This window comes from Pristiophorus japonicus, chromosome 22 (assembly GCF_044704955.1).
Source record: "Pristiophorus japonicus isolate sPriJap1 chromosome 22, sPriJap1.hap1, whole genome shotgun sequence".
NCBI lineage: Eukaryota > Metazoa > Chordata > Chondrichthyes > Pristiophoridae > Pristiophorus > Pristiophorus japonicus.
This window is the reverse complement of record NC_091998.1, coordinates 60468456-60540544: the sequence shown is the minus strand read 5'-3', so window position 1 is coordinate 60540544 and position 72089 is coordinate 60468456. Positions and strand designations below refer to the sequence as shown.

The 72089-nt window shown below is 44.3% G+C and overlaps 1 protein-coding gene across 1 annotated transcript; it reads left to right on the top strand.

Moving 5' to 3' along the window:
• Positions 1 to 26600: 26600 nt before the first annotated feature.
• On the top strand, positions 26601 to 55222 carry LOC139235075 (myelin-associated glycoprotein-like). Its single transcript, XM_070866210.1, has 10 exons — positions 26601 to 26640; positions 29357 to 29722; positions 30269 to 30562; positions 35768 to 36049; positions 40944 to 41225; positions 41776 to 42051; positions 49118 to 49411; positions 52697 to 52793; positions 54022 to 54103; positions 55097 to 55222. Exons 1-10 carry the CDS (start codon positions 26601 to 26603, stop codon positions 55220 to 55222), a joined length of 2139 nt encoding a protein of 712 aa, XP_070722311.1.
• Positions 55223 to 72089: the final 16867 nt, after the last annotated feature.

The window sequence follows — 72089 nt, the reverse complement described above, 5'->3', positions numbered from 1 at the left end:
GTCTTAAAGTCAATGAATCGCTCACCTAACCTGCACGCACATTTCACACAGAGATGTTTGGGGAAACAGATTGAACTGAATGTTTCATTCATCATACTACTGGTTCCAATCCACATGATTTGGTTTCAAATCCAAAGTATTACCAGAATATTTCGAACTACAATCACTCTCCACTATTACTGCTCCTTGGCAGTGTCGCTTTTCGAAGAGTAACCTCCGATATATTTAGGTGTTGGTTTTTAATTATAGTTAGTGTGATGCCCATAAAAGAGATTGTAGGAAGTAAAATTGTACCCACCCTGAATACTGGAGGAGTTCCTTTTGAGGATTTTCTGATCCCGGATCAGCGTCACCCCAAACGTCACTGGTGCAATAATCAATATGATTGAGGGAGACATTAGAACCAGACACTGTCAAACATAAAAATAGATGGTTATTGGACAGATTGATTGGTACAGCGGAACAGACAATATAATAACTTCTTCATCCCTGCGACAACATCCTGGAATTTGGTAACTGACACCATTGTCGGAGATCGTTCACAAGGCCTGAAGTGGTTCAGGGGTAAGACTCACCACCGCATCATCAGGGCAACTCGGGATGGTCCATAAATGTCGGCCCTCCTAGCGATAGAACACAATAATGCGTAGTACAGCCCATTCGTACAGATAATATCGCAGGTATCAGAGCAGATAAAATAGCGTATAAAATAGTCGGTTTATACAGAAGAGTGAGCAGAGTTTCCTGGTCCAGATCCTCACCGCCCCCCCCCCTCCACCCCCCCTCCCACCCCCTCACCGCCAACTCTTTCATTTTCGGAGACTCTAAAACCACTTCAGAATCCGGCTCTCATCCCCCCACCCACCCCACGCGCCACCCGAAAAAGCGGCTGTCGCTAACTAAAGAATCAATATACGCACAGCAAGCTCCCACAAGTACAAGTTGTGATAATGACCAGATACCTGTTTATTTTTGATCTGTAAATTGAGGGATAAATATTGGACAGGACACCGGGGAAATAGTGCCACGGGATCTTTTACGTCCACCTGAGAGGGCAGACGGGGCCTCGGTTTGAGATCTCAACCGAAAGACAGCACCTCCGATAGTGCAGCACTCTCTCAGTACTGCACTGGAGTGTTAGCCTAGATTGACTACGTTTGAGATTGGTTAATTGGAGTGAAATGAAATATGAGGAACAGAAAGTCCAAGGTCAGTAAACACAATAAATATTATAAAGGATAAGCGACAGTGAAGGGATGAAGATCGATCCAATCGGTTTGTCACTTCAGCGACTCTGCTCGCGATTTAAAACCGGCCGGTAAACCCGTTCTTTGAGCAATACCGACCAGTGGGAATTGTCCCAATCTCATTGCGGGGCACACTGTACACACTGTGATAGGACTCCTTCACCTGGGGCCAGTGAGCGGGCTGCTGATCCTGTCCCCTCAGTACATTGACCATTAAAAGGGATAATTAAGGAGAGGACATTTGTCCCGTGAAGATTCGGTATCAGACAGGAAATACAGACCTGAAACCTGGGACTGAGCGGAATCCTCGCCGGGTGGAATATTCTCAATCTGTTCATAAATTGCTTGGTACAATCCCTGCCGGCAGTGACTGCACCTGTTGGAGGGAGGGCGGGGATTAACATTCTGTTGCACTACACGCGCGTATCATTTGAATTCATCTGGGAATAAATCCAAACCACAGAGATGGTGATAGTCAAGGGACCAGTTAACGTGAATGTGAAGGAGCTGTGTTCTGTGTGTGTGTCTCTGTATGGACACATGTTCAGCACCAGCAGACTGTGGCCAATTGTATTGACCTCGGGAAAGACGAAGTGAGCGAGTATGAGGAGAAATGAATTCTAGCTGATCGTTCGGCTAAGAGGCCATACGGGGAATTCCGCTGAAGAGGTTGGGTGAAGTTGGCTGATCTCTGCGGACAGCATCAGTTTGGATCCGAGAATGAGGAGCTCATGGTTCTTTGCCATGTTCCGTCAGTGTGAAAAGTGACGTGCTGTGTACACAGGGCAGGATTGTGTTGGGTGGGTGAGATATGAGTGGGATCGTTGTGTTGGGATGTACAATAATCACTGGCGAATGCATAAAGTCCAATAAATCTGGCACCTCTCAAAATCACGGAGAGAACCCGGTGAGAGAGTTCGGGATTCGGCATCCGAAGCCAGAAATTGAAGGAGTGGGACGGATATGCAATGCATAATAGAAGAGTTACAGACAAATAATAGCTGAACGCACAGCTCAAACAGTTCAATTACATTTTCTGTTCCATTGTGCAGCAAGTAAATTCTTCTGGAATCTCATGTACCGGCTAATGAACCAGGACAGTGATTGAGGCCACCTTAAATAAATCTCCATGTAAAATGCCTCATTCTAATTCCGGCAGCACATGCAATGGGACAATTCGCCAAAAGCGGATTAAGATTTATTTCTAACAAGACCACGTGGCACTCATGGAAAACTGTAATGAACTGGAGACTCGCCCGGAAATGAAGCGACCTGAGATCAAGTATTCGTTCAGCGGTAAGATTTGAGCCTCACCTCTTCTTGCTGACTTTCTCTGTATTAACGTCATCAGTGAGTTCAGCTCCGAGGACTCCGAGGGTTATGCAAACGGCAACAGGGATGGAGGTGGTTTTACCTCCGTGTTCTTAATCACAAGATTACAGAAAGTTTTAACACATAAACAGTCCGCCTTGTAATTTAAAAAAAGTTCCAATCAATTTGAAACTGCTTACATCATAAGAAATTAGCAAAACCAAGAAAATGTCAATAACACCAATACCACTAATACGAACGGCAACACTAATACTAATAATAGTACTAATAATGGTTAGTGCCTGCAGATATGGGCGGAGAAGCAGGAGGAGGCAAATCGAGCCCCGTATAACATATTGTACAAACATTTCATGAACTTCAAACATTAGGATTTTACATTACAATATAAACGTTATTCTTAATTTCTGAAATCAATGAGTCACGTTTACAGAAAGGGGTGACCCCTGCGACCCTTACCGGAACAAATCACACCGGCATCTTCCTTGTGATCACAGGCATGTTGACCTGGCGGTAACGAACGACAGTCGGACAGAAAGGATTCGCTTCCGGTGCACTTCACCTCATCCAGCCAGATAATTCTGTCACCCTGGGCAAATGCGGCTCCTCCTACAGCCAATAGAGCGGGGCCGCAACCCAGCTGTCTGCAGACAACATTTGCATCGGCCATATCCCAGGAGTCATCACACACCGTGCCCCAGCTGTTATTGGACAATATCTCCACTCTCCCGGAGCAGTTGGTATTGCCTTCAACCAGGCGCAAGGGTTGTCCCGAGTCTATCAAAGGAACCATTTATTTATTTTATTTAATATAAGCCAGGAACACAAGTCAGATAGTTGGTTTAATGAAGAGGAGGAAGCACCTGGTGAATGTCCATGTTTGGAACCAGATTCTGGAACGCAGACCCTTGAACTGTGGGATCCCTCCGGCAATCGGGCTTCTGTTGAGAAGAGAAACATGCTGACTGTATTACACCTCAATGTTTGGAATGACATCGGCACATTGACAGGTTCGTTGAGTTACCTGAACACACAACATCTGCATCCTCTCGGGGATGACAGGTGTGTTCGCCCCACGGGTCTGACTGACACTGCCAAAGGGTCGACCCGTGGAAATTACACTCCATCTCATCGAGCCAAATGGGTCAGGATCCCGCTCTGAATAGAGGGATGGAGTACAAAAGCAGCGAGGTCCTGCTGCAACTGTACAGGGTATTGGTGAGGCCGCACCTGGAGTACTGCGTGCAGTTTTGGTCACCTTACTTAAGGAAGGATATACTAGCTTTGGAGGGGGTACAGAGACGATTCACTAGGCTGATTCCGGAGATAAGGGGCTTACCTTATGATGATAGATTGAGTAGACTGGGTCTTTACTCGTTGGAGTTCAGAAAGATAAGGGTGATCTTATAAAAACATTTAAAATAATGAAAGGGATAGACAAGATAGAGGCAGAGAGGTTGTTTCCACTGGTCGGGGAGACTAGAACTAGGGGGCCAAAATACGGGGGAGCCAATTTAAAACCGAGTTGAGAAGGAATTTATTCTCCCAGAGGGTTGTGAATCTGTGGAATTCTCTGCCCAGGGAAGCAGTTGAGGCTGGCCCATTGAATGTATTCAAATCACAGATAGATTTTTAACCAATAAGGGAATTAAGGGTTATGGGGAGCGGGCGGGTAAGTGGAGCTGAGACCACGGCCAGGTCAGCCATGATCTTGTTGAGTGGTGGAGTAGGCTCGAGGGGCTAGATGGCCTACTCCTGTTCCTAATTCTTATGATAGGAAGGGGCCGCACTGTAACTGTTTACAGATCACCTCTGCATCATGTCGATCCAGTTTTTCGGAGCACAAAGTTCCCTAGGTCCCAATTTAGAACACTTCCACTCTCCCCTCATAGCGATGCTTTCCTTTCACCAGCCGCATCTCTTTGTGCTCTGTCAATGAAACATGGAACATCCAAGATATTCGATTGATAACACCTTCTGTGTTCATATTTCACGTCACACGTCTTACAACAGCAACAACTTGTATTTATATAACGCCTTTAACACAGTAAATCGTCCACAGGCGGTTAAAAACCGGTTGTGTTTACTGGTTGTCGAAAATTATGTCGGGAATCTTCCGATTGAATCTTCGCATATTACAGTGCATAAGAAGAGCAGGGCCTTACCTGAACACACCATTCTCATATCTTCTTTATGAGAACAGTGGTCACCCCACCCTGCTGACGGACATTCTCACAGAAACGATTCGTTACCCGAACAGTTCAGTTCATCCAACCAAACTGGGCCTGAGCCTGGTTCACAAGAAGCAGCAAGTGTTACGTTCAATAAAATTCCGCAACCCAGCTGTCTGCAAACCACGCCAACGTCGGTCCGGTCCCAAGAATCGTCACAAACTGAAACCTGGTCCCATTGTAATAAACCTTCACTTGCCCAGCTCATGGGCTTCCATTGTCCGACAGCCTTAACTGCACGTGTTCTATTGGGTAACAATACAGGAGGGTTATACTTCCATTACACATTAACCTCTTCACTCAATACAACCCACTGTATCTTCTCCAGCTAAAGAAATCTGTGATTTAAATGCGCCCGTGACAAGTAAATGAAACTATATAACAGAATATCTGCCTACACTTACACATTCTTTAGTTTATCTGGCATTTACACCCATCTCCTATGGCCTTCAACTTCAGTCTCATGTTAATTTCACCAGATACCTCCGTGTCTTACTACTTATCCAAAACCCTACTTAATACTTCACCTGCCTACTGCAGAATACAACGTACACATGTCCAACCCCTGAACATCAGTCTTCCAGTATACAGTATCTAAGTGTAGACAGATGTTCTGGGGCTGTACTGATGTACGTGCCAGCGGCAGTATGTAAGTGCACTTAAACATTTCAACCTCAGAACATCACATGCTGTATAATGAAACTTACACCAGTAATTGCTAAAACATCTGTCGACATTTATACACGGCTGAATCTAACTTATACCAGTACAACTCCAGCACATCTGCCTAGACTTATATGCTACATAATGCAACTGATTTGATCATTGCTCCTTTTACCGCCGAACTGAGCTTCCAATCCCGTATGACCTCCGTCACAAAGCCCGCCTATTTTCACCTCCGTCGCTGCCTCAGCCCATCTGCTGATGAAAAGCTCATGCATTACTTTGTTACCTCTAGAACCGAATATTCCAATGTTTCCTGGTTGTCCTCCCGTCCTGCAACTCCATAAACTTCAGCTCGCCCAAATCTCTGTTGTCTGACCCGCAAATCGCACTCACCAGCAGCTCCCGTGCTCGCTGACCTACATTGTTCTCCCGTCCACCAATACCTCCAGTTTTAAATTATCATCCTCATGTTCAAATATCTTCAAGGTCTCGCCTCGCCCTCTCAATATTACCGCCTCAAAAACTAATCATTTCTAGACCGCTGCTTTTTCTCCCTATCTGGCCCCTTGTGCATCACACACTTCCTCCGCTCGCAATATCGGAAATTTCTCCATAAACATCTCCGCCTCTCATCTATTAAGACACCCTCTTGCAATCTACCCATCTGACCAAGCTTTTAATCATCCGTTCTAATATATGCTTGCTTGGCTATGTGTTAGTATTCTGCATGAATACGCTCCTGTCATACACCATGTGAGGTTTGTATTTGTTAAAGGCGCGGTTTCAATGCAAGTTCTCGCTGTTGTTCAGTTCTGTCTGTTGACTCGCTCTGCATTCGACCTCTGAGGTACATAACTGGTTGGAGAGACACGAGGAACAAGCAATCTTTTTTTACCGCTGCACTCAGCAGACTAGGAATTCCCCTTTATGGTTCTGTAGCGTTGAAAATGTGTTCACCTGAACACAGCACCCCAACGCCGACGCTGTCATTGAGAAACGGATTCAATGTGAATGAGCTGCAGATCCGGAGCTGCCACTCGTTTCCTTCACACTGGACATCATTCACCCACACGGGCCCTTCACTCTCTCCGTACTTTGATGAACTATAAGCGGCTATCGCAGAGCCGCAGCCCAGCTGTCTAAAGACCACGTTGCCATCATTTATGTCCCACAGGTTGACCCGCACTCTCCGCCAGCGGCCTTTGTGATAAATCTCCAGTCTCCCGTCACAGCGGCTTCTCCCATTGGTCAGTCTTGGCGGCCAAGCTGTATCGACAAAAAGACACACATTGAAAACAACAGGTAAACTGAAGCAAATATCCCATAATTTACGAACTCTCACCCTGACAGTTATTATGAATGATATTGATTGCATTGCTGTAATCATTACCCGCAAGACTTGCAGGCAGATCCTCTAAGCATTAACTTTTCTCAGTGAATAGATTTGGGAGAGATGCCCTGCAGTCTCCGGTGGCTAAGGCGGGTAAAATTAACCTGGGCGGTGGCGGGCGGGGGAGGCATCGAGCGACCCAGGCCGGCTATTGATGTGCTGTGATCTAAGGCAGGAGATTATCCTTTAAATGGCTGCGGTTCATCTTATCCAATATGGAGAGAAACAAACAGAAGTTTCAATTGACAAAGTGTTTCACTGCGCTTCCCACGACGTCGCAAAGCGCTTAGCAGCCACTGAAGCACTTCTAATTTGTAGTCACTGCTATAACGACGTAACAGACCGAAGGGTTGTTGGGCCTCCTCCTGTTCTCAATATTCCTATGGCCAATGTATGAAACCCGGGAGCGAATTTGCGATGAAGACAATACTGAGATAACGGACCAGTTGCCGTTACTGGTTGGGTAATACGTTTTATGCAGGGCGCCGGGAGAACTGTACCATCCGTGAAATAATCCGTGATGTACATCATGATATATTTCCATCTCTAGTCAATATATTGCGCTCAATGTAATGGATATTAACACTCGTTTCGCAGGCAACGGATTAACATTGAGAGCTTGCAATGAAAATACAACTGATCTCTGCGCAGAATTGTATGTTGATTGATATGTTAACCCGGTCGGATTTATAAAGGACTCAAAATGAAAATATTGCGGATACTGGAATCTGAAATAAAAACAGGCAGCATCTGTGGAGAGAAAAGCAGGGTTATCTTTTCAGGTCAATGACCATTGGTCAGAATTGCTAATGTTCTAAAATAACACATTGTTAAGAAGCACTGAAAGGGGAGGGGGAAAAGAACAAAAGGGAAGGTCTGTGATAGGGTGGAAGGCAGGAGAGGTCAGAGAGACAAAGGGGATGATGGACGGAATTGAAATGGTAATGGCAGGAGCTAGAAAAAGGTTAATCTAGATCATCATCATGATAGGCAGTGCCTCGAAATCGAGGAAGACTTGCTTCCACTCTAAAAGTGAGTTCTTCGGTGACTGTACAGTCCAATACTGGAATTACAGTCTCTGTCAAGGTCGGACACACAGTCGTTGAAGGAACAGATGGGTGGGGAGTCTGGTTTGCCACACGCTCCTTCCCCTGCCTGCGCTTGATTTCTGCATGGACTGGACGATGAGACTCGAAGTGCTCAGCGCCCTCCCGGATGCACTTCCTCCACTTAGGGCGGTCTTTGGCCAGGGACTCCCAGATGTCGGTGGGGATGTTGCATTTTATCAAGTAGTGTCCTTGAAACGTTTCCTCAGCCCACCTTGGGCTCGCTGCTATGCAGGAGTTCCAAGTCACCATCATCATAGGAAGTCCCTTGGAATGAGTCCTTGGGTGGCTGAACTGTCCAATACGAGAGCCACAATCCCTGCCACAGGTGGGACAGACAGTCGTTGAGAGTAAGGGACACTAATATTGATGCACCTGTCCTCCCAGGGGATTTGTAGGATCTTGCGGCATTGATGGTATTTCTCCAGCGACTTGAAATGTCTATTGTACATGGTCCATGTCTCTGAGCCATACAGAGGGTGGACATAACTACAGCCCTGCAGACGATGAGCTTGATGATAGATTTGAGGGCCTGTTCTTCAAACACTGTTTTCCTTTGGCGGCCGATGGTTGCAGTGGTGCAATGGAGACGGTGTTGAATCTTGTCATCAATGTCTGCTTTTGTTGATAAGAGGCTCACGAGGTATGGGAAATGGTCCACGTTCTCCAGGGCTGTGCCTTGGGCTTTGACGACTGGGGGGGCAATGCTGTGCGGCGAGGACAGGCTGGTGGAGGACCTTTGTCTTACGGATGTTTAGCGTGAGGCCCATGCTTTCTTATGCCTCAGTAAATATGTCAACCATGCCCTGAAGTTCAGCCTCTGAATGTGCGCAGATGCAGGCATCATCCAGGTATTGTAGCTCGACGACAGACGTTGGGGTGGTCTTGGACCTGACCTGGAGACAGCGAAGTTTGAACAGGTTCCCACTGGTTCTGAGGTTTAGTTCCACTCCAGCAGGGAGTTTGTTGACTGTGAGGTGGAACATGGGAGTGAAGAAGATTGAGAAGAAGGTTGGGGCAATGATGCAGCCCGGTTTGCGGATGACACTAAACTGGGTGGCGGTGTGAGCTGTGAGAAGGACGCTAATAGGCTGCAGGGTGACTTGATAGGTTAGGTGAGTAGGCAGCATGGTAGATGCAGTATAATGTGGATAAATGTGAGGGTATCCATTTTGGGGCCAAAACACGAAGGCAGAATATTCTCTGAATGGCAGCAGATTAGGAAAAGGGGAGGTGCAATGAGACCTGGGTGTTATGGTTCATCAGTCACTTAAAGTGGGCATGCAGGTACAACAGGCAGTGAAGAAGGCAAATGGTATGTTGGCCTTCATAACTAGGGGATTTGAGTATAGGAGCAGGGAGGTCTTACTGCTGTTGCACAGGGCCTTAGTGAGGCCTCACCTGGAATATTATGTTCAGTTTTGGTCTCCTAATCTGAGGAAGGACGTTGTTGCTATTGAGGGAGTGCAGCAAATGTTCACCAGATTGATTCCAGGGATGGCTGGACTGTCATATGAGGAGAGACTGGTCAACTGGGCCTTTATTCACTGGAGTTTAGAACAATGAGAGGGGAGCTAATAGAAACGTATAAGATTCTGACGGGGCTGGACAGGTTAGATGCGGGAAGAATGTTCCCGATGTTGGGGAAGTCCAGAACCAGGGGACATAGTCTTAGGATAAGGGGTAGATCATTTAGGACTGAAATGAGGAGAAACTTCTTCACTCAGAGAGTTGTTAACCTATGTAATTCCCTGCCGCAGAGAGCTGTTGATGTCAGTTCATTGGATATATTCAAGAGGGAGTTAGATATGGCCCTTATGGCTAAGGGGATCAAGGAGTATGGAGAGAAAGCGGGAAAGGGGTACTGAGGGAAGGATCAGCCATGATCTTATTAAATGGCGGTGCAGGCTCGAAGGGCCGAATGGCCTACTCCTGCGCCTATTTTTCTATATTTTCTATGTTTCTACAGTTGGTGCATGAGACCCAGAACCAAATAATCAAATCTACAGGTTTGTCACCCAGTCAATAGCTGGCGCAATGAAATCTGCGTCCATAGAAGAAACCGTGAAAACCCACTCAACAAGAGAAACCGTGAGAGCCCAGACAAGAGGACGTACAATGGAAGGCCAGTCAATGGGAGATACTATTAGAGCCCATTGAACAAGAGTTACTATAATAGTCCAGCCAACAGTAGCTTTACTGAAAGGCACTGAGATACAAGGTGAAAAAATAGCAGGCGCAGTGAGAGACCGCTCAGCAGTAGGGGCAGCAAATGCTCTGAAGCTGCTCTATTCTTTGCACCGGTCAAGCCATTTTACTTTGCAGTTGGGAGTGAATTGAACATTTCGTCTCTCAATCGTGTTTCACTGACCTATCAGCACACAGTGTCCAGTCAAAGTAACGGGATTGAAACTTGGAACGAACTTCTGATTGGACAAACCACCCAATTTCACCCGAAAGTGAAGAAATGTAATACAAAACCCTGTTTAACACCCTCCCCTTCAGCGCGCAGAACATGTGAATGTTTCTAATCTGTCGCTATCTATCTAGATGTGGCCGCACTGTAATCTGTATGTTCACGTAAAGATCAATTTGTACCTGAACAGATAACTCCTACATCCCACTGGTGTCCGCAACCAGCTGGACCAATAACAGGCCCTGACCCTTCTCCAAAGTGAGCATCAAGCGGCGCTGCTGCACCTGAGCCACAGCCCAGCTCGTTACAAACAGCTTCCGCATTCGCTAAGTCCCAGGATCGAACTCCGCAAACTGTCCTCCAGATTCCATTCCCGCAAATCTCCAGTCTCCCCGCACAGGCACTACTTCCATTCACCAGTCTGGCCTTAGCGCTTCCTGAGAATTATATTTAAATAAACAGAGAGCATTGTAAGGCGCTTTGCATTAAAATGTGGTTAGAGTTTCTGCTATTTCATCAATAATCCGATTGCCTTGTTTATTTACAGTCAGGTGAAACACACCTTAAACACTGGGATCATATTATATAAACATGTTAGAGGAAGTAGTGATGTTATCAATTTCTATTTTATCGCCGTGTATCTTATGAACGTTCTTTTAGATAGCCCCTTCTATTTTGTGGTTTTCATTTGAAAGTTGAAAATCTAATCCAGGAACCGAAACATAATGCGCATGGATGCGGTCAAATGTGAATGAATTTAAATCAAAATATTTCTGTCACAAAGGAGCGGACATGTCTAATTATTGTAGGCAGGTTAGGCATTTAACTCACTCACGTAAACGGATCATTAAGAATATTAAGCAGTGAAAGGGCTTCAACTGAATCGTGAGACATGAAGTAATCAGATTCGGCAAATACAAGGGGGAGCAGCAAATACACCAGATAACCAGGTTTCTTCGGCCCTGTACATCTCTTTGTACGTGTCTTTCTTTCCATATTTTTGTTTACTTACTTGTATGGAGAATTGTTCTAAAATAGTCGATCGTTGAATTGAAACTCCATTAATAAGTCTCTATACGGGCTTTTTTTCAAAAACATCCATGTTGTGCACAGCAAGATGCCACAACCAGAACATGAAGTAAATAGCTCATTGATAAATAGCTGTTTAATCTGTTTTGATAGTAATAGGCGAGAACTATGGGTCAGGATTAAAAGGGAATTATCCGCTATTTCTAGCAGTTCCATGGGAAGGCGTTCATTTATTTGAACAGCTAACTATTCTTGTCTAAGATTCTGTCCTCATTGCTGTTTCAATAGCAAAATAATTGGAAACTTAGGCAGTTGTGGAATCTTACTGTGTAGTTTCCTCCAGTGCTGCCCACAATAACCGCGGACCCATTGCCCAGGCTCCCCGAGGCTGAGAAACCTCCCTCCCCAGTCTCAGATTCACAGTCTGTGCAAAATATCACAACGCACATCAAGCGATGAGCGCAGGCGCACAGCCGGGCTCACGGCGCATGCCCGGTAGCGGCTGTCGGGTTGAGAAAGGTGAGTTGGATCGAGATTGTCTTTCCAGCGGTTCCGCTCATTCACTGTGGCTTTGGGTCAAATCTCAATGGGAATTTGTTCTGCCTGCATTGTAAATGTGCCGCGTGTCAGGCATTTACTGCTCTCGGTGGAGGTGTTTATTAATAGTGATATTATTATAACACCAACAGTGATCCTAATATTAATAATGTAACACCAATAATAACCGGAGGATTCTGGAATTATAATCTCTCACTTCCCGGGGACGGACAGCCGCGGGCAATTTTAAATCCGCTTCTTCCGAAAACCATCAAACGCGACGGTAGATGAGAGATAAGAGAGATTTACCTGAACAGATGACGTCGACATCCCAAGAATGTGGCCCGAAGCCTAACGTGCGAAGGTGACCCCATTGAGCCGTCCCCATTCAGCAGAGCGGCCTGGGTCACGCCGCACTGAACAACATACGTCACAATGGGTCCGGACCCTTTCCCAAAGTGAGCCCCGCGCGGTGCTGACAGCGCGGCCCCGCAGCCCAGCTCCCGACACACAACAGCGGCGTCCGGCAGCTCCCAAGAGTTGGCATGTAGTTTAATATGAGTGATGATGTCAGGTTTTAAAAAGTAAAACAAAAAACTTTCCGTTGTAAATGCACCCTAATTACCTTGTTTTCCTTATTCCTCCTGTAGCTGTATGCCTGCTTTCGTCTGATGCAGAACTTTTGAGCCTAGATTCTGGGCAGAACCTCGCTAAAATGCTGAATCTTGCGCATAGTTCCCCAACGCATTCGGAGAAGCTTGACAGATGGTAAAAGCTGGTTTTCAGCGCATGCGATGCCTTCCCAGGTCTGTTGAAACTCCTTACGGACCCGGAAGCCCGGAATTTCCACCCCAATAATTCATGCCCTGTTACAATAGCTAAAGCTCCTTGAACAATGCAAAGATAAATAACTGTAACAAGCATCTGATGGCCAAGGATGGCATGTCTGACTCGAAGCTTGGGAGGATCAGTGCATGAGAGATGGGCCTTCAGAAAGAATAAACAGAAATGACATGTGGAAAGGAGGGTTCCACATAAGAGTTGAGAGAAAGAACTCGAAAAATCATAGGTTAAATGGATCTGTATTAATTTACTCCAAGTCCACCCCTAGAAAGAGGTTTAAAAAGATATATAATGGTCTTTTCAGAGCATAAGGTGCAGAGAAGAGCTATTCGTGCCACCAGCTGTTTGTCTAAGCGGGACCAATACCAGGGACTTGTCATGGTCATATGTCTACTATGTCTAACCTGAGTGTGTGTTGTGTTTAACTATATTTGAAATACCACTCCTTAATAAAATGCTTTTTGACTCCTAAGCCTCTTTGGGTAATTTGTGCATGACCTGTGTTCCTAATCTTACAATGGTGTTAGAAATGTGATTCACAGTGTTAGGCATTGCAAGCCTCTGGGTTGGGGGACCGGATAGAGTTGGTTGGCTGCGCTGATCGTCACTAAGATTAGGTAGGAGACTCTGTCGTTGAGAGAGGGAGAGGGAGCATGTCAGGTAGGTGAAACCTAACACAAAATGGCGGGTGCTTATTATCGAGAAAAAGTTGCGAACATTCTAAATAAGCAGTAGAGAGAGTTGGAAATAACAAGGAGAAAATATCTAAGCTGCATGCTAACCCATCTGATAACTCAGGAAAAGCAGAATAAACCCTGGGAATTACAGAATAGGTTGTTGAGACGACAATTAAAAAAAAGAAAATGAATCCGAAATGGAAGTTTTAGCTTTTGTGCCGAGAAAAATAAAGCACATGGGGCCCGAAAAGTCCCTTCACTTAAGGTCTTTACCGGCGGAAATTGGCATCCATGAAAACCACAAATTGAAGCGGCTATCTAAAATACCGTTCAGAAGATTCACGGCGATAAGAAAGACATGGATAACATCAACACTTCCTCTAACGTGTTGTCACAATGATGCCAGTGTTTAAGGTGTGGCTGACCTGACTAAATAAACAGGACAATCGGATTATTGATGGGATTAAAGAAACTCTCGTCACATTTTAATATAAAGCGCGTTATATTGCTCACTGTTTATTGAAATGTTATTCCCAGGAAGCGCCCAGCCCAGACTGGTGAATGGAAGCAGTCCCTGTGCGGGGAAACTGGAGGTTTACGGGAATGGAATCTGGAGGACAGTTTGCGGCGATCGGTCCTATTTCCTACCGAATGCGGAAGCTGTTTGTAACGAGCTGGGCTGTGGCTCAGGTGCAGCAGCGCCGCTTGATAATCACTTTGGAGAAGGGCCAGGGCCTGTTATTGGTCCAGCTGGCTGCGGACACCAGCGGGATGTTGGTGTTAATTGTTCAGGTACAAATTGATAGTTATAGCAATATACGAGTTGCCAACAGTGTGCGGACGCCTCGAGGTAGACAGCGACAGCTTAGAAACATTCACATCTTGGTAAAGGAGAGCATTTTAAACATCGTTTAGTATTAATCTCTTCACTTTCGCGTGAAGAGATGGACCTATTCAAAAATAGCCGTCATAATTCACTGCTGATATTGGCTGAGTTGTCCAGTCAAAAGTTGGTTGCTCTTTTTAAAGCCTATTACTTTGAGGGGACATGACTGAGCTGACAAGGGGTAAGCCTGTCCTATCCTTGCTGCTGAGAGGTCTCTCACTGCAACTACGAATGGTTGGGCTGGCACTGCACATTGTGCTGAGCGCTCCCAGTGCCTTTCAGTAAATCGTAGAATCATAGAATGGTTACAGCACAGAAGGAGGCCATTCAGTCCGTCAAGCCCGTACCGGCTCTTTGCAAGAGCACCTCAGCTAATCCCAGACCCCCGTCCATTCTAGTAGAAACAGGAGTAGGAGTAGGCAAGTTAGCCCCTCGAGCCTGCTCCGCCATTCAATACGAACATGGCTGATCTGATCTTGGCTTCAGTCCACCTCCCTGCCAGCTCTCCATAACCCTTTAATCTCTTATCGTTCAAAATTCTGTCTATCTCCACCTTAAATATATACAGTGACCCAGCCTTCACAGCTCTCTCGTGTGGGGAATTCTAAAGGTTTACAATCCTCTAAGAGAAGAAATGTCTCCTGATTTCCATTTTAAATGGGCGATCCCTTATTCTGAAACTATGGCCACTAGTTCTAGATTCCCCCAGGAGTGGAAACAGCCTCCCTGCATCAATCCTGTCAAGCTCCGTCAGAATCGTATGCGTTTCAATAAGATCACCTCTCACTCTTCTAAAGTCCAATGAGTATAGGCCCAACCTGCTCAACCTTTCTTCATAATGAGACCTGGGTGTCATGGTACATCAGTCATTGAAAGTAGACATGCAGGTACAGCAGTCAGTAAAGAAAGCAAATGGCATGTTGGCCTTCATAGCGAGAGGATTTGAGTAGAGGAGCAGGGAGGTCTTACTGCAGTTGTACAGGACCTTGTTGAGACCACAGCTTGAGATTGTGTACAGTTTTGATCTCCTAAGCCGAGGAAGGACATTAGTGCTATTGAGGGAGTGCAGTGAAGGTTCACCAGATTCAATCCCGGGATGGCAGGACTGACATATGAAGAAAGACTGGATCGACTAGGTTTATATTCACTGGAATTTAGAAGAATGAGAGGGGATCTTATAGAAGCATATACAATTCTGACGGGATTGGACAGGTTAGATGCAGGAAGAATGTTCCCGATGTTGGGGAAGTCCAGAACCAGGGATCACAGTCTAAGGATAAGGGGTAAGCCATCTAGGACCAAGATGAGGAGAAACTTGTTCTACCAGAGAATTGTGAACCTATGGAATTCTCTATCACAGAAAGTTGTTGAGTCCAGTTCGTTGGATATATTCAAAAGGGAATTAGATGTGGCCCTTACGACTAAAGGGATCAAGGGGTATGGAAAGAAGGCAGGAGTGGGTAGTGAAGTTACATGATCAGCCATGATCATATTAAATGCTGGTGCAGGCTCGAAGGGGCGAATGGCCTGCTCCTGCACCAATTTCTATGTTTCTAAGTTTCGAAAAGGCAAACCCTTCATCCGAGGAATCAACATCGTGAACCTTCTCTGAACTGTCTCCAGTGCGTGTATATCCATCCTTAAATAAGGAAAAGCCAAAACAACCATTCAGTACTACTCTCTGTTTCCTGTCACGTAGGCAATTTCATATCCATGCTGCCACTTTCCATTTCATTCCATGGGTTCATCTTTGCTGGCAAGCCCATTATGTGGCACTTTACCAAACGCCTTTTGGAAGTCCGTGTGCACCACATCAACCACATTGCCCTCATCAACCCTCTCTGTTGCCTCATCAAAACATTGAATCAAGTTGGTTAAACAGAATTTGCATTTCACAAATCCGTGCTGTAACCATTCTGTGATTCTGTGATTTTTTTATGCTGTTTCATGCATATGCATAGGTTCAGAAGTAACAGAACCGTGTACAATCATGATACTAAATGCAACAACCAGTTTTTCAGAAATGAAGTAGAGAAAATAAAGTTGCAAAAACCTCACGATAGAGACTCATTTCAAGGGCCCGTTTTGCACTCAGCTGGATATACTTTTCCATTGAAGTCGCTCTTTTGTGCTTCCACCCACATACAGTCGCAATTCCAACAATTCTGCAAAGCGGAATCTAAACTAATTTCAAAAGATGGTAAAAGGGCGAGCACATTATCAGGAACATGTAAATGAGTGGAGCAGAACCACAAATCATAAAACACTGAACTGAGTTCAGAACTTTCACATGAAGAGGACAAAGAAGACGATAGTACAATCGAAAGAACTGCTGATTATAAAATAGATGAAGCACTAAATTAGGAACTCTCTCTAGTAATTGTTAAGTAATAATATAATTACAATTTCCCTCTACCTCCTCTTTTAATGGGATAAAGTCTGCATTCTCTTCTTCAGTGAAGACAGATCCAATGTACTCTTTGGTACCTAATCCATTCCCGCTGCCTCCACAAGAAGATATCTTTTTTGGTCCTAACTAGGCCCCACACTTCCCTTGAATACCCTTTTACTATTTGCATGCTTATAACAGACAATTGGGTTCCCTTTTAAGTTACCCACTAATCCATTCTCATGCACTGCACTTGGGTATGCAGGACAATTTTTTTTAAAGATTGCAGATGGCACGAAACTCGGAAATGTAATAAAAGTGACGAGGATAGTATTAGATAATAGGATGAAATAGAGAGACAGGTGAAGTGGGCAGGTATATGGCCGCTGATATGTAATGCAGAGAAGCGTGAAGTGATTCATTTTGATTCTGGTTGTTGTTTGGTGGGACGAACGAGGAGATGCGATATAAACTAAATGATATAATTTTAACGGGGTTACAGGAACATTGAAAACGGGGGTATGGTATGCACACAAATCTTTAAATGTGTCAGGACAAGTTGAGAAAGCTCTTAAAAATGCATGCAATCCTTGGCTTTTTAATAGAGGAATCGGTACAAAAGCAGGAAAGTTATGCTAAACATGGATAAAACACTGGTTGAGTTCCAGTTGGAATATTCTGGCAAATTCTGGAAACCACACTTTAGGAGAGATGTCAAGTCCTTAGGAAGGGTGCAGAGGAAATTTAATGGAATGTTACCAGGTATGGAAATTTCAATTACGTGGAGAGACTGGAGAGAGTGGTGTTGTTCTCTTTAGAGAGTGAATATTCTACTGAGGTCGGGAGAGTTATGATGAAAGGTCAGCGACTTGAAACGTTACCTCTGTTTCTCTCTCCACAAAAACTGCCTGATCTGATGAGTATGTCCAAACATTTTCTGTTTTTATTTCAGATTTACAGCATCCGCTGTATTTTGCTTCTGTGTTAAGCTTAAGGGGAGATTTGATATTGCTGTTCACAAACAGGTCCGGTTTTCATAGAGCTAATAATGGATCGGTAGCCAAAGGATACAGATTTAGGCCATTGGCAAAAGAACATGCGGCAAAATGAGGAAAAAATGTTTACGCAGTAATTTGTTAGGATCCGGAATGCACTGCTGGAAACCGTTCTGGAGGCAATTTCAGTAATAACTATCACATGGGCATTGGATAAATACTTGAATGTGTAAAACATTCCGAGCCATGGCGAAAGAACAGGAGAGTGAGATTAACTGGGCAGCACGTTCAAAGAACCGGCACAGGCATGATCTGGTGAATGACTTTCTGCTGTGCCCTGTCATTCCCTGATTTCATGATTCTGAGTTATGTGTTGTTGAATTTATGAGGAGATCCTTTACGTGGAGGACAGGGAAGTGTCTTTGGATGGTGTCTATATGGACTTCCAGAGACATTAAATAATGTTCCACACAAGAGATTATTAACAAAAATAAAATTGCATGGGATTGAGGATTAACTTGTAAAATGGGCTGGTAATTGTTTGGGAGGTAGGGCATTGGGTGCACAGATAACGTGAACACTGTGATTGGCGGGTTGAGGCTAATGATGTTCATCACGGATCTGTATCTGTTTACAGTGTCAATTGTAGCTCATTGGGTAGCACACTCACTTCTGTGTCAGAACGTTGTATGTTCAAATCCTACCCCAGGGACTTCAGCAGCTAAACCGAGGCTGACACTCCAGTGCAGTGCTGAGGGAGTGCTGCACTGTTAGAGGTGCCTTCTTTCGGATTAGATGCCACGTTTGCTCTCTCAGGTGGACGTAAAAAATCTCAAGGCCTTATTTCCCTTGCCCAATATTTAACCCTCAACCAACGTAACAAATACAGATTATCTGTTCATTATTACATTGCTGTTTGTGGAAGCTTACCATGTGCAATTGCCTGCCGCGTTTCCTACATTACATCCGTGTCTACACTCCAAAAGTACTTGATTGGCTGTAAAGTGCGTTGAGATGCCCGGTGGTCGTGAAATGCGTTATATAATGAGGGATCGGCTTTTCACGATATTTAGTAATGACTCGGATGAAGGAAGAGAGTGCTGTATGGCCAGGTTTTGTAGAGTGCACTAAATTAGAAGGCAACGTAAGTTGTATAGATGGGATCAGAAAGTTGAAATAGGGCACACACATATCAAGTGAGCGGACGAGTCCCCTGTAGGTTGAATTCAATCTGGGCAAGTTTGAGCCCTATAGGTTACAGCTCTTTAAGTGCACAACCAATTATGTTTTAAATAAGATGAGTGTTTCTGCTGCTCCTACCACCATTTAAGTCAGTGAGTTCCAGACCGCCACCACCCTCTGGATGTTTTTTCCTCAACTCCCCTCTAAGAAACATAGAAACATAGAAATTTACAGCGCAGAAGGAGGACATTTTGATCCATCGTGTCCACGCCGGCCGACTAAGAGCCGCACGACCCTTGGTCAGCAGCCCTAAAGGTTACATAATAAACTTATGACCAATGACAAAAAGGCAAAGATAGCCCAGCCCAACCAGTCTGCCTCACACAACTGTGACACCCCTTATACTGAAACATTCTACACTCCACCCCAACCGGAGCCATGTGCTCTCCTGGGAGAGGCAAAAATCAGATTAAAACCCAGGTCAATTTAGGGAGAAAAAATCTACTAGGAATTTCTAAAGTAAACAACTCCGCCTGTGTAATGTTTCCTCATAGCTAAGACGTTACAATCTTGGCAACATCGTCGTAAATCTCCTCTGTACCCTCACAAGTGCAATCACATATTTTATATAATGTGGTGACCAGAACTGTACGTAGTACTCAAGCAATGGCATAATTAGTGTTGTATACAGTTCCAGCGTAACTTCTCTGCTCTTATATTGAATGCCTCGTCTAATAAAGGAAATCATTCTGTATGCATTTTTAATTGCCTTACCCAGTTGTCCTGCAAACTTAAAGGATCAGTGGACATACACTCCAAGGTTCCCCTGTTCCTCCACACCACACTCTATCCACCCATTTATTGTGTATTCGCTTGCCTTTTTGCAGCTCCACACATGCATTCCCTCACACTTCTCTGGATTAAATTATATTTTTCACTTTTCTGCCCAACTGACCAGTCCATATATTTTCGTGTAATCTAAAGCTTAAAGTACTAAAAGTCACGGTGATAGAAGTAATAATTGTTTTTGTTGAGCTATACACAGATGAGATGTGAATCCACCTTAAATTATTTTAATGTTTTTATGAAAATTCAGAAGTTATTAGTATTTTTAGTATAATAATATATTACTATTTAGGAGACAGTGATATCAGACTGGTATGCGGGGGGTCCCGATGATCCGGCCGGGTGGAAGTGCGGCACAGAGAGCAGTGGGGGACGGTGTGTGTTGTTTACGTCGGTTTAGAGGACGCAAGCGTTGTCTGTGAGCACCTTTAGTGCGGGGCAGTAACCGCAACCCCGGGAGGAGCTCACTTTGGGGAGGGAACCGGCCCAGTGTGGAAGGAGAACTACATGTGCCGGGGGAACGAGTTCCGCTTGTGGGATTGTCCGGTTACATCCTGGGATCAGTTTAGCTGTTCACATGTAAATGACACCAGTGTCATCTGCTCGGGTGAGTTCTCTCAGTCTATTGAATTGCAATACACCAACTGTTGATGTTTCATTTGACATTGAGCGAGTCTGAATTGTGCTTGTCGGTCGCATTATCTCAAGTGAATCAGTAATAAATCCAAGGGTTTCAATGCAGCGCATGTGTCATCACTGAATGTCTCGGGTTACGGTCTCTGTCCGGGTCATTCCAGAGCTTTGTCCAGAATCCGCCACCGAGAGCTGCTGGCAAATAAGTTCAATCATGAAAACGGGGACCACTGCTGCACAATGGAAATGCTGCACCTGTATTTCTTTGTATTTTATTTTTATTTATTCAATCAATGGTTCTGGCAGTCGCTGGCAAGGCCAGTATCTATAACCCATCAACCATTCGGCCTGTTCCGCCGTGATAGCAGTGGCTACACATTTAAAAGTACTTCATTGGCTTCGAAATGGTTTGAAACGCTCTATCAATTCAAATTTATATCTGTTTTACTCAATATTGGATGAGATGAATTGTCAGCAGACACGATGCACTTTTAGCCTTTCACCACAGGGCATCAGTAGTTGGCCTGCGCCGCCCGCCCCCAGTTTATTTTTATCAACACCGTTCCCTAGCCCCTGATTCCATCCTTCTCCCCAACTTCTGCCTGAGGCTGAACCAGACTGTTCGCATCTTTGGTGTCATATTTGACCCTGAAATGAGCTTTTGACCACATATCCGCAGCATAACTTCCACCTCCAGAACATTACCGCCTCCACCTTTGCGTCAGCTCATGCACTTCTGATGCACTTATCCATGCATTTGTTACCTGTAGTTTTGACTATTCCAATGCACTTCTGGCTGCCATCGCACATTCTACCCTACGTAAACTAGTGGTGATCAAAACCTCGACTGCCCATGTCCTAACTCGGACCAAGGCCCACTCACTCATCAGCCTTCTGCTCGCTGACTGACATTGGCTTCCAGTTCGATTTGGAAATTCTCATCCTTATTTTCAAATCCCTCCATGGACTCACCCCTCCCTATCTCTGTTATCTCCTCCAACCCCACACCCTGCAAGATGTCTGCGCTCCTCTTATTCTGCACTCTTGAGCATCCCTGAATATAATCATTCAAACATTCGTGGCCTTGCCTTCTGTTGCCTAGGCCCCAAGCTCCGGAACTCGGTCCTTAAACCTCTCTGCTTGGCTACCTGACTTTACTCCTTCAAAGACGCTCCTTAAATCCTACCACTTTGATCAAGCTTTTGTTCACCTGCGCTAATGTCTACTTATGCAGCTCGGTGTTAAATTGTTTATCGTATAATACTCATGTGAAGCGCTTTGAGACATTTCACAACCTTAAAGGCGCTATATAAATACGAGTTTTTGTAGTTTTCTGCAAATGAGCTCCCTGAAGCTGCTCGAAATCTCTGTAAAATTAATTTAATGGTAAAAGGTTACGGAGGAAAGGATCTGCCTACAAGCCTTGTGGGTAATTATTAGAGAAATGTAATCATTATAATTCATAATAACTGTCAAGGTGAGAGTTCGTAAATTATGCGATATTTTCCCTTAGTTTACCCGTTGTTCTCAATATGCGTCTTTTTGTAGATGAAGGTTGGCCGCCGAGACTAGCCAATGGGGGAAGCCACTGTGACGGGCGAGTGGAGATTTACTACAACGGTCGCTGGGGGGAGAGTGCGGGACAAGTTCTGGGACATAAATGATGCCAACGTTGTCTGCAGACAGCTGGACTGCGGCTCTGCGATAGCCGCTTATAATTCTTCAAAGTACGGAGAGAGTGAGGGACCCGTGTGGCGAATGATGTCCAGTATGAAGGAAGCGAGTGGCAGCTCCGGAACTGCAGCTCATTCACATTTAATCCGTTTTTCACTGACAGGGTCGGCGTAGCGTTCCTGGGCTCAGGTGAAAACATAGCTCACTGTTAAGAGAACCATAAAGGGGAATTCGTATTCTGCTGAGAAAAGTGGTAATTTACGTCACTTGTACCTCGTGTCTCTCAAGCCAGTTGTCTTGATTATGTTCCAATTAGTAAACAAACACCAATTCACTCAGAGAGTGGTTAACCGGTGGAATTCTCTACCGCAGAAAGTCGTTGAGGCCAGTTCGTTAGATATATTCAAAAGGGAGTTAGATATGGCACTTATGGCCAAGAGGATCAAGGGGTATGGAGAGAAAGCAGGAAAAGGGCACTGAGGTTGAATGATCCGCCATGATCTTATTGAATGGTGGTGCAGGCTCGAAGGACCAAATGGCCTACTCCTGCACCGAATTTCTATGATTCTAATTTCTATGTTTCTATGTACAGCATAATTTTGTTTTACTGCACTACACCTATCCCTGGAAATTGAAGTATATGGCGGGAGATCAGGAGAATCTGATCAGTTTCACGGGCACTGTTTTTGGACTTTGGTTCCAAAAGCTCAGAATTTCAGTTACTCGGCCGCAGAAAGCAATGGCCCCTCAATCAGTAAAGCAACTGCACAGTGCAGTATCCGCTTGCAGGGGGCGAAGTTTATTCCAGTAGTATAACTACTGCTGTGGCAAATATCTACCAGCAGAGGGAGAATATGTTTATAAATGAAAGCAAAAGCTGTAAACGCTCAGCAGGTCAGGCCGCATCTGTGGAGAGAGAAACAGAGTTACGGTTTCATGTAAGTGACTGCTTCAGAAATCTAAAATATTAGCTATTTACCGGTTTTAACAAAAACAGAGCCAGGGAAAAGGAGGGCACGAAAAGATCAGAAGGGTGAAAATCTGTGATAGGATGGAGAGCAGGAGTGATTGAGTCCGTCCTCGCTTCACTCACTCGGTTCTATGTCCATGTGAACTTGCAATAGAAACATAGAAAATATAGAAAATAGGTGCAGAAAATATAGAAAATATTTGTCCGGTACGATTCTGGTCTGTGCAGATACCTGATCTCGCCCTGAACTGGAAAATGTCATCAATGTTGCTTTAACGTCCACCCCAGCCTTACTTTCACTTGATCCATCTCCGACTCTTCCCAACCATTCCTTGACTACCTATCTACATTTCTTGAGTTAGGTTGTGTAGAATTTCTTCTTCAAGGTCACCGACTCCCACAGCTACCTTGATCATATTTCCTCCCATCCCGCTTCATGCAAGGTCTCTACTGATTTCTCCTAGTTTCTGCATCTCCATCCTATCTGTTCCGATAATGCCCCCTTCTACAACAGTGCTTCCGAAATGCCTTCCACTTTGCTCTTCCGAGGAGTCCCCTTCCACAGAGTTTGACGTGGCCTTTGACTGTGTCTGTCCCATTTCATGCACTTTCGACTCACTACTTCTCCTCTCCACCAGCATCATGATAGTGTCTGTCTTGTCTTCAGCTTCCACAATACCACTTTCACCTTCAACAAGTTTATGCAATTTCCGCCACTTCAACATAATGTTGTCACCAAACGCATCTTGCCCTCCCGTCATCTTTCAGCTTTCCAAAGGGAACATTCTCACCACGACACCCTGGTCCAGTCTCTATCCATTCTCACCCTGACACCCTGGTTCAATCCTCCAGCAATCCCAACACCACTCACCTTCCCCGGAATCATCCCATGCAAGTGTCGGAGATCTAACATCTGCTCTTCGCTCTCCTACATTTCCACTGTACGGGGCCCAAGTCATTCATTCCTGGTGACAGTTACTTACTTGTATTTCTTCCAACTTAGTATAAAATACTCGCTGGTCACGGTGTGGTCTGCGCTACATTCAGGAGACTACCGCAGATTGGGCGATTGCTCTGCTGACCACCTCTATTCAGTCAGCAGCTCAACTTTCTGCTCGACACTTAACACACTTAACCCACCGCTCCTATACTTTCATACAGCTGGTGCTGATAATGGGGGATGATGTACAGGATCCAGTGGGAGTGGAGGAGGTGTGGGCTGCAGCTTGGTGAGGGGCTCCCGGTCAACAAAGGACCAGCTGGGTTGTCCGGGGGTCTAACTGCCTTGCTCCTACCACATTACTGGACCACCAGAGCTTTCTCCTCTTTGACAGATATTCCATGATTCCCTCCCTCATTCTTGCACTATGCTGCTGTAGCCACTTATAACTCTTCAGGGCACAGATTTCGTTTCTGAACCATTCTCGCCTCCCCGTTGCCTTGCAGCATCATCATTTTTTTAAAGTTAAAATCACTCCTGCCTTCCCCCTACGACAGAATCAGCTCTTTGTCCTTTCCCTGTTCCGTTTACCCTGGCTCTTTATTTAATTAAAAGCTATTTATTTCTAACACCTTCCATTTGTGAAGGGATGACGGATGTGTGGACAAATGGTTTAGCCATTCACAGCCAGATCTGGCTCAAACACATAAAGCATTATGGGAACCTTCCCTCGTCTAAAAACTGCTCACTAATCCACCATCATTCTGGAGTGCAAATATAACCCCTGGCTACTATTCTCTACCGCTAATCATCTTCTTAAACCCCTCTCCCCTGTCTCCACCACACTCACCTCCAACAACAAATGAGGAGCTCATGGACTTCTTTGTATCAAAGATTGAGACCATCCGAGCACCTGCCTCTGAGAGATTCCTTCCTTCACCTAGCCCACCGGGCCTAACATCTTCAGAGGCTCCCACCTGCCTTAGACCTAAACTCACATATTTCTCTACTTTCTCTTTGATCTCCTCTCTTGACTTCTCTAAGCTCATCTTCTCCATAGACCCACTTCCTGCTCCCTTGACCCTATTCCCACTAGATTGCTAACCCCTCAACTTTCTTTTTTGGCTCCCATGTTAGTCGACATTGTTAACGATGTCCACAGGTACTGTTCCCCTCTCCTTCAAATCTGCTGTCATCACCCCTCTACTCACAAAACGAACGATTGACCCCACTGAGCTTGCTAGTTATCGCCCCATCCCCAAAGTCCCGTTCCTGTCCAAAGTTCTTAAATGTATTGGCGCCTCCCAAAACCGGGACGATCTTTCTGACAACTCCATGTTTGAATCCCTCCAATCCGACGTTTGCCCCAGCCACAATACCGAAACGGCTCTCAAGTTGGGGGAGTGTCAGGACTCTAAGGGTTAATAGCTTTCATACAGCGCTAGACAAACTGATGTTTGCTGAGGAGTTCCCCATTTCCTTGGTTGACTCCCCGTGACACATGACGCCTTTCTCATTAACTACACAGAGCAGCGCAGGAAGAGGCCATTCAGCCCAAACAGTGTTTGTCAGCAATCCCTCCCCAGGCGAGCTGTCGGACTGACACTTTGTAAGTAAGACAACGATTGTAATTCACTTCCACGACCAACATCGTTCTTTTGTAGATTTGTGACTTTATAAAGACAGATTCCAATGATTGATGCCTTCTAAAAATGTCTACTTATTGTTGACATCTGGGCTTACGGCTCAAATCTGTCGTACAGGGCATCTCTCTAGTCCAATTGAACGCGAAAGCCACGCCGACACTCCCAGTGCCAATACTGCGGGATTTCCGCACTGTCCCAGGGGCCGTACTGAGCGACAGCTGCACTGTCTGACGGACCGTACTGATGCACTGCTGCACTGTCTGAGGGCAGTTCTGAGGGAGTACTGCACTGTCGGAAGGCATGTACTGAGAGAGCGCTGCACTATCGGAGGGTCTGTGCTGAGGGAGCACTGCATTTTTGGAGGGGCAGTACTGAGGGAGCGCTGCACTGTCGGAGGGTCGGTGCTGAGGGAGCGCTGCACTGTCGGAGGGGCAGTATTGCGACAGCGATACATTGTGGGAGGGGCATTATTGAGGGAGCGCTGTACTGTTGGAGAAGCCGTCTTTCAGATGAAACCGAGGCCCCATCTGCCCTCTCAGAGGGAGGTTAAAGATCCCATGGCACTATTTGGAAGGAGGGCAAGGGAATTCTTCCCAGTGACCTGGCCAATATTTATTTCTCAACCAACATCAAGACCAGATGGTAGGGTCATTCATTCCTTGCAAAATGTTTGCCGCCTGTTGTACATTGCTAAAGTGACAACACTTCAAAAGTACTTCATAGTCTGTAAAGCACTACGTGGAAAGTGCTATATAAATACAATTGTTTCTTTGTTGTTTTTGACTTAAAGCTTTGTAACACTGCAGAAAACCTATCATCCCACAGATAATTATATTAGTCCGTAAAGACATTGTCTAATAACAGTTTTATTCGCTCGAGAGCTGTCAGGCAAGTGGTGTCGTCTCATTATCTCCTTTCTGTTTCAGACTTAGAGAGTGAAACGTTGGTGGACTATCTCGGAGCGGACAATGATCAAGAAATCTTACTTCCTCCTGTCACTTCTCCAAGGTAATATCATCGTCACTCGGACAATGTTAATATTCTTTGCAAAAGATCAGTCTCATTGAGCTATGATTGGGGACCAAGTTCAGCAGTGACCCCGTGTACAAACTCGCACCAATTCCCATTCACCCAACATCCCTGTGCTCGCTCAAATATACAGCGCTTCCCTGTTAGCCTTTGATGATTTGTCCACTTACATTTCATAGATTCATCGAATGATGCAGCACAGAAGAAAGCCATTCTGCCCATCGTGCCTGAGCTGGTTCGTTGGTAGATCTATCCAGCTAATCCCACTCCCACTGTCTTTCACCGTAGACTGCTCTGCCTGAAAGGGTGGTGGAAGCAGATTCAATAATTACTTTCCAAAGAGAGTTGGATATAAACCTAAAGTGTAAACATTTACAGGGCTATTCGGTAAGAGTGGGGGACTGAGACGCAATGGGTGGCTTTATCAATTAGCTTACACAGTCAAGATGGGACAAATGGCCTCTTCCCGAGCTGGAACATTATCTGATTTAAGTCCCTATTCAGCAACTCTTTTTCTTTCCTGCTGAAATCATGAATATTACAGAAGAACACGGAACAACTGGTCTTTGCCATCAGCATTTCATGTGGGGCCCACTTCAGTTTTGACAAACAAGCATTCAGACCATCTGTGAAAGTCATGAACCCAAAACAGCTGCCTCTCCGACACATTCAGAGCTCAGGCTGGAGGCGCTTTGCTGCTGTGCTTCAAAGTGTCTGCTGGAGCAGGGCCCCTGCTGAGCTGGTGACCAGTCATTCTATAATGCTGTATTGGAATCAACCTACAACAATATTGGTTTTGTATCTAAAATAATCCTTTAGACAATAAGGATCCAAAGTGATTCCGAGGACAATGAAAAGACGAAGTGCACCAATTAGAATGAAATAGTTTAGCCAATCAGCTGGGTTGAAGAGAAAACAGTAAATTTAGGCTAACTCTTGATTCATAATGGATAAAATGGCGTGAGTTCTAATGGTTTCTAATCCAGTACTCCTGCATTGCATGTCAGCTTAGAATATATCACAATTGGTGTGTCTTTTATTCATTATGAGTGGAAGACTTGCTTCACTAAACAGGGCCCTACGGTCCATGAACCAACATAGAATGAACCAGACCATTCCCTTCCATCCGTTCAATTGCTGGAGCCATCTGTTTGGTCAAAAAGTGTTTTCACTTACAGAAACATTGTGTGCTGAGGAAAAGGCTTGAACACAGGTGGGTAGCCAAGGGGGCCATAGCCGGTCCAGGCACTGGGCGGTCGAGGGGGTCATTCAGCCTGACTGTCTGCCTCTCTTCCACAGTTACATCTGAGCCAGGGTGTCCCTGGAGATGGAGCACGCGGCGTCCACTGGTACGCTCACGGCCTTCCGTGAGAGGTGGGCACCGTAGGAACTGGAGTACAGCATCAACCCCGGAAACCAAATTTTAATTTAACCATTTATGTTTGAAGTTTAATTTGTTTAATTTGCCGGTTTTAGTGCCCCCCTCCCTTTTAGCCCGGGGGCACTTGTATAATTTCTCTTTTTAGTGCCCTAAAAAAAAACAACAAAGGAAACAAAAGGGGCACTGGAAACAAATGTATTTTGGAGTGCAACACCCCCTCCCCCCCCCCACCCCCCATTGTCGGGGACATTTGTTTAATGTGCACAACTAAAAGAGTTGAACACAGGTGGGTGCCCAACCTTTCCTGCTAAGTACACCCCCTAAATCACAGAGCGTGGTGTATTGTGTTTTATATACATTCTTGGATTACTTTGCCTCAGTACTTACCAGGAACAGCGTGGTCATGATATTAGTGGAAAAGATCAAAACAGATATTAAGACATTTAAGATTGAAAGGAGGCGAGCTATTTGATAAACTAGTCCAACTTAGACAGGTTAAAGGCCGTGGTCTGAATGGTTTGCATCCGTGCATACTGAAATAAGCTAGGGAAGAGATGGCAGAGGTGTTATCTATCTATCTATCTATCTATCTATCTATCTATCTATCTATCTATCTATCTATCTATCTATGTATCTATCTATCTATCTATCTATATCAATTGATTTGAAAAGGAAATAGTACCAGAGAAATGGCGAACAGCTAATATTATTCCTATATTTAAAAAGAGAGTTAGAAGAAGTCTAGCGATCTACAGAGCAGTTAGCTGAACGTTAGGGGTAGGAAAATTAATGGAAACATTACTCAAGTATGTCATACAAATACATCTAGTAACTGAAAATATAATAAAGAACGTATTTCAAATGGGAAGATCGTGCTTGACCAAACTTATTAAATTCTTTGAATAACTAACAGAAGGAGTAGATAAGGTCATGCAGTAGATGTAATATACTCGCCCATCCCGAGTTGCCCTGAGAAGATGGAGATGGTGGGCCTTCCCCTTGACCCGCTGCAGTCCTTGTGCTGAAGGTCTCCCAAAATAGTTTTAGGTAGAGAACTCCAGGATACTGACCCAGCGACGATGCAGCAGTAATGATAAATGTCCAAGGTAGGATGTTGTGTGACCTGGAGGTCCTTCTGGGTGATGGAGGTCACAGGGGAGGGACGTGCCATTAACATAACCTTGGGGAGTTCCTTGTTTGTTCTGTAGATGGTGCACATTGCAGCCACTGTACGCCAGTGACGGAGGCGACGAATATAGAATCTAGTGAAGTGACCAACCATCCAGTGCTAAATATTGATATTTTTCTTCTCAGCTGTATTGTCCCAAGAGTGGGAATTCGACACTCCACGAGACATGACAGCACAGGAAGGTTTGTGTGTGCGGATTCCATGTAATTACAGTTATCCATCGCGTCTGGCAAACCAACCTCGAGTTGGAATCTGGTACAATAACGAGGAAAGGACATTCTCGTCTGTAGCCTTTCATTCCAAGGATCGCGATCCTGAGTTGCCAAGGTTCCGTGATCGGACCCGGCTGTCTGGAGACCTGAAAGATGGCGACTGTTCCCTAATTATAAATGACATCACACAGGAAGATGCAGGACCTTATTATTTCAGAATAGAATTTGCAAACAGTGATAAGTTTAGCTACTACCCCGTAACGCAGCTTCATGTTTCTGGTAAGTGCTCTGTTATAATTACTCAAAAATTCACGTTCAACAATCAACGGGAAATAACATAAACTGTAGCGATTACATAATAACACAAAACACAGATTATTGTAACGCAGTCTCTGATCACCAATAACCTGACGATACCTTCCAGTTTAGCCCGAAAGCAACCTCTAATACTCACTTTCTTATCATTGGTTAACTCTCTTGACAGTGTTCATCAATTAAAAGTCTTACATATTCTTGAGAGTGTCCATCAATATTGTCAGGTTATCGACTCCCATTTATCTCTCTCATCATATTTACGTCTTACCTATAAACAAAAGAAATAATTTGCAATTATTTAGCGCATTTCAAGATCTCAAAGTTAGACAGTGATACGCAGAGGTGCACAGAGGAAAGAGCCTCAGCCTGTTTAGCCTTTCGTAATCGTTGAAACCTCTCAGTTCTGGTATCATCCTTGTAAAATGACTTTGCCTCGCGGGACTATGATTTCTATTTGAACTAATGTTTCACGTTACATTTATCTAAAAGCAGCCTTTCTCTGCGTGTTAGATTTCACAGATAATCCCACGATATTCCCTGCTGAAATTATTGCAGGAAAGCGTGTGGACATAAGCTGCACCTTCAACACCACCTGCGATGGAACAGTACCTGTCTTAACCTGGGTCAATGCCGCTGACATACCCGGGTCAGTCTCAAACAGTGTAACTCAGCATGGCGTCACTGTGACATATACTTCTGTTCTGACCCTGATCCCATCACTCAAACACCAAGGGAAATCTCTCACCTGCAGAGTCAGTTATCCATCTGTTTCATCAGAGCAGTCCCTAGCACTAACTGTGCAATGTAAGTACGGACATTCTTTATTATACATTTCCCACAATAGTCTATATTGCGCACAGCAACATTCCACGAACAGCTGAGGACCAGATCATCTGTTTTTTTAAGGAAAAGTATTTGCCAGGACACCGAGGAGAAATCTTATTTGAATAGTGTCATGGGATATTTTATGTCCAACTGACAGGGCAGACGGGGCCTGGCATTAACATCTCGTGAAGGACAGCACCTCCAATAGTTCAGTGCTCCCTCACTACTGCCCCTCCAACAGTGCAGTTCTCCCTCACTACTGCCTTACTGACATTGTAGTGCTCCTTCAGTACTGCCCCTCCGGTAGTGAATCACTCCCTCAGTACTGCACCTCCAGCAGTGCAGCACTCCCTCAGTACTGCCACTCCGATAGCACAGCGTCCCTCATTACTGCACTCAGACAGTGCAAAATTCGCGCAGTACTGCTGTAATGCGTTGTCCGGATTAGTTGCTTTGTAATGACGGAGTTGATATCACAGCTTACACGTTCTCAATATCACTCAAAATGCTTCACAACCAATATAAGTTAAATCATCTTTATTTGTTTTTAGATGCACCACGGAATCTCTCAATTACTACTCTTGATACGATTAACGATTTAGCAATCAATCTAAAAGAAGGAATTTCGACAGAGATACTCTGCTCTGTCGAGAGCTTCCCAGCGTCTAACCTGATGTGGCGACATCTTGGTGTAACAATTAGAAGAATAAGTTCCAATAACGAGCTGTGGTTGGAGTTTGCTCACGTTACATCCAGTATCGCTGGAGACTATCGGTGTGTGGCGGAGAATGAACATGGAGGGGTGGAGCTGGGCATAACCATTGCTGTGGAATGTGAGTGTGTACATACTTTCACATCTCTCACATACAAACACAAGTATGTACGCACATGTATACTCCAATGCACATGCACACATGCTATTGTATGCACATGTGCACCTGAAGAATATCCTTATTAGGTGGGAAATTGTGTTAGGGAAATTGATGGGATGGAAGGCCGAATAATCCCCGGGGCCTAATAATCTACATCCCAAAGTACTCAAGGAAGTGGCCCCAGAGATAGTGGATGCATTGGTGATCATTTTCCAACAGTCTATCGACTCTGGATCAGTTCCTTTAGACTGGAGGGTAGCTAATGTAACACCACTTTTTAAAAAAGGAGGGAGAGAGAAAACGGGTAATTATAGATCGGTTAGCCTGACATCAGTAGTGGGGAAAATGTTGGAATCAATTATTAAGGATGAAATAGCAGCGCATTTGGAAAGCAGTGACAGGATCGGACCAAATCAGCATCGATGTATGAAAGGGAAATCATGCTTGACGAATCTTCTGGAATTTTTTGAGGATGTAACGCGCAGTGTGGACAAGGGAGAACCAGTGGATGTGGTGTATTTGGAGTTTCAAAAGGCTTTTGACAAGGTCCCGCACAAGAGATTGGTGTACAAAATCAAAGCACATGGTATTGGTGGTAATATACTGACATGGATAGGGAACTGGTTAGCAGACAGGAAGCAGAGAGTCGGGATAAATGGGTCCTTTTCAGAATGGCAGGCAGTGATTAGTGGAGTGCCGCAGGGCTCAGTGCTGGGACCCCAGCTCTTTACAATGTGTATTAACGATTTAGATGAAGGAATAGAGTGTAATATCTCCAAGTTTGCGGATGACACTAAATTGGGTGGCTGTGTGAGCTGTGAGGAGGACACTAAGAGGCTGCAGGGTGACTTAGACAGGTTTGTTGAGTGGGCAAATACATGACAGATGCAGTATAATGTGGTTAAATGTGAGGTTATCCATTTTCGGGGCAAAAACACGAAGGCAGAATATTTTCTGAATGGCGGCAAACTAGGAAAAGGGGAGGTGCAGCGAGACCTGGTTGTCATGGTTCATCAGTCACTGAAAGTGGGCACGCAGGTACAGCAGGCGGTAAAGAAGGCAAATGGTATGTTGGCCTTCATAGCTAGGGGATTTGAATATAGAAGCAGGGAGGTCTTAATGCAGCTGCACAGGGCCTTAGTGAGGCCTCACCTGGAATATTGTGTTCAGTTTTGGTCTCCTAGTCTGAGGAAGGATGTTCTTGCTATTGAGGGAATGCAGCGAAGGTTCACCAGACTGATTCCAGGGATGGCTGGGCTGTCATATGAGGAGAGACTGGATCAACTGGGCCTTTATTCACTGGAGTTTAGAAGGGTGAGAGGGGATCTCGCAGAAACATATAAGATTCTGACGGGACTGGACAGGGTCGATGTGGGATGTATGTTCCTGATGTTGGGGAAATCCAGAACCAGGGGACATAGTCGTAGGATAAGGGGTAGGCCATTTAGTACTGAGATGAGGAGAAACTTCTTCACTCAGAGAGTTGTTAACCTGTGGAATGTCCTGCCGCAGAGAGTTGTTGATGCCAGTTCATTGGATATATTCAAGAGGGAGTTAGATATGGCCCTTACGGTTAAGGGGATCAAGGGGTATGGAGAGAAAGCAAGAAAGGGGTACTGAAGGAATGATCAGCCATGCTCTTATTGAATGGCGGTGCAGGCTCGAAGGGCCGAATTGCCTACTCCTGCACCTATTTTCTATGTTTCTATGTTTACATACATGCCACACAAGGGATAACGGAATTAGGGGTTATGTGGAGCGTGCAGGGGAGTGGTCCCGAGTCCATGATTGGATCAGCCATGATCGTATTAAATGGTGGAGCAGGTTCGAGGGGTCGTATGGTCTACTCCTGCTCCTATTTCTTATGTTCTTATGTTCTTACAAACTCACACACACACACATACACACAAGCACACATACTGCTATGAGTTGTCTAACATCCCTCAGTCCTGCACTGGAGTCAATGTCTGGATTCTGGGCTTTGTTTTCAAAGACTGCAAACAAGAGACTGCAGGACCGTGAATTAGACGAGCAGCGTCCTGCAAAGACAATCGTATGATTCGCCCTCAATAATCCATCATTTCCTCACAGCCCAAACGCTGGGCACATTCCGCAGGGCAAGCAAAGATGAAGGACAGAAAGAAAGAACTTGCAATTCTTTAGAAACGATCACATCTTCATGGTCTTTCAGTGGGGTTCACAGTCACTGCGTACTGGTTGATATGTTTGCCTATTAAATAACAGTGGCAACACTTCAAAAGCAAATCATTGGCACTCAAGCGCTTGGGCTCATTCTGAGACACGAAAGGCACTTTGTTTCTTTACAATTGGAACAGCGCCACCACTGGTGTGTGTAGGAGGGATGTAATTTATAGAATCAGAGAATCGCGCATGGGGCTAGAATTTCGCCTTCATTTTCAACTGTTTTCTCGGCGGTACAGCTGTTTTTATGAAAAATCGCCCTGCGAAAGTTTCCCCTTCATTTTTTTTTAATGAGTTCCGCACACATTTTGAAATGACCGCCGTTGTGCAAACCGCCCACGTGCACGTGCAAATGAAGGCGAAATTCTAGCCCCATGCATGATTCTCTGATTCTGTGAATTACATCACCCCCTCCACACACACACACACACCAGTGGTGGCGCTGTTCCAATTGTAAAGAAACAAAGTGCCTTTCGTGTCTCAGAATGAGCCCAAGCGCTTGACTGCCAAAGATTTGCTTTTGAAGTGTTGCCACCGCCGAGAAAATCGGCAGGTCTAAATTTATCCTCGGCAGCGGAAGTCCATACACACCGCCAAGGGAACCGCCCATGAGAAGCTGCGTGAAACAGGGCGGTAGTTGAGTACACTGCAAAGAAAGGTAAGTTAAAGGTCTTTTATAATTATTTTTTAAATTCTAAAATAATGATTACGTTAAAGCAGTCTTGGGAATGTTTTATAACTTTTATTTTTTGTTTATGTGAAAAAATATTTTTTGAGTTTCTCCCCCTTCCCCCCCACTTTCCCTAGGCCCAACTGTAACCCCGGACTAAATTTTAAATACCATTTTCTCATCGGGTGATATGTTTTACCTTCATTATAGAAAGTTTCACCAGCGTTAGTTGCAGAATGTTAGCGGTGTTTCTGGGCGGCAATCCGTCGGTGAAGGACTTTAGTGAATGTGTAGCCCATAGAAATTTACAGAAGGGAAGGAGGCCATTTCGGCACATTGTGTCCGCGCCGCTGACCAAGATCTATACAGCCTAATCACAAATTCCAGCTCTTGGTCCATAGCCCTTTGGTTACGGCACTTTAATTCCACATCCAAGTAATTTTTTTTAATGTGATGAGGATTTCTATCTCTACCAACCTTTCAGACAGTGAGTTCCAAACACCCACCACCCTCTGGGTGAAGATATTTCCCCTAAAATCTCCTCGAAATCTCCCAGCAATTACTTGAAATCTATTCCAACTGAATGTTGACCCTTCTGCCAATGGAAACAGGTCCTTCCTAACTACTCCATCCAGACCCCTCATGATGTTATACACCTCAATTATGTCTCCCCTCAGCCTCCTCAGTTCCAAGAAAACAGACCCAGCATCTCCAATCATTCCTCATAGACAAAATTCTACAGTCCAGGCAACATTTTTGTAAATCTGCTCTGCACCCTTTCCAATGCAATCACATATTTCCTGTAACGTGGTGACGAGAACTGCATGCAGTACTCTATCTGTGGCACAAACACTGTTAGTACAGTTCAAGCATAACATCCTTGCTTTTGTATTCCATGCCTCGATTAATAAAGGCAAGTATTACATATGCCTTCTTAACCACCTGGCCTGCCAACTTCAGTGATCTGTGCACATGCACTCCAAGGACCCTTTGTTCCTCTGCACTTTTCAGTGTCGTACAATTTAATGTTCATTCCCTTGCCTTTTTATACCTCGCCAAATGCATTACCTCACACTTATCCAGATTGAATTCCATTTGCCACTGTTCTGCCCACCTGACCAGTACATTGATATCTTCCTGGAGGCCGCAGCTTTCTTCTTCATTTTCAGCCACACAGCTTATTTTAGTTTAATCTGCAAATGTTTTAATCATATCCCCAACATTCAAGTCCAAGTCATTGACCACAAAAAGCAAAGACCCAGTACTGAGCCCTGCGGAACCCCTAATTATAGTGTGACATTGGGCATAGGCAGTGGCCATTATAAATGTTGACATAGGATAGCCTGATGGGGAAATGCATGCAGACATATGATATGTAGAGCTGAAGCACCGACTATTTTTGTGAAGTGTGCTCACAATGAAATCTTTATTTATTGTTAGATGCACCACGGAATCTCTCAATTACTTCTCTAAATATGATTGAAGATTCAACAATCAATATGAAAGAAGGGAATTTTACAGTGATATTCTGCTCTGTCGAGAGCTTCCCAGCTTCGAACCTGACATGGCGACATCTTGGTGTTGCAATGAACAGAACAAATTCCAACAACGAGCTGTGGATGGTGTTTCCTCACATTACATCCAGGGTTGCTGGAGACTATCAGTGTGTGGCGGAGAATGAACATGGAGTGATGGAGAGGACCACAACCATCACTGTGGAACGTAAGCATATGGATACTTGCACATCCCTCACACTCTCATGCACACATACATACACACTCACTCACACACACATGCACAAATGTAAATACACACACACACTTACATATTCACACAAATACAAACAAAGACGCACAAATGCACATGCATGCACACACGTGGGTACACAGATGCGCACAAAGACACACAAGCACATGCACAGTCACACACATGCATACGGAAGGACACAAACACACTAGCATGCACATATCTGTGAGTTGGCTGACCTCCCTTAGTACTACACTGGAGTGTCGGCCTGGATTGTGTGACTGCAAACAAGAGATCAACAAGGCCCTTGATTTTTGACAAATAGTATCCTGCAGAGTGAATTGTAGGTTTCTCCCTCAATATTCCATCGTTCCCTCCCATTGCCCAGAGGTTGATGGTTGTACCACAAGGACAAGCAAAGCTACTGACAGATAGAAAGAAGGTGCATAAACATAGCACCTGTCGCATCGTCAGCATCTGTGAGTGTGCCATGGTCAATGCAAACTGACTGTCATGTTTTCCTATACAACAACAGTGACAACACTTGAAAAGCAATACATTGGCTGAAACGCCCTTGGAGGCATCCTGCGGTTTTAAAAGGCACCTTCTTTCTTCATAGATGGACAGCCCCTGCACTGGCGAGAGAGTCTAATTACAGTTTAACAGTTTACATTGGCAGTGCCCATTATAAATTATGACTTAGGATCTTATAACGTGGAAAGAATTCTGAAAATGAATAGAGACAAAATATATCGGGTTATAACACACGGACTTTGCTGTGCACTATGTTTGCTCACAATAAAATCTTTATTTGTCTTTAGATGCGCCACAAAATATTTCAATTACATCTCTAAATACGATTGAAGATGCATCAATCAATATTAAAGAAGGGAATTATACCGTCATATTCTGCTCTGTAGTGAGCGTCCCAGCTTCTAACCTGACATGGCAACATCTTGGTGTCACAAATAACAGAACAAGTTCGAACAACGAGCTGTGGTTGGAATTTCCTCATGTTACATCCAAGGACGCTGGAGACTATCAGTGCATGGCAGAGAATGAACATGGAGCATTGGCGAGCACCATAGCCATCACTGTGGAATGTGAGTGTATGCATACTTTCTCATCTCCCACTCACACACGCATATAAACACCTGCAGATGCACGCATATGCATACACACAGCAACCACAGGCGTTCACCATGTCACATGCCATAGAAACATAGAAAATAGGTGCAGTAGTAGGCCATTCGAGTCTGCACCATCATTCAATTTGATCATGGCTGATCCTCTATCTCAACAACATATTCTGGTTTTCCCCCATACTCCTTGATGTGTTTTTTTTGGCTAGAAATCTATCTATCTCGCTCTGAAATATCTTCAGTGACTTGGCCTCCAAAGCTTTCTGTGGTAGAGAATTCCACAAGTGAAAATAATTCTCCTCATCTCGGTTCTAAATTTCCTACCACATATCTTGAGTTTGTGACTCCTTGTTCCAGACTTCCCAACCAAGGGAAACATCTTCCCTGCATCCAGTCTACCCAATCACATCAGAATTTTATACGTTTCAATGAGATCCTCTCTTATTCTTCTAAATGCTAGTGAATACAGGCCCAATCTCTCCTCATACGACTGTTCTTCCATCCCAGGAATGTCTGGCGAACCTTCGCTGCACTCCCTCTATGGCAAGTACATCGTTTCTTAGGTAAGGAGAACAAAACTGCACACAATACTCCAGGTGCAGTCTCACCAAGGCCCTGTATAACTGTAGAAAGTCATCCTTGCTCCTGTACTCAAATCCTCTTGCGGTGAAGGCCAATGTACCATTTGCCTTCCTAACTGCTTGCTGCACCTGCCTGTTTGCTTTCAATGACTGCTGTTCAAGGACACCCAGGTCCCTCTGTACATTGACATTTCCCAAGCCATCACCATTTAAATAATACTTTGTCCTTAGGTTTTTCCTACTGAAGTGGCTAACTTCACATTTATCCACATTATACTGCATCTGCCATGTGTTTGCCCACTCACTCAACCTATCTAAATCACCTTGCAACGTCTTTGCATCCTCCTCACAACTCACAATCCCACCTAGTTTTGTGCCGTCAGCAAATTTGGAAATATTACATTTGGGTCCCTCATTTAAATCACTTATATATATTGTGAATAGCTGGGGCCCAAGCACTGACCCCTGTGGAACCCAACTAGTCACTGCCGGCCACCCTGAAAAAAACACGTTTATTCCTAATCTCTGTTTCCTGTCAGTTAACCAATTTTCAATCCATACTATGTGCTTTAATTTTGCACAGTAACCTCTTTTGTGGGACTTTCTCAAAGGCCTTCTGAAAATCCAAATATACTACATCCACTAGTTCTCCCTTAACTATTCTCAGTTACATCCTCAAAAACCTCCAATAGTTTTGTCAAACATGATTTTCCTTTCATAAGTCCATGTTGACTTTGTCTAATCCGGTTGATATTATCTAAGTGTGCCTTTATCACATCCTTTATCATAGACTCTCGCATTTTCCCTACTACTGATGTTAGGCTAACCGGTCGGTAGTTCCCTATCTTCTCTCTCCCTCCTTTTTTAAATAGTGGGGTTACATTTGCCACCCTCCAATCTGCAGGAACTGTTCCATAATCTATAGAATTTTGGAAGACGACAACCAATGCATGTAGTATTTCCATGGTTATCTCTTTTAGTACTCGGTTATGCAGATCATCAGGCCCTGGGGATTTATCGGCCTTCAGTCCGATTAGTTTCTCCAGCGCTATTTTCTTACTAATAATCATTTCCTTTAATTCCTCTTGCTCACTCGACCCTTAGTTCCCTAGCATTTCTGGAACATTATTTGTGCCCTCTTCCGTGAAGACAGAACCAAAGTATTTATTAAACTGTTCTGCCATTTCCTTGTTCCTCATTATAAATTCTCCCGTTTCTGTCTGCAAAGGACTTACATTTGTCATCACTTATCTTTTTCTTTTTACGTATTTGTAGAAACATTTGCAATCAATTTTTACATTCCTTGCAAGTTTACTCTTAAACTCTATTTTTCCCCTCAATCAATCTCTTGATCATTTTTGGCTGAATTCTAAACTGCTCCCAATCCTCAGGCTTGCTACTTTTTCTGGCAACTTTGTATAAAGCCTCATTGGATCTAATAATATACTTAATTTATTTTATTAGCCATGTTTAGGCCACTATTCATTTTGTATTTTTATGCCAGAAAGGAATGTATAACTGTTGCAATTCATACATTCATTCCTTAAATATTAACCATTGCCTATCCACCATCATGCATTTTAATGTATCTTCCCAGTCTATCATCGCCAATTCATTCCTCATAGCTTTTAGTTTCCTTTATTTATGTTTAGGACCCTAGTTTCGGATTGGATTACTTAACTTTCTATCTTAATAAAGAATTCAATCATGTTATGGTCACTCTTCTCTAAAGGGCCCCGCACAACAAGACTGTTAATTAACCTCTTCTCATTACACAATGCCCAATCGAGGATAACCTGTTCCCTAGTAGGCTCCTCAACATTCTGGTATAAAAATACCATCTTGTACACACGTCAGGAATTCATTTGCCACAGTATTATTACTAATTTGGTTTGGCCAGTCTATATGTAGATTAAGGTCACCTATGATTACTGTAGTATTCTTGTGACATGCATCTCTAATTTTCTGTTTGGTGCCATCCCCTACACTACTGCTGCTGGTTGGAGGTCTATAGACAACTCCCACCAATGTTTTCTGCCACTTGGTGCTCCTTAGCTCCACCAAGACTGATTCAACATCTTGATTTTCTGAGCCAATATCCTTTCTCACTATTGCTCTGATTTCATCCTTTACTAACAACACAACACAACACAACACAACCCCTCTTCCTTGTTGCCTGTCCTTCCTAAATATCGAATATCTTTGAATATTCAGTTCCCAACCCTGGTCACCCTGCAACCATGTCTCTGTAATTGCAATTATATCATATCCCTTTACATCTATTTGTGCTGTTAATTCATCTACCTCAATACAGATGCTTTGTGCATTCAGATACAATGCTTTTAGATTTGTATTTTTAACATTAGTAGACATCTTAACATTATTTTATACTATAGCCCTATTTGTCTTATCACTATTTTTTCTTACCTGGACCCTATTTGTTAATGCACTCTTTTGTTTGTATGCTCTGTCCCTTCCTGACATAATCTGGTTATCCGTACCACAATCACTTTCCTGCATTGCTTCCTTTTCTTTTCTCTTCATCATTCTATATTTCTCATCAATGCGAACTTCCGCCTCCACCCCCAACCCGCCGTATTTAGTTTGAATCCTTGTCTACCTCCCTAGTTATTCAGTTCGCTAGAACTCTGGTCCCAGTAGTTCGTCCCAATGGAACAGCTCTCTCTTTCCCGAGTATTGGTACCAGTGCCCCACACATTGCCCTGACAGAGGGCACATTTCAGAAGGGCAAGCAAAGCTGAAAGACAGGAGAGAAATTGCATTGATATAGCACCTGCCTCAGCCTTAGCATCTCTCAGTGGTACATACACAGTGCAAACTAGCTGCCATGTTTCTCTACATAATAAGAGTGACAACGCTTCAAAAGCAATTTGTTGGCCGTTAAGCCCTTGCAGACATCTTGAGGACGTTAAAGGCACTTTCACTATTCATAGAAAGACATCGCCTCCACTGGTGGGAGGTTGTAATTACAGCATGACATTTTACATAGACTGTCCATTATAAATGTTGACATGGGAACTTATAATGAGGAAAGATGCCTGGAAATGCCTGCAGACAAACGAGGTGAAGTACGGACTTCTGCGTTTCAATATGTTTGCTCACAAGAACATTTTTATTTATTTGCAGACGCACCACGGAATCTCTCCATTACTTTTCTTGATATGATTAAAGATTCATCGATCAATATAACAGAAGGGAATTCTGCAGTGATATTATGCTCTGTCGAGAGCTTTCCAGCTTCTAACCTCACATGGCAACATCTTAGTGTTACAATGAACAGAACAATTTCCAGCAATGAGCTGTGGTTGGAGTTAACTCACGTTACATCCAGGGTTGCTGGAGACTATAAGTGTGTGGCGGTGAATGAACATGGAGCGGTGGAGAGAACCATAGCCATGACTGTGGAATGTGAGTAAACAGATAATTTTGCTTGTTTCTAAATACAAAATAATTAATATCTGTGGCACACTGTGGAATTTACAAGTCGCACGCGCATAAATACGGACATAAACTCCCTGTCTTACCAGCTCTCTCTCGTTTATGAGGCTCCTTAAAACCTACTTCTGTGACCACGTTTTTGGATGCTTGTCCTAATATCTCCTTATGTGTGTCAGTGTCAAACTTCGACTGAGCGCCCTAAATGAGGAGAGAGGCAGAGAGATTTATGGAGGAAATTCCAGAGTTTGTAGCATAAGCAGCTGAAGGCACGGCCATCAATGATGGAGCAAAGGGAATCGGCGATGAGTAAGAGGCCAGATTTAGATTAACGCTGAATTTTAATTTCTAAGTGTTGCCACAACGGGAGCAATTGAAGTCAGCAAGCAACAATGGGTTAGCGAGACTTAGTATATGGCGCAGCAGAGTCAGGTGACCTAAATGTTATGGAGGGTCAAAGTTTGGAGGGCAACCCATAATAACTATGGAATTACCTGCTGAATGTTTTCTGGTCTTCCTCAAGATCCACCCAAGCAGATGACAGTGACCATCAGTGGAGCCACAAATGGAATAAGAGAGGGAAGCAACATCACATTAACCTGCTGCAGCAAAAGCATCCCCCCGGTATCTAGCTACACCTGGTTCCGGTTCGACGGAAACAGGATCGCCCAGTTAAACACAAGTGCTCGGTCTGTCTACTTCAGTCACGTAACACGGGAGAGTGATGCCAGTTTCTACTGTACAGCGAGGAACTCATTGGGTAATGGCACGTCCACCATTGTACACCTGAGCGTGGAATGTAAGTAGTTTACTCTATCTGTCTCTTTTTAAAACTCAGGCACTTCCTGTCTGCAAAGAGCTTACTTCCTGTCGTCATATTTCCAGTGTCCAGTATCACCTTGCCATCTGTAGGCAATTAAAATCAGGCATGCTCAGAAGTACAGAATTAGAGAAGCTCAAAGATCAAGGAACATTGTAGGGCTGGAAGAGGTTAGAGATTGGGAGAGGAGAGGCCGTGGAGGCATGTGAAAACAAGGATGAGAATTTAGAAATCAAGGTATGGCTGGAAGGAGAGCCAATGTAGGACAGCGAGCACTAGGGCTGATGGGCGAACACCACTAGGTGCGATTTAGGACATGGGAGCCGGAGTTCTGAATGAGCTCAAGTTTACAGAGGATGCAAGAAGTGAGGAGTGCTTTGGAACAGTCAAGTCTAGAGGTAACAATGGGTTGGATGAGGGTTTCAGTGTTAGCTTCTATCATACAGTGTTATGGAGCTACAACATCGCCTAATTGTTCATGGCATCAAATATTACTGCACGGAGGGAAGCTCTTTCGATCCATCTTGTCCATGTAGGCCGACAAAGAGCTTTCCAGCCGAAACCCACTTTCCAGCTCTTGGTCCATATTCCTGTAATTTACAGCACTTCGCGTGCATAACCAAGTACTGTTTAAATGTGGTGAGGGCTTCTGTCTCAACCATCCCTTCAGGCAATGAGCTTCAGACCACCACCGCTCTCTGGGTCAAAATATTTCTCCACAAATCCTCTCTAAACCTCCTATCACTAAAATATCCAGGGGCTATAGGTAGGGAGGAACATAATAAAATCACTAGCACTAATGAAGTAGTACTAGGTAAAACAATGGGACTAAAGGTGGACAATCCCCTGGACCCGATGCCTTACACCCTAGGGTTTTAAGAGATGTGGCTGCAGAGATAGTGGATGCATTGGTTGTAATCTACCAAAATTCTATGGATTCTGGTGCTGTTCCAGCAGATTGGAAAACTGAAAATATAATGCCCCTATTTAAAAACGAGGCAGAAAAAAAACAGGAAACTATAGATCAGTTAGCATAACGTCTGTCGTTGGGAAAATGCTGGAGTCCATTTTTAAAGATGCAGTAGCGGGACATTTGGAAAAGCAGAATTCAAACAAGCAGAGTCCGCATGGTTTTATGAAAGAAAAATCAAGTTTGACAAATTTGCTGGAGTTATTTTGAGGATGTAACGAGCAGGCTGGAAAAGGGGGAGCCAGTGAATGTGCTGTATTTGGATTTCCAGAAGGCATTCGATAAGGTGACACATAAGAGGTTACTGCACAGATCAAAGCTCACAGGGTTGGGGGTAATATATTAGCATGAATAGAGGATTGGCTAACTAACAGAAAACAGACAGTCGGGATACATGGGTCATTTTCTGTTTGGCAAATCATGACTAGTGGGGTGCCGCAGGGTTCGATGCTGGGTCCTCAACTATTTACAATCTATATTAATGACTTAGATGAAGGGACCAAGTGTAATGTAACCAAGTTTGCTGATGATACAAAGGTGGGTGGGAAAGCAAATTGTGAGGAGGACACAAAAAATCTGCAAAGGGATATAGACAGGCTAAGTGAGTGAGCAAAAATTTGGCAGATGGAGTATAATGTGGGAAAATGTGAGGTTATCCACTTTGGCAGAAATAATAGAAAAGCAAATTGTAATTTAAATGGAGAAAAATTGTGAAGTGCTGCAGTACAGAGAGACCTGGGGGTCCGTGTGCATGAAACACAAAAAGTTAGTATGCAGGTACAGCAAATAATCAGGAAGGCAAATAGAATGTTAAAATTTATTAAAAGGGGGATAGTGTATAAAAGCAGAGAAGTCCTGCTACAACTGTACACGGTATTGGTGAGGCCACACCTGGAATACTGTGTACAGTTTTGGTTTCCATTTTTAAGGAAGGATATACTTTCATTGGAGGCTGTTAAGAGAAGTTTCATCAGGTTGATTCCGGAGATGAGGGGTTTGACTTATGAGGATAGGTTTGAGGAGATTGGGCCTATACACATTGGAGTTCAGAAGAGTGAGAGATTATCTTATTGAAACTTATAAGATGATGAAGGGGCTCGACATGATGTATGCAGCGAGGATATTTCCACTCATCGGGGAAACTAAAACAAGGGGACATAGTCTTAGAATAAGGCTGAGATGAGGAGGAATTTCTTCTCTCAGGGTTGTAAAACTATGGAATTCTCTGTCCCAGAGAGCTATGGAGGCTGAATCATTGAATATATTTAAGGCGCAGATAGACAGATTTTTGAGCGATATGGGAATAAAGGGTTATGGGAAGTGGAGCTGAGCCCATGATCAGATCAGCCATGATCTTATTGAATGGCGGAGCAGGCTCGAGGGGCCAACTAGTCTGCTCCTGCTCCTATTTCTTACGTGCTTATGTTCTATTTACTTAAAATCTATGCCCCAGTTTGTTGAGCACACTGCTAAGGGAAAGAGATCCTTCCTATCTTCTCTATATATGCCCTGCATCATTTGATTCACCTCAATATGGTGTCCCCTCAGCATCTCAGTTCCAAAGAAACAAACCCAACCTGTCCATTCTTTCATCATAGCTAAAATTCTCTAGTCCAGGCAACATCCTCGTAAATCTCATCTCTACCCTCTCTGGTGCAGTTACCTCTTTCCTGTAATGTGGTGACCAGAACTGCATGCAGCATTCCAGTTGTGTCCTAACTACTGTTGTATACAGTTCAAGCATAACACCCTGCTCATATATTCCTTACTGGGCTAATAAAGACAATATTCTGAATAACTTCTTAACCACATTATCTACCTGTTATGCTACCATCAGGGATCTGTAGACATGCACTAAGGGCCTTGTAAATGTTTGGTGCGTCCCCCAGATCGGGGGGGCCAAGATTTAATGTTTTCGTTTCCCCAAAAAGAGTTCTGTAGACATGCACTCCAAGGCCTCTTTTTTCCTCAGTGTCCTACCATTTAATGTTTATTCCCTTGCCTTGTTGGCCCTCCCCAAATGCATTACCTCACAATACTCTGCATTGAAGTCCATTTGCCACTGTTCTGTTCACCTAACTTGTTCTTTGATATCTTCCTGCAGTCTAAGTTTTCACTTAATTATCAATCATACAGACAATATTTGTATTATGTGCATAATTCTTAACCATACCCCATACTCTATTCAACTCGAAATCATTGATATATGGACGTCTTTATTTGTACTGTAAAAACGGCCGCACTTTGTCCCTGATTAGTCCCCTTGGAGGATAAGCCACACCCTGAAATTTCTTTGTGGAATGTGCAACTGGAACGACCCATTTCAAGTCCTCACTGACTTGGCAAATTTTGACTCAATCTATTTTGACTTCCGGATGCCACAGAGGATAGATCTCCCCAGAAGCCACCAAGTGCGAACCGAAGTCCCTTGTCCCACAGTGCAAGTGATGCCTCCCCCAGCCGAAGTGCCTTAACCCAGCACAAGTGGTGCCTCCCCCAGCTGGCGTGCCTTAACCCAGCACAAGTGCTGCCTCCCCCAGCCAAAGTGCTTTATCACAGTGCAAATGCTGAATCCCTGTGCCTAAGTCCCTTCTTACACCAGCGCGAGTGCATCACCTTACCACCTCCACCATGGATGGGGCATTGTGTACGGATTGTTAACAGGTTTATTGGGTATGAAGTGAATAGTGACAATATCGTGACTTCTGTATTTCATCCACACCAACAATATCCCTTGAAGAGGGTTGGAAATCTTGATCCATCTTTCCTGAGTTCCCTCTCTCCACTCCGATCCCCCTCACCCATATCTCTCTCTTCTCCACCCCCAGACTTTCTCTTACCCCCCTCCAGGCTCTCTCTTTCCAGCCCTCCCCCCCCCACCCCCGAGACTCACTCCCACCCTAGGTTTTCCGCCTCGCCCTCCCTCTCCCTCTCCACTCCCCCTTTCTAGACTTTCTCTACATCCCTGTCTCCCACACCAGGCTCTGTCTCTCTTCCGCCACCCCGCCCCCCAGACTCTCTCTCCACCCCCTCCAGGCTCTCTCTTTCCAGCCGCCATTGCCCCCCCCGACTCACTCCCTTCCTCCCACCCCAGGTTTTCCACCTCGCCCTCCCTCTCCCACCTCCCCAACCCCCAGATTCTCTCGACTTCCCTGTCTCCCACACCAGGTTCTCTCTCAGTTCCCCCACCTCCCCCCCAGACTCTCTCTTTCCGTCCTCCCAGCCCCACAGGCTCTCTCGCTCTCCCCCCCCCCACCTGACTCTCACTTGCTCGCCCCCCCCACCCGACTCTCACTCGCTCGCCCTCCCCCACCCGACTCTCACTCCCTCCCCCCCCCCTCCAGGCTTTCTCTCCCCACTCCTCCAGGCTCTCTCCCCCTCCCACCCAAATCTCTCTCTCTCTACACCCCCTCCCCCCACCCCGGCCGCCTGCCAGGTCAGGGCTGCTCAGCGCTCGGGGCCGCTTGGAGGGGCCCAGCGGAGGATCAACAGGCTTGGTCCATCGGCAGGACAACCTGGTCGGAATGATTCAGGTTCGGGGCCGCACTTCCGGTTCAGGCGGGAAGCATCAGGGGCAGAGTCTCGACAGGCACATGCGCAGAAGGACAGACAAAGCAAGGTACAAATAGTCAGTCCCTTGATGTATATCACAAAAAGCAAGGTGCCCAGTAATGGGCCCTGCGGAACCTCACTGGAAACAGTCTTCCAGTCACAAAACTACTAATCAACCATTACCCTTTGCTACCTGCCTTTGAGCCAATTTTGCATCTAATTTGCCACTTACCCCAGATCCCAAGGGGTTTTACTTTCATGGCCAGTCTGCCATGTGGGACCTGATCAAAAGCCTTGTTAAAATCTATATACACTACATCAAATTCACTATCCTCATCGACCCTCCTTGTTACCTCATGAAAAAATGCAATCAAGTTAGTCAGACAAGACTTTCTTAACAAATCCATGCTGACTGTGCTTGATTAACCCGTGTCTTTCTCAATGAAAATTTATCCTGTCCCTCAGAATTGTTTCCAATAATTTTCCCACCTCCGAGGTTAGGCTGACTGGCCTGTAATTACTTGATGTATCCCTCTTTCCCTTTTTAAACAAAGGTACAACATTAGCAGTCCTCTGGCAGCACACCTGTAGCCAGAGAGGATTGGAAAATGATGGTCAGAGCCTCTGCTATTTCCTCTTTTGCTTCTCTTAATAGCCTGGGAAACATTTTATCAGGCCTGGAGATTTATCCACTTTCAAAGCTGCTAAACCACTTAATACTTGCTCTCTAATTATATTTACTTCATTTAATATTTCACACTCCTCCTTCATGATTGCAATGTGTGCATCACTTCTCTCTTTTGTGAAAATAGATGCAAAGTATCCATTAAGAGCCAGACCCATGTCTTCCACATCCACACACAGATTGCCTTTATGGTCTCTAATAGGCCCTACTCTTTCTTAAGTGATCCTCTTGCTCTTAATGTACTTATAATATATATTTGAGTTTTTATTGATTTTACTTGCTAACAATTTTATGTTCTCTCTTTGCTTTCCTGATTTCATACTTAATTGCACCCTTTCATTTTCTATACTCCTCTAGAGTTTCTGATGTATTGAGCCATCGGTATCTGTCATAAGCCTCCCTTTTTTCTTTATCCTACCCTAATGTCCATTGACATCCAGGGGGATCTAGATTCGATAGCCCCACCCTTTTTCTTTAAGGGAGTATACTTGCTCTGAACCTTTAGGTTCTCCTCCTTCAATGCCTCCCACTGCTCTGACACTAACTTACCTTGCAGTAGCTACCCCTTTACCTTCTAAACACTAGCTCATTCACATCTCAGCTGAGCAAAATTGGTTTTCCCCCAATTGAGAACTTTTATTTCTGGTCTATGCTTATCCATTTCCACAACTACCCGAAATCTAACAATTATGAACACTAGCACCACAATGCTCTCCCACTGATACCCCTTCCAACCTGCCCGATGCAAGGAGTCTGGGGAACAAGGCAGATGAGCTGAAAGCATAGATAGACACTTGGGAGTATGATATTATAGCTATTACTGAGACATGGCTGAAAACGGCAGGTGTGGCAGCTCAACATTCCTGGTTACAGGTTTTTCAGACGGTATAGAAAGGGGGATAAAAAAGGAGAGTGAGTTACTCTACTAATAAATAAACAATTACAGCTGTGAGGAGGGATGATATATTAGAAAGTTCATCAAATTAGGTCATATGGTTTGAATTGAAGAACACATAAGGGGCGATCACACTGCGGGGGGGGGGGGGGGGGTACTATAAACCCGACAAACAGTTAGAGGAAGATAGAAGAGCAAATATGTAGCCACATTTCTGAGAAGTGCAAAAACTATAGACAATAGTAGGAAATTTCAACTACCCTAATATTAACTCGGATAGAATTAGTTTGAAAGGTATAAAGGGTGCAGAATTCCTAAAAATACATTCAGGAGAATTTTTTAAGCCAGTATACAGTAAGCCCCAAAAGGAAGGGGCGATTCTGAACTTAGTGTTAAGGAATGAAGCTGGGCAGGCGGCAACATACCGTCTTGCAGTCATGGCTGCAGCCGTAGATACGCCTCTCTGCTCTGCAAATTATCGAATCTGCTACCACTTTAGCTCTTCCACGCTTCTTCCTACCCTCTCCCTCGCCTATGCAGCTGAGCCACCCGTAATGCCCTGGACTTGGCTCTGGCTACTCTCCCTAGGGGAACCATCAGTACTCAGAACAGAATAATGATTCGAGATCGAGATGCACCCAGGGGACTCCTGCACTACCTGCCTGGTTCTTCTCTTATATACGATGGTTACCCATTCGCTCTGTGCCTGCACACTCTAAAGCTGCGGGGTAACCACCTCGAGAAAAATGCTATCCCCGAAGTTCTCAGCCTCGCGGATGCACAGCAATGACTCCAGCTGCCACTCACGCTGCAAAAACACGGATCTCTAGTTCCGCTAGCTGGCGACATTTCTTACACATGTAGTCGTCCCTTTTTTTAACTTTCGAATTCTGCCTCTGTTGAGTCGCTCTGCCTCCTCCGGTGATTGTTCTTCCCTTCACAGATAAGCCGGAGATTTCCCGAGAGTCGGAATGTATTCAGAGGGCCGAGGGCGTCACCTGTGTCTGTGTGGCCAGATCCAACCCGCCCGGAGACCTCCGCTGGCACCTCCCCTTCGCCAACGTTAGCGGCAATCAAACGCACAATGGTTTCGTGGCAAGGCAGATCAGCGACGGGCAGATGGTGACTGGCTCCCTGACCCTGAGGGGTCGCGAGGGTGAAGAGGAAGCGATAGTCTTCTGCTCAGTTACAAACCGGCATGGAGAAGCCATGTTCAAGGTTTATCTGTGGGTCAAAGGTGAGAGCACTTTTCAGGATCGCTATCCGTTCAACTGTCTAGATCCCTGAACTCTGGAATTCTCTTCCTCAACCTTTTCGCCTCTCTCCCTCCAGCTCATTTTTGACGCTTCTTAAAACCTACTTCTTTGACCACGCTTTTGTTCACTTGTCCGAATGTGATACATGATATTATTGTAGGCTAGATAGAGAGAAATGATTTTCCCTGATGGGATGAACAAGCGGGCATAAGGTTAGAATTAAAGCCAAGCCATTCAGGGGTGATGTCAAGAAACACTTCTTCACACAAAGTGTTGTGGAAATCAGATACTCTATCCCCAGAAAAATGTTGAGGCTGGGGGTAAATTAAAAATGAAAATAGGTTATACAAACTAGCGTTATATTGGAGTTGGTGTTTAGTTCTGGGCACAACATCTTCGTATGGATATATTGGTCTTGGAGGGAGTACAGTGTATATTTACCAGAATGATACCGGGACTGAAAAGTTAAATGACGAGCAGAGATTACACAAACTAGGGTTATTTTCCCAGTGTTTAGAAGTTTTCAAGATATTGCAGGGAATTGATCGGATAGATATTCCTGTGAAAAGTCTTGCGACATTTTACTATGTTACATAGGCTATATAAATGCAAGTTGCTGTTGTCTGCTGCAAGATTGTTGCATCATTTAGAGCAGAACGGTTCCACGGATGAGCGACTTCAGTTACGTGGAGAGACCAGAGAAGCCGGGTTTTCTCCTTAGAGCAGAGAAGGTTAAGGAGAGATTTAATTGAGGTGTTCAAAATCATGAAGAGTGGAGTGGAAAGGGAGAAACTGATGCCAACTAATATAACATCTTTAGCTATTACACATAGAGATATCACACACAAAAATGCATCCAAGCTGTTGAGTGAAGTAAAAGAGGAAATAGCAGAGTCCTTGACCATCATTTTCCTGTACTCTTTGTATTTGGGCATAGTGCCGGAGGATTGGAGGATTGCTAATGTAGTGCCCTTGTTTAAGAAGTGAGAAAGGGATAGATCGATTAATTACAAGCCTGTCAGCCTAACCTCAGTGCTGGAAAAATTATTGGAAAAAATCCTGAAAGATAGGATAAATCTATATTTGGAAAGCCAAGGATTCATCAGGGACAGTCAGCACGGATTTGTTAAGAAAAGATTGTGTTTGAATAACCTGCTTGAATTTTTTGAGGAGGAAACCAAGAGAGTTGATGAGGGCAGACTTTAGCAAAGATTTTGATAAGGTCCCACATGGTAGACTGGTCACAAAGGTTAAAACCCATGGGATCCAGGGCAAAGTGGCAAGTTGGATCTAAAATTGGCTTGGAGGTAGTAAGCAAAGGGGAAAGGTGGATGGATGTTTTTGTGACTGGAAGGATGGTTCCAATGGGGTTCCGCAGGGTTCAGTACTGGGTCCCTTGCTTTTTGTGGTATATATCAACAATTTAAATTTGAATATAGGGAGTATGATTAAGAAGTTTGCAGATGACACTAAAATTAGCTGTGTGGTTGATAATGAAGAGGAAAGTCATGGGCTGCAGGAGTATATCAATCTACTGGTCAGAGGGGCAGAGCAGTGGCAAATGAAATTTAATTCGGAGAAATGTGAGGTAATGCACTTTGGGAGGGCTAATAAGGAAAGGGTTTACACATAAAGCTGTAGGCCACTTAATAGTGTAGATGAACAAAGGGATCTTGGAGTGCTTGTCCACAGATCCCTGAAAGTAGCAGGCCAGGTGGATAAGGTGGTTAAGAAATCTCACAGTATGCTTGCCTTTATTGGCGAAGGCACAGAATATAAGAGCAGAGAGGTTATGCTTAAATTGTATAATACTTTGGTTAGGCCACAGCTGGAGTACTGCCTACAGTTCTGGTCACCATGTTATAGGAAGGATGTGATTGCACTAGAGAGGGTGCAGAGGAGATTTATTAAGATGCTGCCTGGAATGGAAAATCACCATTATGAGGTGAGATTGCATAGGCTGGGTTTGTTCTCATTGGAACAGATGAGGTTGATAGGAGACCGCATTAAGGTATGTAAAATATTGAGGGGCCTGGATATGGTGGATAATAAGGGCCTATTTCCATTGGTGGAGGGGTCTATTACAATGGGGCATAGCTTTAAGGTGGTTGGTGAAAGGTTTAGAGGGGATCTGAGGGGGAGCTTCTTTATGCAGAGGGTTGTGGGGATCTGGAACTTGCTGCCTGGAAGAGTGGTGGACGCAGAAACCCTCACCACTTTGAGGAGATGGTTGGATAGGTACTTAAAGTGCTGTAACCTGCAGGGTTTCAGACCAAGAGCTGGTAATTGGGATTAGACTGGATGACCTTTTGTTGGCCGGCAAGAGATAAAATGGTAAGTACTGCAGGGAATCGAATATGGCCAGCGTGATCTCCTGGACTAGTTTCGATCGCCTGGATGAGTCGGAGAGGAATTTTCCCAGATTTTTCTCTCCCTAAATTGTCCTGGGTTTTTATTTGATTTTTGCCTCTCTCAGGATATCAAATGGCTCCGGCGGGGGTGGACTGTAGGCTATTCCAGTGTAAGAGCTGTCGCAGTTCTGTGAGGTGGACTGGTTGTGCTGGATGTTTTTTGCCTTTCCGCCATTGTTCATTGCTCATAGCTTTATATGTAACCTTCAGGGCTGCTGACTGAGGGCCATGTGGCTTTTTGTCCGCCGGCGCGGACACAATGGGCTGAAATGGCCTCCTTCCACGCTGTAAATTTCTATGTTCATATATAGAGAGAGAGAGAGAAAAGGAAGATTTGCATTTATATGATGATTATACAGTGCCAAAGCACTTGACAGCCAATGACGAATATTTGAATTGTAGTCTGTTGTAATGCAGGAAACACGCCCAAAAATTTCCACACAGCCAGGTCCCAAAAATAGCAAAGTGATCATGCCCAACTAATCTGTTATTGTAGTGTTGTTGGTTGATATATATTACATAAAGAAGGTGATTTGCTTTAGGGAAGGAAACCTGCCATCCTTATCCGGTTTGGGCTTATATGTGACTTCAGTCCCACAGCAATCTGACTTACTCTTGACTACCCTTTGAAGTGGCCGTTCAGTTTTTATCAAACGCATTACCAGCAGTTCTTTAAGATGGCCGATCACCATCTTCTCCAGGGGCAACTGGGCATGGTCAATAAATGTCAGCCTAGCCAGCAACCCCCATACCCAAAGAATAAGTTGTCTAAACTTGAGCGAGGGAATCATTCTTGAGGTACATCTGAGCATTGCTCTAAAACTGTACTGCAGTAATTAATGGCTGTTTTTACAGGTAGAGACTGCAATAAATGGAAAGTAGTATTGCTTGCAGCTGGGATCATGCTGAGTGTTGAACTGGCTGGATTCTTAATCTACAAGTACATGAGAAAGTAAGTGCGAAGGTTTAACTTTTTTTAAATCAAAATCTTTACTTCAATCTTCTTTCCTTCAGTCAGTGACATGTTTCCCTCTGGTTGAGCACCAGACACCACTCCTGTAGTTGGTCCCAATGTCCCCTACGATCTGGAGTGTGTCATTCACAGCCTAGTATATAGGAGAATGTTAACTAGACCCAGGGATTCCTCACTCTGCTTACTAGCCGCTGGATTGTATCACGCGTGCCCCGAGGAGGTGAATAAGAAACAGCACATTCGTAAGTTCTAGCTTTCTCTCTCTGATTTAGATCCAAAAGGATTATACCAGAACTGATCGGTTACAACGCTCAGGAAAGACTAAACAGGCTGGGTCTCTTTTCTCTAGAAAAGAAAGACTCGGGGGTGGGGGGGGGGGAGGGAGGGGGCGGGATGATCTGATAGAGGTCTTTATGGTTATGATGGTGTTCGATCAGGTAGATGTTGTAAAGATGTTTCCACTTGTGGGGATAATAAAATTGGGGATAATAAGATAGTCACTAATTAATTCAAGAGGGATTTCAGGAGAAACCTCTTTTCCCCGAGTGTGGTGAGAACATGGAGCTCACTACCACAGGGTGTGGTTGAGGCCAATAGCATAGAGGCATTTAAGGGGAAGCTCGATAAGTACACGAGAGAGAAAGGAAGAGAAGGATATTTTGATAGGCTTAGATGAAGAGGGGTAGGAGGAGGCTGTTGTGGACCATAAATGCTGGCACGGACCACTTGGACAGTTAAGGGGAGATTTAATAGAGGTGTTCAAAATCATGAGGGGTTTTGATAGAGTAAATAAGGAGAACCTGTTCCGATTGGCAGGCGTGTCGGTAACCAGAGGACAGAGAGGGGTAGATGAGGAGAAATATTTTTACATAGCTAGTTATGATCTGGAACGGATCACCTGAAAGCAGATTCAATGGTAAACTACAAAATGCCAATTGGATAAACACTGGAAGAGGAAAACATTTGAGGGCTATGGGGAAAGAGCAGGGGGTATTTGAACTAAGTGGACAGCACTTTCAAAGAGCAGGCACAGGCACGATGGGCCAAATAGCCTCCTTCTGTGCTGTATGATTGTATGATTCTATGCATGTGGAAAAAAGCAATGTAAAGAGATAGCCCAGTAGTTGCTGTAACATCGGGGACTGGGTCTCTCCTGCACTGACACTCTGATCTATCATAACCACAGTGCCATATTTTGGTATTTCAGGAGAAAGGCAGTGAATGAGGAGAGAGCTTCAGAGACCAGTGACATTGCAATGACCTACAGACCACTCTCCATGAAGCACCAGGTACAGGAGCTGTTTGCACTTAGTCCGAAGCCTCAGTCTCAACATGTAGGCAGCACATGTCGGAGATTCCCGGTTGGGTTGTCCATGAATTTTTGCCCAGGCTGTCAGCCATGGCTCAGAGGGTTTAGCATTCTCTCTCTCACCTCTGAGTCAGAAGGTCGAGGGCTGGAGACCGGCTCCAGAGACTTGAACACCATAACCCAGGTGGTCACTCGCTGTGCCAGTGCTGAGGGAGCGCTGCACTGTCGAAACGGCAGAACTGAGGGAGCGCTGCACTGTTCACAGGGCAGTACTGAGGGATTACATAAGATTATTTCAAAAAAAACAGCATAGAAACAAGTCATTCGGCCCAACCTGTCTATGCCAACAATTGTGCTGCACTCGAGCCTCCTCCCATCTTTCCTCATCTAACTCTATCAGCATAACTCTCTATTCCCTTCTCCCTCATATGCTTATCTATACCCACTTAAAGCATAACCTCCCTTAAATGCACGTTAGGGAGGACTGCACTGAGAATCTGTCTTTCGGGTGAGACATTAAATCTGAGGGCCACTTTGCCCTCTCAGGTGGACATAAAAGATCCCACGGCTATGTCAAAGAAGAACAGAGAGTTGTCGCCGGGTGTCCTGGGTGAATATTTAACCCTCAACCAGCATCACTGACAAAACAGATTATTTGGTCATCATCACATTTCTTTTTGTGGGAGCTTGCTGTGCTCAAATTGGATGCCGTGTTTCCTACTTTACAACAACGACTACATTACAAACAACTACATAAATTGGCTGCGAGTCCTTTGGAACACCCTAAGGTTGTGAATTATGGGGCGCAAGTCCCTGCAGCGGGACTCCAACCCATGACATTCTGACACAGGTGCGGGAGAGAGAGAGCTCTCCACTGAGCCACGGCTAACACTAGTGAGTCTATGCAGTATTTTAACCCTATCAGCCACTGGAAATGATGCGAGAATGTCTTGTGCTTACATTTTCTTTGTAGGATACGCATAGCGCGGTGGTTATTGACCCCTGGAACACAACCAGTGACGCAGCCAGCGAGGCGAAGACACCAGCAACCCAGGATCTCTCTGAAGGTCCAGCGGGAGGAGATGCTGGTCAAGCCTGAGGACCTTCTGTCCACAAAAGTCAACTTCTTGAAGCTGTGCAGTGGTGACGGGACTGTCCACAGAGCCGAAAACATGGAATACGCAAAGATCAGATTGCAGTGAAATGAGAGAGAGGTTTGGGGTGAGGAGGTGAGCAGCAAGGGATAGTTGATTTTCCTGGTAACACCAGACAATCTGTTATGGGAGACGTTGCGAGGAGGGAAGGAACTGAAAGGTTTTGCGCCTGACGTGATTTGGAATGAAATGCTTGAACAGGGCAACTTGATGCTGACCCATTGGGGCAAGAGATTCATAGCTCAGCACAATTATCAATGTGATGGGTGGGGGTGGTGATACGAGCTCTATTATAAGATTGAGGGAATTATATGGCACAGGTGGAGACCATTTGACCTATCGTGTCTGAAAGAACTATCTCCTTCAGCCCCATTTCGCCACCCTGTCCCCATTCTATGGGGTCTGGTAGCACAATGGTTATGTTACTGAACTATTAATCCAGCGGCCTGGACTAATAATCCAGAGACATGAGTTCAAATCCCACTAGCTGGGGAATTTAAATTTAGTTAATTAAATTACCATGAAAGAAAAAAGCTAGCATCAGTCATGGTGGCCATGAAACTATCAGATTGTCATAAAAACCCATCTGGTTCACGAATGTCATTTAGGAAAGGTAATCTGCTGTTCTTACCCGGTCTGGCCTACATGTGACTCGAGACCCACAGAAAAGTGGTTGTTTCTTAACTGCCATCTGAAATGGCTGAGCAAGCCACTCGGTTATAACGTGCCGTTACAACAAAGCCAGCACTGTGGGAGGACCTTCACCAAACGGACTGCAGCGCTTCAAGAAGGTGGCTCACCACCACCTTCTCAAGGGTAATTAGGCATGGGCAATAAATAGTGGCCTCGACAGCGATGACCACATTCTGTAAGCGAATAAAAAAGAATAATATGGGTTATATGTAACATTACATTTACTAACACAGGGGATTAAAATGCTCAGACTGTTATGTTCAGATATATCTATATTAAACATTTCACGTCTATGCAAAATTTGAGTCTCCGAAACATTATTTCCTGTTGTCGCCTTTACCTCCTCCCTCCATTATGTAAATTCCTTTGTCCACATTTATAATGGAAACTTTCGATGTAAACATGTCACAATAATTACACCCTCCTGTCAGTGGTGGTGCTGTAATGTAAGAGGTTTATATTTCAGCGGAAATTTCCCCACTGTGTTTCTGATATTAATAACACACATTGGCCAGGGGGTATCTTCCTGCTGTGTTTACGATGTTGTTAAGACATGGGAACCTATGAAGAACGGACACACAGGTCAAGTAATGTCGGGCTACCTGGATAGGTTATCTGAACATGCAGCAAAGCCCAGTCGCCCCCTGTTCGCTGACCTACATTGGTTCTCGGTCTGGCAAAGCCTAGATTTAAAAATTGTGATCCTTGTTTTCAAATCCCTCCATGGTTCCCTCACCTCCTCCCTATGTCAGGAACCTCATCCAGCGCTACAATTCTCTGAGATCACTGCACTTTTCCAATTCTGGCCTCTTGTTCATCCATGATTTCTAGTGCGCTACAATTGGCGGCTATGTTTTCAGCTGTCTGGGTCCTAAGCTCTGAAATTCCCTCTCTAAGCCTCTCCATCTCTCTCCTTCTTGATAGAAGATACCGATTTAAGATGATTGGCAAAAGAACCAGAGGCAACATGAAGAAAAATCTTTTAATGCAATGAGTGGTTAACATTTGGAATGCACTGCCTGATAGTGTAGTAGAAATAGATTCAACAGTAGCCTTCGAAAAAGAATTTCATAAATGCTTGTAGGAAAAGAATTGCAGGGATAGGGGGAAAGAGCGTGGGAGTGGGACTAATTGGACTGTTCTTCAAAAGAGTCGGCGCAGACTCGATGGGCCAAATGGCCTCCTTCTGTGCTGTATGATTCTATGATTCCATGCTCCTGCAATCTAACCTTCCTGCAGCCATAAATGGGGTTCCCTCCCTTTCTGTTATCACCCTAGAGGTATCCTAAACCGAGGCCCCATCTGCCCCATCAGGTGGACATTTAGCATCCCACAGCCACTATGGGAAGAAGAGCAATGGGAATTTTCCCAGGTCCTGGGGCCGAAGTGTATCCCTCATCCAACATCACTTTAAAAAAAGATGATCTGGCCATGTATCACCTTGCTGTTTGTGGGAACTTGCTTTGGGCAAATTGTCTGCCTCGCTTCCTACATCATAACAGTGACTGCACTTCAAATAAAGACTTCATTGGCTGCGAAATGCTTTGGGGCGCCCTGAGTTTGTGAAAGGAGTTGTAGAAACCAAGGTCTGTTGAAGCAAATGCTGTTTGTGTGGAAGGACTTTTTCAATCGCAGTGTGTTGTTATACCAATATCGCCACTTACTGCTGATGAGCAATATTGCAGGTGGCACACACAGAGTGTCGTAAAGGATGTAATGGGTTTGAAAAATATCTTTATCTGCTTGTTTTGTTTGTTTAAAGAGTTGACTGAGAAGTTTGCCCATTTTCAAGTAGTGCCCCAATTATCCTGCACTCTCCCAGTTTGTAAAGATGTATTTTTCATTGCTTCAGATAATTCACCTGTTTATTTGATTCCCCAACTAACAACAACTTGCATTTAGCTAGCGCCTCAGTATACTAAAAACATTCCAAGGCACACCACAGGAGTGTAGGTCAGGCCACAATTCATCACTGAGCCACATCAGAAGTTATTAGGGCAGATGGCCAGAATCCTGTTCAAAGACATAGGTTTAAGGAGTGTCTTAAAGGGGCAGAGAGAAGCAGAGACGTTTATGGAGGGAATTTCAGAGCTTAGGACACGGGCAGCTAAAGACTGTGTTGGGGTGATGAAAATTGGGGATGCGCATGAGGCCAGAACTGGAGGAGCATAGAGCCCCCAGAGGATTATAAGGCTGGAGGAGATTACAGAGGCCATGGGGGTTTGAAAACAAGGGTGAAAATTCTGAAATCTAGACATTGCTTAACCGGCACCCACTGTGTTGTCCCAGGCACCGATAGTATGACTTCAATGTATTGTTACCTTGGCCAGTTGCTGAGGCCTTGGGGCCAAACTGCCTTTTACTATTAACCTGTAGGCGATTCACCTCAGTTGTCTGACGACTGGAAATGGCACGAAATTCTCGGGACTATTGTTCAGCCATGTCCATTAACATAGCTGGCTGACAAGCTAAATCAAAAGTCAAGTAAGGGGTTCTCAACAATTTTCTTCTGATTACTTCTTTTTCATCCCACATGCAATGCTTGTTTCTCAAAGTTTATGAAATGACAGTGAATGGATAGCTTTTTTGAAAGCTACAATGTACTCACTGATACCCTCATCAATTAATTGAACTCTTATTCCAAAAAAATAACTTTCAGCAATATCACGGGGCTCAGGACTGTAGTGTTGTTCAAATTGGATCGACTCTCTGTCCTTTGGCTTGATGGGATAAGCACATTTTTCATGGCTTCATACACCTCAGGGCCGGTTTCAATCAAGAAAATGGCCCTCTACCTTTTTAATATCAATTGGTTATGATTTTCATCATCAGGGACTTCCACAATATTTTCATGGTGAAAAACATTTCTAGCCACTCCACTTATGCTCCAAAAATCTTTTAGTCACAATGGAACACATTATTCCCATGGGCATGCCATCTGGACTCTGGCAACATCAACAGTTCAGCCACCTGTGATTGTAATTTATCTTGGATTTTTAGCTGTTCTGCAAAACAAAACACTTCTCAAAGTTTCTCTGTTGGTTCGCAGGAATATCCACCAACACAAATTTCAGCTAGGGAATCCAGAAATCCTATCCTCATCACTAACAAACACACAACACATGATGGCTCTTAACAGAAAACTCTCATCATGTGGCTGCCTTTATTATTTACATCAGTACTTACCTAGTACGTTTGTAGCTGAAGTCCACTAGGGGGAGATCTATTGCACTAGGGAAGGAATGATATGAGGTGGGTTTGCAGTATTGGTTAAATAGAATGTTACAGTGCTGAAGAGAGAGGATGCCCTATAGAGGTCAAGGAAAGAATATATGTGTTTAGAGTTAGAGGTTCCATTATACTACTAGATATATTCCATATATCATCAACTAGTGGGAAGGATATAGAGGAGAAAATTTGCAGGGAACTTACAGAGAGTTGCAAGAACTATAGAGTAGTGATAATGGATGACTTCAGCTATCCTAACATAGACTGGGATAGTCATAGTGTAAAGGACAGAGAGGAGGAAGAATTTCTGAAGTGTTTTCAGGAGAACTTTCTTGATCAGTTCATTTCCGGCCCAATGAAGAAGGAGGCATTGCTGGATCTGGTTCTGGTAAATGATGTGGGTCAAGTGGAGCAAGTGTCAGTCGGGGAACATTTAAGCAACAGTTATCATAACATCATAAGGTTTAGATTAGCTATGGCAAGAACAGGGAGCAAACTAGAACAAAAATACTTAATTGGAGGAGGGCCAATTTCAGTGGGCTGAGAAGAGAACTGTCTCAGTAAATTGGAATCAAAGATTGGCAGACAAAATAGTAATTGAACAATGGACTGCCTTTAAAGAGGAGATGGTTCAGCTACAGTCAAGCTACATTCCTACGATAGTGGAAATGTAGGGCAACCAAAGCCAGAGCTCCCTGGATGATGAGAGAGATAGAAAATAAGCTGACACAGAAAAAGGGGATGTATGACAGATGTCAGGTTGAGAATATGTGAGAACCAAGCTGAATATAGAAAGTTCAGAGGGGAAGCGGAAAAGGAAATACAGCGAGCAAGGTGAGAGTATGCGAATAGACTGGCAGCTAAAATAAAAAGGGAATCCAAAAGTCTTCTGTACACATATAAATAGTAAATGGGTAGTAAGAGAAAGGGTGGAGCTGAAAAGGAAACATACGCATGGAGACAGAGGGCATAGCTGACAGACTAAATGGGTACTTTGCATCTGTTTTTGCCAAGGAAGAAGATGCTGCCAAAGTCATAGTGATAGTGGAAGTAGTTAAGATATATGGATGGATTAAAAATTGATAAAGGGGAAGTATTAGAAAGGCTGGCTTAATTCACCAGAACCGGATGTGATGCATCCTCGGACGCTGAGGGAAGTAAAGGTGAAAATTGCGCAGGTACTGGTAATAATCTTTCAATTTTCCTTAGATAAGGGGGTGATGGCAGACTAAACTGAAAATGTTGCACCCTTGTTCAAATAAGTTTTAAGGATTAAGCCAGCAACTACAGGCCAGTCAGTTTAAACTCGGTGGTGGGGAAGCTTTTAGAAACGATTATCGGGGACAACATTAACTGACTTGAACAAGTGTGGATTAATAAAGGAAAGCCAGCATGGATTCATTAAAGGCAAATCGTGTTTAACTAATTTGATATTTTTGATGAGGTAACAGAGAATTGATGAGGGCAATGCAGGTAATGTGGTATACATGGACTTCCAAAAGATGTTTGTTAAAGTGCCTCAAAATAGACTTGGCAAATATGTAGCCCATGAATAAAAGCGACAGTGGCAGCATGAATACAGAATTGGCTAAGTGACAGGAAACAGAGCAGTGGTGAACAGTTGTTTTTCGGACTGGAGGAAGATATACAGTGATGTTCCCTAGGTGTCTGTACCAGCACCACTGGGTTTCTTGATATATATTAATGATTTGGATGTGGGTGTAGAGAGCACAATTTCAAAATTTGAAGATGAAAAAGATTTGGAAGTACAGTGAACACTGAGAAGGATAGTGATAGATTTCAAGGGGACCTAAAGGCTGGTGGAATGGGCAGATGAAATGTAATACAGAAAAGTGCAAAATGATATATTTTGGTAGCAAAATGAGGAGAGACAATATAAGAACATAGGTACCTAAGAAATAGGAGCAGGATTGGGCCATTTGGCCTCTCGAGTCTGCTGCACCAGTTAATAAGATCTTGGCTGATCTGGTCACGCACTCAGCTCCCGAAAACCCGTTATTTCATTATCGCTCAAAAATCTGTCTATTTCCGCCTTAAATATATTCAATGGCCCAGCCTCTACAGCTCTCTAGGACAGAGAATTCCACGGATTTACAACCCTCTGAGAGAAGAAATTCCTCCTCATCTCAGTTTTGAATGGGCGGCCCCTTATTCTGAGACTATACGCCCTATGAGTGGAAATATCCGTACTGCATCCACCTTGTCGAGACCCCTCATTATCATATATGTTTCCATAAGATCACCTCTTATCCTTCTGAACTCCAATGAGTACAGGCCCAACCTAATCAACCTATCTTCAAATGTCAACACCCTCATCTCCGGAACCAATCTAGTGAACCTTCTCTGAACTGCCTCCAATGCAAGTATATCCTTCCTTAAATACGGAGACCAAAACTGAACTTAGTACTCCAGGTGTTGCCTCACCAATACCCTGTACAGTTGTAGCAGGACTTCTCTGCTTTTATACTCCATCCCCCTTGCAATAAAGGCCAACATTCGATTTGCCTTCCTGATTACTTGCTGTACCTGCAAACTAGCGTCTAGTGTTTAATGCAAAAGTACCCCCATGTCCCTCTGTACTGAAGCACTTTGCAACTTTTCTCCATTTAAATAATGATTTGCTTTTCTATTGTATCTGCCAAAGTGGATAACCTCACATTTTCCCACATTATACTCCATCTGCCATGTTTTTGCCCGCTCACTTAGCCTGTCTATATCTCTTTGCAAATTTTTTGTGTCCTCCTCACAACTTTCCTTCCCACCCATTTTTGTATCATGAGCAAACTTGGCTACATTGCACTCGGTCCCTTCATCCAAGGCATTAGTATAGATTGTAAATAGTTGAGGTCCCAGCACCGATCCCTGAGGCACCCAACTAATTCCTGTTTGCCAACTAGAAAAAGACCCATTTATCAAGACTCTCTGTGTTCTGTTAGTTAGCAAATCCTTTAGCTATGCTATTATCCATGCCCCCAAACCAGTGAACTTTTATCTTGTGCAGTAATCTTTTACGTGGCACATTACCGAATGCTTTCTGGAAATCCAAATACACCACATCCACTGGTTCCCCCTTAACCACCCTGCTCGTTCCATCCTCAAAGAGCTCCAGCAAATTTGTCAACCATGATTTCCCTTTCATAAAATCATGCTGACACTGCTTGACTGAATTATGCTTTTCCAAATGTCCTTACACTGTTTCCTTAATAATGGACTCCAGCATTTTCCCAACGATAGATGTTAGGCTAACTGGTCTATAGTTTCCTGCTTTCCGTCTGCCTCCATTTTTAAATAGGGGAGTTACATTTGCGGTTTTCCAATCTGCTGGGACCTCTCCAGAATCCAGGAATTTTGGTGGATTACAACCAATGCATCCACTGTCTCCGCAGCCACTTGTTTTAAGACCTAGGATGTAAGTCATCAGGTCCAGGGGACTTGTCTGCCTTTAGTCCCATTATTTTACCTAGTACTACTTCATTAGTGTTAGTGATTGTATTAAGTTCCTCCCTACCTATAGCCCCTTGATTATCCACTGTTGGGATGTTTTTAGTGTCTTCTACCATGAAGACCATTACAAAATATTTGTCTCTGCCATTTCCTATTCTCCATTATTAATTCCCCAGTCAGATGCTCCAGGGGGCCAATATTTATTTAGCTACTCTCTTCCTTTTTATATACCTGTAGAAACTCTTACTATCTGTTTTTATATTTCATACTAGTTTACTTTCATAATATATCTTCACTCTCTTAATCATTTTTTTAGTCGTTCTCTGCTGGCTTTTAAAAATGTCCCAATCTTCTATCCTCCCACTAGCCTTGGACAGATTGTATGCCTTTGTTTTCAATTTGATACCCTCCCTTATTTCTTTAGTTAGCCATGGATGGTTATCCATTCTCTTGCAGTCTTTCCTTCTCATTGGGATATATTTTTGCTGAGAGTTATGAAATATCAACTTGAATGTCTGGCACTGCTCATCAATCGTCCAATTCTTTAGTCTATTTTCCCAGTCCACTTTAGCTAACTCCGCCCTCATACCTTTATAGTCTTCTTTATTTAAGCTTAGGACCCTCGTTTGAGAACCAACTTTCTCACCCTCCAACTGAATTTGAAATTCAACGATATTATGGCCACTCATTCCTAGAGACTATTTTACTATGAGATCATGTATTAATCCAGTACTATATCTAAGATAGCCTGCTCCCTTGTTGGTTCCGCAATGTAATGTTCAAGGAAACTAAGCCAGATACACGCTAGCAACTCCTCCTCAAGGCTACCATGGCCAATGTGCTTTGTCCAATCAATATGAAGGCTAAAATCACCCATAATTATTGTCGTTCCTTTATTACAAGCCTCTATTATTTATTGATTTATACTCCGTCCAAGAGCGTAGCTACTGCTTGGGGGCTTATAGACTACGCCCACCAGCGACGTTTGAAGGCCAGTAACCAGCCTCCTGATCTTTTGGCACAAATGATCATTCTGACACAGTGCACACCACTCGCTATGACTTCTCTCTCGCCGCTATTTGAGCACACATTTCCTCACAGTGAGCACACAGCTCTTTCTTCAGATACTTCGTTAGGTCAGGGATGATTAAAATAGATTTCCCTTCAGAGCATAGTAACAAGCAGATACACGTTCTCACTGCTACTGCTAGATAACCAAGCAAGACATTGTAAAGCTAGCCCGCAAATTTGCTTTTGATTTTTTTATTGCCAGCCGTGATCTTGGAATTAGATTGCACGCTGTCCTGCCTCTCTCTCTCTTTCACTGTCTTGTTCACCATCTCGTTTCACCCCTTATGCTCTACCACTGTACCTTTCTCTCTGTCTCTCTCTCTCTCTTCCTGTCTAACATTCTCCAGTCTCTCACATTGTCCCACCCTCCTCTGGTCTCCTGAGACTGTGACAGAGAGAAACAGGACTGAGAGTGCGGCTGTGAGTAGGGGAATGTGAGCGATGGACAGTGAGTGTGAGTCAATGGGTGTGTTACAGACAGAGACATACAGTGAGTGTGTGAACAAATGGGTGTGTTAAAATGAAAGGAAAGTGTGTGTGTGAATCAGAGTGCGTGAATCAGAGTGTGTGTGAGTGATTAAGGATAATGAAAGTGCAAGTGAGACAATGGTCGGTGTGCAGATGAGAATGTATGTGAGAGATTAAGGATGTGTGAGCGTGAGAGAATGTAAAGTTAGTGAGTGTGTGAATCAGAGTATTTGTTAAAGTAAGTGTGTGAATGAAATGGTGTGTGTAAAAGACTGAGGACAATGAGAGCATGTGCTTGCAAATGCACAAGTGCGTGTACATGTAGGAGTATCCGTGCACCAGATTGTGTCTGCAGCAGATTTCTCCGTTTTATGTAAAGGGTTGAATGTCCCAGAGAGTCGAGCCCTGGGCACCATTTGTTCCTTCAGGTGGAGAGTGTGTCCCCACAGCAGGACCGATCCCCTCCACACTCAATATTCAATATCACCCTGCATTTATATAGCATCTTTCACAGCCTCGGCTTGTCCCAAAGTACTTTACAGCCAATGAAGTACTTTTGAATTGTAGTCACTCTTGTAAGGTGGGAAACGTAGCAGCCAATTTCCACCTAAGAGGGCAGACGGGACCTCGCTCCCATCCAAAAGACGACATGTGCTCCGTCAGTACTACCACTCCAGCGTGCAGCACACCATCAGTACTGTACTAGTAATGTTGACCGGAATTATTTGGCACAAGTCTCTGGAGTAGGGACTTGAACCTACGACTTTCCAACTCAGAGATGAGAGAGAGAGAGAAAGAGAGAGGGAATGCTAAACCCACTGAGCCACACTAGAAATGCCATGTCACCGGCTGCCCAGCTTGGAGCTGAAATATCCTCACAATGTCGGGACTCAAAGAAAGAACGATGTAAGAACATAAGAACTAGGAGCAGGAGTGGGCCCCTCGAGCCTGCTCCACTATTTAATTCGATCATGGCTGATCCGATCATGGACTCAGGTTCACTTCACTGTCCGCTCCCCATAACCTCTTATTCCCTTATCAGTTCAGAAATTGTCTATCTCTGTCTTAAATGTAATGAATAACCCAGCTTCCACAGTGCTCTGAGGCAGCGAATTCCCCAGATTTACAACCCTTTGAGAGAAGAAATCCCTCCTCATTTCAGTTTTCAATGGGCAGCCCTTAATTCTAAGATTATGTCCCCTAGTTCTAGTCTCCCACATCAGTGGAAACATCCTCTCTGCTTCCACCTTCAAGCCCCCTCATAATCTTATACATTTCGATAAGATCACCTCTTATTCTTCTGAATTACAAAGAGTAGAGGCCCAACCTACTCAACCTTTCCTCAAAAGTCAACCCCCATATCTCCAGAATCAATCTAGTGAACCTTCTCTGAACTGCCTCCAAAGCAAGTATATCCTTTCTTAAATATGGAAAACAAAACTGCACGCAGTATTCCAGGTGTGGCCTCGTCAATACTTTGTATAACTGTAGCAAGACTGTCTGCTTTTATACTCCATCCCCTTTGCAATAAAGGCCAAGATTCCATTGGCCTTCCTGATCACTTGCTGTACCTGCATACTAAACTTTTGTGTTTCATGCACAAATACCCCCAGGTCCCCCTGTACTGCAGCACTTTGCAATTTTTCTCCATTTAAATAATAACTTGTTCTGATTTTTTTCTGCCAAAGCGCACAACTTCACACTTTCCAACATTATACTCCATCTGCTAAATTTTTGCCTACTCACTGAAACTGCCTCTGTTCTTGTGCAGATTTTTTGTGTCCCCATCTTTGTATCATCAGAAAACTTGGCTCCATTACACTCAGTCCCTTCTTCCAAGTCATTAATATAGATTGTAAATAGTTGGGGTCCCAGCACTGATCCCTGCGGCACCCCACTAGTTACTGATTGCCAACCCGAGAATGAACCATTTATCCCGACTTTCTGTTTTCTATTAGTTAGCCAATCCTCTATCCATGCCAATATATTACCCCCAACACTGTCAACTTTTATCTTGTGCAGTAACCTTTTATATGGCACCTTGTCAGATGCCTTCTGGAAGTCCAAATACACCACATCCACTGGTTCCCCTTTATCCACCCTGTTTGTTACATCCTCAAAGAATTCCAGAAAATTTGTCAAACATGACTTCCCTTTCATAAATCCATGCTGACTCTGCCTGACTGAATTATGTTTTTGCAAATGTCCTGTTGCTGCTTCTTTAATAATGGACTCCAACATTTCCCCCACAACAGATGTTAGGCAAACTGATGTATAGTTTCCTGCTTTTTGTCTGCCTCCTTTTTTAAATAGGAGCATTACATTTTCAGGTTTCCAATCTACTGGGACCTCCCCAGAATCCAGGGAATTTTGGTAAATTACAACCAATGCATCCACTATCCCTGCCGTTACTTCTCTTAAGACCCTAGGATGCAAGCCATCAGGTCCAAGGGATTTATCTGCCTTTAGTCCCATTTGCTTACTGAGTACAACCTCCTTAGTGATTGTGATTGTGTTTGGTTGCTGCCCCCCACCCCTATAGCCCTTTGACTATCCAGTGTTGGGATATTTTTAGTGTCCTCTACTGTAAAGACTGATACAAAATATTTGTTTAGAGTTTCTGCCATCTCCATGTTCTCCATTATTAATTCTCCATTATTAGTCTCATCCTCTAAGGGACCAACAGTTACTTTAGCATTTATATAGAGCCTTTCACGACCACCAGACGTCTTACAGCACTTTACAGCCAATGAAGTATTTTTGGAGTGTAGTCAATGTCGTACTGTAAGAAACATGACAGCCAATTTGCGCACAGCAAGCTCCCGCAAACAAAAATGCGTTGATGACCAGCTAATCTGTTTTTGTTACGTTGATTGAGGGATAAATATTGGCCAGGACACGGAGATAACTCTTCTTTGAAATAATGCCATGGGATCTTTTATGTCTACTTGAGAGGCAGATGGGCCTCAGTTTAATGTCTCATCTGAAAGAAGGCACCTCCGACAGTGCAACACTCCCTCAGCCCTGCAATGAGAGTCAGCCTCTATTTTTGTGCTCAATTCTTTGGAGTAGGATTTAACATAGCAACATAGAAACATAGAAATTAGGTGCAGGAGTAGGCCATTCGGCCCTTCGAGCCTGCACCGTCATTCAATAAGATCATGGCTGATCATTCAACCTCAGTACCGCTTTCCTGCTTTCTCTCCATATCCCTTGATCCCTTTGGCCGTAAGGGCCATATCTAACTCCCTTTTGAATATATCTAATGAACTGACCTCAACAACTTTCCGCGGTAGAGAATTCCACAGGTTAACCACTCTCTGAGTGAAGAAGTTTCTCCTCACCAATTATTCTTAGACTGCGACCCATGGTTCTGGAACTCCCCAGCAATGGGAACATTCTTCCTGCCTCTAACCTGTCCAATACCGTCAGAATTTTATATGTTTCAATGAGACCCATTCTCATTCTTCTAAACTCCAATGGATACAAGCCCAGTTGATCGAGTCTCTCTGCATATGTCAGTCCTGCCTCCCCGGGAATCAATCTGGTGAACCTTCGCTGTACTCCCTCAATAGCAAGAACGCCCTTCCTCAAATTAGGGGACCAAAACTGAACACAATATATCAGGTTTGGCCTCACCGGCTCTGTGCAACTGCAGTAAGACCTCCCTGCTCCTATACACAAATCCTCTAGCTATGAAGGCCAACATGCTATTTGCCTTCTTCATCGCCTGCTGTACCTGCATGCCAAATTTCAATGACTGATGTACCATGACACCCAGGTTTCCTTGCACCTCCCCTTTTCCTAATCTGTTACGATTCAGATAATATTCTGTCTTCCAGTTTTTGCCACCAAAGTGGATAACCTCATATTTATCCATATTATACTGCATCTGGCATGCATTTGCCCACGCACCTAACCTGTCCAATTCACCCTGCAGTCTCTTAGCATCCTCCTCACAGCTCACACCGCCACCCAGCTTAGTGTCATCTGCAAACTTGGAGATATTACATTCAATTCCTTCATCTAAATCATTGATGTATATTGTAAGTAGCTGGGGTCCCAGCACTGAAACCTGTGGCACCCCACTGGTCACTGTCTGGCATTCTGAAAAGGACCCGTTTCTTCCAGCTCTCTGCTTCCTGTCTGCCAACCAGTTCTCTATCCACATCAATACATTACCCCCAGTACCATGTGCTTTAATTTTGCACACTAATCTCTTGTGAACATTTTGCCAACAATGCATTAACAGTATGCCAACAATACAGGACAAATTGATGTTTTCTCACTAGATCACCTTTTTCTCATTGGACTCACACAAATATTGAAACATCCACAATTTATAATTAAATAAACAGAGTAACACAGGAAATGGTTATTTGGCCCAAGACATGTGTGTCAGCAATCACTCCCCAGGCGAGCAGTTGGACAAGACCTGGGTAAGTAACGGAACGAGTATAATCCAATTCCACAACCAACATCATCCTTTGTTGGTGTTGTGACTTGAAAATACTGATTCCACTATTGATGCCTTCCACAGATTTCTACTTATTATTGAGCTCTGGGCTTAGGGCTCAAATCTGTCGCAGAGGACTTCTTTCTAGTTCAAGGAACGAGGGAAGTCCAGAGACTTAAGCCCGTAATCCAGACCAAAGCTCCATGTGCAGTACAGAGGGAGTGCTGCACTGTCGGAGGGCAGTACTGAGGGAGTGCTGCACTGTCCGAGGGGCAGTACTGAGGTAGAGCTGCACTGATGGAGGGGGAGTACTGAGGGAGCACCGCACTGTCGATGGGGCAGTACTGAGTGATCATTGCACTAGCCGGGAGGCAGTACTGAGGGAGAGCTACAGCGTCAGAGGGGGCAGTAATGATGGAGCACTGCAGTGTTGGAGGGGCAGTGCTACACTGTCGAAGGTTCAGTACTGAGGGAGCGCTGCGCTGTCGGAGGGGTATTACTGAGGGGACACTGCACTGCAAAGCCCCCGTCTGCTCTCTCAGGTGGATGTAAAAGATCCCACGCCATAATTTGGAGGGAGAGTCGGCGGACATCCTCAGCAACATAACTAAAAAACAGATTGTCTGGTTATGATCATATTGCTGTTTGTGGGAGCTTGCTGTGCGCAATTTGGCTGCCACGTTTCGTACATTACAACAGTGACTACACTTCAAAAACCCATAATTGGATTCAAATCACTTTGGGACGTCCGGCAGTGTTGAAAGGCGCGATAGAAATGCAAGTATTTTTTTGTTTTTCTTTCTTAATGCCAAGTAACTCACTGCACAGCACCGATCATCCCACAGTGAATCAAATTAGTCCATGAAGAAATTGTCTAAAAGCTGTTTTGATCTGTCGAGAGCTGTCGGACAAGTGGTGAGGTCTTGAGAGTGACAAGTTGATGAAATATTTGGGAGCGGTCAATCATCAGGAAATCTTATTTCTTTCTCTCACTTCTCCAAGGTAATACTATCGTCAGCTCGGATGTATTTATGGTTAATCGTCTTTGCAAACAATTATTCTAATTGAACGATGATGCGGGACCAAATTCAGCTGTGATTCAGTGCACTAACTCTCATCAAGTCCCATTCATCCGTCAGTCCTGTGCTTGCTGACATACATTTCAGATCACAGTAACTCGCTGTGGAAACGCTCCAAGCCAATGGGAGCTAAAGAGAATTCTTAATATGCAGTGAGTTGTAAAGATCTGGAATGCACAGCTGAAAGGGTGTTGGAAGCAGATTCAATGGCAACTTTCGGAAGAGAATTGGGTATGTAATTATAGGGAAATATTTGCAGAGCTATGGAGAAAGTGCGGGGGTGTGCGACTAATTGGATAATTCTTTCAAAGAGCCAGCACAGGCAGGATAGGTCGACTGGCCTCCTGCTGTGATTGAAGATTCTATGATTTTATGATATAAGTTCCTTATCAGCAACTGTTTGCATTTCCTGCTGAAGTCATGAATATTTCAGAAGGACACGGAACAAGAAGTCTTTGCCGTCAGCATTTCATATGGTGCCTGGTTCAGATTTGAAAGCACATATTGAGACCGTCTGTGAAAGTCATGAGCCCAACACAGCTGCACCTCCAACACATTAGGAACTAAGGCTGGAGGCGCTTTGCTGCTGTGCCTCAAAGTGTCTGCTGGAGCAGGGCCTGTGCTGAGCTGGGGACCAGTCAGTCGACAATGCTGCATTCGAATCAACCTACAACAATATTGTTGGATCTAAAATAAACCCTTAGAAAATGAGGATCCAAAATAATTCCTTCGGGATCGATGATCCAAAGTACGCCAAGTAGACTGAATTAACTTAGCCAATCAGCTGGGCTGAACAATCAAGAAGCTTAGGCTAATTAATGATTCATGATGGAGATAATGGCGTGAGTTCTGAGGGCTCCTGGGCCATTGTTCCTGCCTTGTAAATCTGTGCAGAATTTGACACTCCACAAAATTAGAATTTGTTTTTTGGGGCCATAATGTTTCTTTAGCAGTCAATACGCTGGTAAAACACCGTTACACCTAAGTCAACACGGCTTAACTTTTAACTAAGTGTTTAGAAGCGATATTACCATGGAGAAGCCCAAGTTTTTATCAGGAAATACGTGACATCTGAAGGGTAGTTCTGGTGTTCATAGATAAAATGAAATAAAATAATTGAAGAGGTCGAAGGTGAGACTACTTGAGGTTGGAAAATAAACACTTGACATATTTCAGCAGCGACCAGAAGAGAATCAGTAAGTAGCCTGAGAACGGGCAGAGGCTGATTTCTGGAGATGGCTAAAGGATCTGCAGAGTTAGAACGGCATGTTCCCAGGGATAGCTCCTATGATTTGTTAGTTTCTGTCACTTGTGCTGGTCTGTCACAGTGTGCGGAATGCCCCTGATATCAGGCCAGTGACAGGTGCTTAAACTAATTGGTCAATGAAGGTGTCAGTTAGACTCACAGGGCGATTCAAGGCAAGATGTCAAAGATTGACCCCAAAGAACAATCCCCATCACTTGCTTTCATCTTTGGGAGAGGTGACAAGATGTTTAAAACTATTTGCTGAATCGAGTTTTTAAATATATTTCCATTGGCTACCCGCCCAGCACTTGAAGCTCCCTTTCAACACCTTCCCTTGCTCGATCGCGGCCACCGGTACAGCAAGCGCAAGCGCCGGGGCTTTACAACGTGCCATGCCGCGAGGAAATCTGACGCAGAACTCCAGAGAAAAACACGTCCAACCAGAACGCCCCATTAGCCCCGCTGACTCAACCACCGAGATATTGTGATAGTTTCCTCCGCAATTGGCAGCCTTTATCTCCGCCAATCCCAACTCGCAACATTCCAGAGAGTCTGAATGGCCAACTCCGGTTTCTATGTAGCGGGCTCCAGGGATTGAATGGGCCTCCTGTTCCTGTTCAACAGGCTTGAGAGGCTGAATGCTTACTACGTGTTCCTATGTCCCAAGCTCAAGGTGGGTAAATGGCCTCCTTCTGTTACTATGTAACAGGCTCAAAGAGCTGAATGTTCCTCCTCATCTTCCTATGCAACTGGCTCGAGGGGCTGAATGGCCTCCTCCTGTTATGCAATAGGCTCGAGGGGCTGAATGGCCTAATCATGTTCTTTTGTAACAGTCTCGATAGGCTGGAGGGCCTGCTCCTGTATCTATGTAACAGGCTCGGTGGGCTGAAAAGGTAAATGGCCTCTTCCTGTTCCTATGTAACAAATTTAAGGGACTGTATTTCCTCATCATGTGTTCCTGTGTAATAACCTCAAGGTGCCGAATGGCCTGTTCCTCTTCCTATGTAACAGGCTTAGGGGATAAATGGCTGTTTCCTGTTCCTATGCAATGGTCTCTAGTGACTGAATGGCCTCCTCCTGCTCCTATGTAATAGTTGCAAGATGCT

What these genes read in the sequence shown, in the direction of transcription:
- LOC139235075 (XM_070866210.1), top strand. Translation starts at nt 26,601, where the DNA reads ATGATCAAGAAATCTTACTTCCTCCTGTCACTTCTCCAAG. An exon ending in CCTCCTGTCACTTCTCCAAG is followed by an intron (nt 26,641 to 29,356) that starts GTAATATCATCG and finishes TTTTCTTCTCAG; the next exon opens with CTGTATTGTCCCAAGAGTGG. An exon ending in AACGCAGCTTCATGTTTCTG is followed by an intron (nt 29,723 to 30,268) that starts GTAAGTGCTCTG and finishes TCTGCGTGTTAG; the next exon opens with ATTTCACAGATAATCCCACG.